Raw genomic sequence first — 72,089 nt, forward strand, 5'->3', positions numbered from 1 at the left:
TTCGTTATCTTGGTGAAATCAGGGGTGTACGGAATTTTACACCGTTGTTGAAAATTCATACACCCATTCGGCTGTGCCTCAGGGTGTATGAATTTTCAACAACGGTGTAAAATTCTGTACACTCCTGATTATACCAAGATAACTAATAATATCCAAAATTTTTAGTGTGTAACTTGGGGATATGGAATTATCCTATTACTTATTTTACAAAAGTGTATTTAGCTGGGAGAATAAGTCACCTGTGCTATATTCAAGCTCTTTAGTAAAATGATATTTTTATTTACATAAGAAAAGGGGGGTCGGACTTTGAAAAATCTACCTTTTGTCATGTTCAGTGTAAATAGTTGTAAATATCTTTAGTTATTATTGAAGTTTGTAATATATAACGTATACATAATTGCTGCTAATGGCTCTGTAGATTAGAGAAATACCTCTAAAAACAAATCAAGAGGAGCGCTCATGTTATATAAAATATATGCTATAATTTATGCCGGTCAGTGAACAGACCTATGGCTGACTACACATATGTGTACTATGATATATAGACTGTCAGAAATGATATAATACTAGTATATAGATAGTATGAAAGCCAGTTGAGCCAAGTGGAGATTTCTCCCATATTTCTCCATATGCAGTAGCCATTATAATATAAATGTTTAGTACAGAGTATAACTCAAATGGTTGCTCCCTTATCTAATTATTAACATGTACTCTTGAAGCATCAATAAAATATGAAAACTTCCTTTAGTCTTGTCCATCTTCTTTGGTTAACTAGTTTCAAATTGGTAACTTTATTTCGAAGTCAAACGAACGTAATACAGACTAAAAATGTAGTTAAAATTACCACTAAGCCATGCCGTCACAGTATTGAAGTTGATGTAGATATCACGACATCATTCAGTCTTCATTTGTATGGTTTAAATAAATAGAGTTGCCAGTAGGAGCTGTATTTGTTAGTATGAAATTAGCTGCAAATTCTATCCATTTATTGTTGGTGAGTATGTAAAAATTTAAGTTTTAAGCATGTCAGCTGATGCAAAACATTTCAGTTGCCAAGATTACAAATCTTACTACGTCTAACATATGTTGTTGCTGTAGTGCGAGGAGGTAAACCTGTAGATAACTGAGTTCCCAAGATGAGAATATGGTTCACATCTGTTCTTCTCAAAGAGGCGTGATGATCTTCTGATCCAGTCAATAGATATGATACGGCTCTGAAAAAGCAATTTCCATCTCCTCTAATATTTTCCAAGTTTGTGGTGTCCCTATATTTCTCTCAACGGATTTGTCATACAATGGCAAAGAAGCTGCCAGTACAGGAATGTTCAGTGATGAGCATGCATTCATTTGCCAAGTTATATTAACTGGTATGAAATAATAAGTTTCTATATCAACTCCAATCATTTGTACATCATCATTGTTGTTTGGTGGTGGGTTTTTTGTTTAAACCACTGATGAACAACTAATGTCTGCTTGTTTAAAACTAATGTTTTGTAATACAGGTCTCCAAGTACAAATTGGCTGATTAATTTGACTAGTTTGTTGATACTTATTGTTCTGTAGTGAAGGTTTACATTGACTGAATGCTATGACTAGATGACACAGATGAAACATGAATGTCACCTTGAGCACGTGAAGGCTTGATATTCGATTCACTTGGTCAAGTACTCATTTTTTCTGTTGACGATGTGGTAGTTTTAAATTTGTTATTACTTTTTTATATGTTTTTTTTTCAGACATGGGTTCTAAAACGTTAGAACGTAGTAAAAATGTGGGCACAGATTTGACAATATTGGTATTTGTAGAATTTAAGTCTCTGTTCGGTTTTAAAAGTCTTCTCACATTTTTTACATACTTACGCGGCGTTCAGTTAATTTAGGTAGCTGTAAGTTGTTTATCATATTTGTAACACTACTGCTGTTATTGTAGTTATAACATATATACCTAGCTGATCGTCATGTGTAACATCTTTTGTGTGAGGGCCCCATAAACTGCAGCTGTAGTCTAGTTTAGGTCTCTGACTATTGCTTGGTATGCTCTGGATTTAATCTCTGTGTTTGATATTTTTAAATTTAGTTTTAAGGAATCCTAAAGATATATTTCAGATCAATATAATGTTCTCAAAATGTAGGATTCATTTTAGATTTTATTGTTAAGTAACGCCAAAATATTTAGCAGATGTAACAGATTAAAGAATGTGGTTATATAGGATGTATTCGTGCATATAAGGTTTCTTTTATGAGATATTGTGAGTTTGGTGCACTTGTCTGGATGGAACGCCATAAGCCAATCTGCTTCCCACCTTGCTGCAGCGTCTAAATCTTGTTATAATTTATTCCAGTCTGCTTTAGATTTGATTTCTCTATATATGATGCTGTCATCAGCAAAGAGTCTTAATTTGCTATGTGTTAGATATTCTGAGAAATCATTGATATAAATGAGAAATAATATAGGGTCCAGTACAGTACCCATGTTTTGCAGGATGGGATTTGGAAACTGTTCGAATTTGAATGTCTTAATTGCGGAAATAATTTGTTGTTTTTAGATATTGCAACTTGTTTGTGTTCTTTTCTTCTGTCAGAGAGGCTGTGCCATTCAAGGTGTTGCAGCATGTTACCAACGCTTGAGGTGTTTCTTTATTTGTTGATCACAAAACGGGAAGCCCATCTTTGAACTTTTTCAATGCTATCTATGTCTTGTGCAAGCATACTCTAGTGATATTATTGGAAAGGAGGCGTTATGAATATACATAATGAAACATGCATACATACAATTATGAAACCTGGTGAATATAGGCATGTGGATAACAAACATTCGGTTGGAAATATATAGAGGTTCTTTAAAAAGGTCTCAGATGACAACCAACATAACAACTTAATCACGTATAAAGACCCTGCAATACACAATCATAAAATACTTTAAATATTAGTGCAAAGAAAGATAACTTTAAGATGTCTATGAACAAAAACATTTGCACTGTATACCATTCTAAGTAAAATGATATTGTCATTCTCATTTACATCTATATTTTCTGTCCCAAAGACTCAACTGAAACGTTTGTCTTGCATGTATAATGTTTATGCATCACATAAACTTAATTGTGATAAATATTCTGTTCCCATGTAAAAATATACTTCTACTTAAAATTCATAAATATTAGTAAATGAAGCAAATCAGTAAATCATTAAAAAAAAACTACATGCAGCAGCTAAGCAAAGTGTAGAAGCAAAATAAGCTCAGGTTCAAGTGTATCTGCTTGAACAATCTCATCGTGCAAAGCGCTTCCTTCGTCTTCAAAATTCGGGTCTTCATCAACACTGGTAGTGTCTGCTGAAGATTGGGCGTCTTTTCCTGTCTCTGTATTCTGTGGCTCATCAGTCTGCTGAACGTTGGGTAAATCCTCAGTGATGGTTGAATCGTTGTCTCCTTGTTCATCTCTGGTGACATATCCCCAGTTTGATTCCTCATCAGATGTTGTATCTTCAGAGTAGTCGGTCTTGGGTATCGGTTCCTTCTGTTTATATCTCCTTTTGGCATTTGTTGGTCTATTACTGGTTATCCTAGGTTCAAGTGTTGGCGTGTCACTTATAAATTTTATAGGTAGGAGCAGGTTCCTGTGAAGGATCCTAGTTTTACTTTTTCCATTCTCCTTCTGACCTGTTAATACTGGTATGTCACTGTTATGTTGACTAATAACATGGTAAGGGTCATGCTCCCATCTGTTGGCCAACATGTGTTTCCCTTCTTTGTAAGCGACAATCTTCACCAGCACTCTGTCTCCTGGTTTAATGGTACCCACCTCTGACTTTCATATTGTAAGCTTCCTTCTGTGTGGCTTTTGTGGTATCTGCTGCTATAGTGGCTAATTCGTGAGCTTGGGCTATCCTGTGTCGCAACTCTTTGGTGTACTTTGAGCTTGGTTCCTTCTCGTTCTCTCTTAAGTCAAATACTACGTCGATAGGCAGTCTGGGATTTCTACCAAACATAAGCGATAAGGTGTCTGTCCAGTGCTGTAATGACGTATACAGTTAAAGGCGTGAATAAGTGGGGCGATGTAATCCTTCCAATAAGTTTTCTTGCCTGGCTCCAACGATTCTAACAACTCCAACAGTGTCCTGATGAAGCGTTCACACATCCCATTGCCCATAGCATGGTAACTAGTAGTTCTAGATTTTGCAATGAAAGGGATGTTGCACAATTTTTTAATCACTTTACTCTCAAAGTTGGATCCCTGATCTGAGTGGATTCTGTCTGGTATCCCGTAGTGGACGATAAAGTTATTAAAAAATGCTTCCGCTGTAGTTTTTGGCTAACTGGTTTCTTGTTGGAATTGCAAAGGCAAATCTGGTAAAGTGGTCTGTGATAACCGACATATGATGCTGGTCTCCCTTTGGTGGTCCCAGTGTCAAGAAGTCCATGAAGACTAATTCCAACGGATAACTAGCTGTTATGTTCACTAAAAGAGCTCGTTGGTTAGTAGGAGTCGTCCTTCTGATACATCTACCACACTCTGCAATCCAAGTTTCATTGCAATATCACTATGCATTATTGGCCAGTAGAACCGGTCTCTTATCAGTGATAATGTACGATCTTTACCAGGATGACCCATGTCGTTGTAGATAGCTTTAACTACAGTTTGTACATGTGCTATAGGCAATTCTTATTGGTGTCTTTCTTCTTCATCTATAAAAGTTACTCGATGAAGTACTCCATCTATCTGCTTCGTGTGGTTTTGTCCAACCTCTTTACTTGATGGTTTCTTGTTGTCTCTGATCTACACGATAATACGGTGTATTTCAGGATCTAAATGCTGAGCCTTTTCCCAGTCAAAAAGATTTCCGGTATCTGTTCCTCTTAGGTCATAATCATCTAGTACAATCTCTAGCGTGAGAGTCAGGTTTTCAATGTGGGACTTTGAGACTGTGGAATTACAGATGGCTTGAACGGTTTCAATGCCAATAGGAAAACGGCTTAGTTCATCTGCATCTGCATTACTCTTTCCTGGTCTATACTATTATAATAATATAACAAAGTTAAATGCTGCAAGTGCTGCCAACCAGCGATGTCCTGTTGCATCCAACTTGGCGGTGGTCAAAACATAGGTTGCTGGATTGTTGTCAGTGAGAACTGTAAACTGTTGGCCGTAAAGGTAGTCCTTGAACTTTAGTGCAAGGAATTCCCTCGTATGTGGCGGGTATAGTTTTTTTCTGTCTTGTTCAAACCACAACTGGCATATAGCTGATGACACGCATCAGGTCTCCCTGTTTCAGTTATAGGACTGCTCCAAGTGCTTCCCCAGACGCATCAGTGTGTAACTCGTAAGGAACCGAACTGTCTGCAAATCCAAGTACAGGTGCAGAATCAAGATTGTTTACTGTTTTATAGTAGTTCACCCCATTATAATCTATTGCTTAAGATTTATTTAATATTTTAATTATTTATCAATTCAAGCTATAATGACTTTAAAGTATTTTATTGTTAATTAATTGTATTTATCATTCATATTGATATGTTTCACACTACAGATTCATGTCTACTTTCAATCAACCAATCTTACCAAATCTTGCAATGTTTCAATATGTGTCCAAGGATTTGTATTAGGGAGCTACCATTTGATTTTTATGGGGGGAGGGGGGGTGCTAGGACGAAATATGAAAACAAGGCAGGACAGGAGTTTTGAGTAAAAAAAAAAGGCAGGATGAGCAACTTGGCAAAAAAAATAGGCAGGATGTTAAAAATACCAGGATAAACCAATATATAAAATGAAAAGGCAGGACAGAGATTACAACTAAAAAAAATGCAGGACAAAATGTTTCATTCATACCCCCCCCCCCCCCCCCCCCCCCCCCCCAATAAAAATCAAATGGTAGCTCCCTTACTGATGTGTCACTGTGTTTAAGGTTTATGACCCCTTCTCAGTTCTGTAGGCCTGTGTATTACGAAATTTTCAAGTTGCAATAATATCAAAACAACAAAAATATTAGATACAAGAGACGTGAAATTTTGTTCTCATTTTGACGGTGCTCCTAATTAAAGAAGCTTAAGCTAATATTAAAATATTCAATCTTACTAAAGTGTCAATAGATTCTGTTCCCTACCTGAAATGTCCCCAGAAAGAAAATGTAGTTTAAACTAAAATTCAAGTTAGTCATGTTGTCGCAGCTGTCAAAGTATGTAAAAGCACGATCCATACTTCAGCTGAAAATTGAGAGGTTTACATGTTTTTCTATTGAATCTACGAAAAAATACAGCAAATTGCGACGTCGGACGGAAGAAGATGTTATTGTTGGAATCAGCAAATCCCTTGCCGAGTATAAAGACATTCAGTTTGAACCTTTTCGCATAAAAGCCTTTACGTTAGGTTCCAGCGTTACGAATGCTAATGTCAAAATTGAGCAAATCATTACAGATATAAATGTTGAAACGATAGAACCGGACACTGTTGATGACAGCACTGAGGCTTTCTCTAAAATTATTAATTTGAATTCGATCTACAGAAATGGGTTTAATGCTCTTGAACAGCATGTAACGGATGGGAAAATGACAGACAATGTTGATGTAAATTTTGTAATACAAGCCATGAAAGCTGGATTTCTACAAGATCTAGGTGTGAATCATATAATACACAATTGTACTTACATAGATCAATCTTAAAATGATTTAAGAAAAAAGATAAGAATTTCATGAAGTAACTCAAGTCAGGATTCTACTTCATGAAAATTATCTCCCCATTACGCCACCTAAGTTTTATAATCGTAAAAATGGAAGCCATTGTAGTGATGACGCACTGTCAATTTAGCTCTTGTATCTTACTAGACAAATGTATGATTGTATCTACATGTACTAGCTATTGAGCATCATTAAATGTACTTTTATGCATTTGATCAACTTAAAAGTATTGTCTGATAGGAAATGTCAGGGGGAATTTTCGAAAGTTCAAAAATATTTAAAAAATTATTTCGTGGAAGGGCAGACTATAAATTTTCAGAGGTTGAGGACTAGTAATTACCAGTCAAGGGTGTAACTTGAAGTTATTAGAGAAAAATAACATACATGTGTTATTACGGATACTTTCTCTTAATCTGTAGTAACATATGTTTGTTATCAGTTAAATGTACCATAATTTTTTTTATTTTCAGTGGGCAATTGGGAATTCTTGAAACTTGCGCAGTACCTTAATACATAACCTTGAAAACTAATTTTCCAATTCAATTAATACATTTTTTATCAACCATGGTAAATCAATGAGACAAGGCTTTTAAGTGATAACTTAGCTGTAATAACAAGGCTTAGTTATTACAGGCATTTAACTTATTACATGAGACACTTGGGAATGACTAGGAAGCTTGCGCAGAACCTCATTACATGCTCTTATCATTATTTATTACAATTAATTAAAATACATTGTGAGATATGTAGGAGAAAAGGCTTTGAAGAGATGTAGAGAAGCTGTAATAACACCCTTTAGTTATTACAGGCATATTTTTTCTGTGATAACATGGGTGTGTTATGCATGATTGGCAAACTATGGGCTGTTATATCTTTCTAAAGTTTAATATACATAAAGACAATTATAATATCAATAGAACTAGTACACAATTTAACAAAATTAAGGATGTATAATGCCCCTTTGAAACATGTAACATACATATGTTATTACAGATTTTTGATTTTTTAGCCCTCAATAACAAATGTATGTTATTTTTCTCTAATAACTTATTTAAGTTAGACCCTTGACTGATTACCCTAGATATCACACACAAAAATTGAAGTTTTTTTGAAGTTATGCATTTTTAAGATCCAGTTGAAAAGTCTGTTGTCAAGTACTTTAAGCATGTTAAGTAAAAATTTGTAATTCGAACACACCTACTCTGTTGTTATGACTCATTACAAAGATATTTCACTTGACCCATATATTTCATTTCTTAGTACTGTAAGTTTTTAATGTTATTATATCAACCTTGAGCCTAAATATATAAAAATAATAGAATCTGAAGCAAGATGTCATGTATCAAATATTTTTCTTTTATATGTTTTCAAGACAGAATAGTCAACTCAAACACGCCTGAACATAAAAAGGTGTACTCGACTTTCTCTTTTCAATGAAAAAATTGACCATTTTTAAGATTTTTTCTCAAAAAACTGTTGCCGGGGGCAGACATGCAAATTAATGCTTTAAAAAGATCAATCTATTATCTTTCTTTGGGGGCCTCGGTGGCCGAGTGGTCTAAGTAGTTGCACTACTGTATCACTAGCCAGTCAACACTGAGGTTGTGAGTTAGAATCCCGCACAGGCCAGGTGCAATCGACTCCAATCTTAATTGACTAGGATTGTCAGTTTTCCTACCGAAGGTTGGTGGTTCTCTCCGGGCACTCCAGCTTCCTCGACCAATAAAAAGTGACTGCCATGAAATAGCACAATAGTGTTGAAAGTGGCCTTAAACACCAATCAATCAATCAATTAATCTTTCTTTGGAATTTTTTTCAGCGGAATTTATGCTTATGCACAAAAAAGATCAACATTTATTTGCACCTACATGTACTCCATTCAACTGTTTTGTGAAAATGTGTCTGTAATTTAAAAGCTTACAAATATCTCGAAGCTCCATACCATAATTTAAGTAAAAACACATATATAAGATGCATAAAATCCTAAATTATGCACATTTATTAACCTTTTAAAGCCCATAGAAAAAGATGTAAACAATTCAAATTTACCAACTTGGCTTTTTTTACCTTCTCTTATAAAGAGTTCCATTCCTTTTGTTTAATTTCAACTGGGTTTCCGCCTGAACTGGGGTGAATCGTCAATAAAATTGATAGTAAAATTGCCAGAAAAAATGGCCCCTAATTCATGTAATTTCAAGTATCTCAAAATGACTGAAATGTTGTGAATAAATTTCCAGATCCTTGGTTCTTATTTACAAAATACTTATTTTGAAAGCAAATTTATTGCTGCAACCCATATAAAGCCTTTTTCTCAAAAGAGAAAGGTAAATATGCTAGATATGCTTACTGGAGATGTGATGAGATGATATAAGCCCTAAATTTTCTCCTTGACAACATTTATGTACATGTGCGTTTCGGCAATAAAGTTTATCAACAGGTTGTAGGTATTTCTATTGGCACCAATTGTGCCCCTTTAATAGTAGACTTGTTCCTATACTGTTATGAATCACAGTTCATTGCCAAACTCAGTAAAGAACAGTCTAAATTCCATTCAATTGATAAATTCAACAACACTTACCTTTATCTTGATGATATTTTTTCGTTAAAAAATCAAGATTTCTCTAAATATACTGCTGAAATTTACCCAAAGGAACTTACTTTAAAGAAGTCAAATATTAACAGCAATAACTGTCCTTTCCTAGATTTAGATATATCAGTGTTACACCAGAAACTCTACACAAAAATTTACGACAAAAGAGAAATTTTTTTTTCCTATTGTTAATTTTCCTTTTTTGGACGGTGATGTTCCTTTGGCACTGTGTTATGGTGTTTATATATCCCAATCAGGCCTCTACAATAACTTTTTTTTCAACTTGCCCAATAGGACAAGTACATACCAAAACTTACTTGTCTGAATGGAATGTAACTTGTCCAAAAAAAAAACCTTTATATTAACCTTTTTTTTCGCATTTTAGGTTGATCCAATGAACAAAATGAATTAAACCAATAGATTAAGAACAGAATTTGATTTATATCTCTTGATATCCTTTTCAAAAATTATGAGTCGAGAACAAATGAATCTAGTCATGTCTAGTCACAGGACTTAGGTTCTAGTTTTCATCAATGCCAAAGTCTCTTCAGACTCTGCACATCAGGCACAGTCTGGTAGGCCTGTCAGTCTTACACTCATTTGGTTTATATCCTGGTCTTTTATGTTGATAAAATATTGATTATTATGATAAATGCCTTACTACAATCAGCTTTGTTTTTAATATATTGAAATGTTTATTAAAACACAATCAAATATTGTTTTGTCCAAATATGATCAAATATGATTTTATTAATTTTATGGTCAATAATTTCTTCATTTTTCTTTTAAAAATAGTTTTCCAAAATTAAACTTTGTTTGATTCAACAAAAAATGAATTTATGGGGTTCTTTGAAATGCTGAATCTGACCATGTATTTAGAGATTTTGGACTGTGGGCTCCTTTATCAAATTGGTCCACATTGAGGTTCAAACAGTCCTAAATTAAACTTTTGTTTGATTTCACCAAAAATTAAATTCTTGGGGTTCTTTGATATGCTGATTCATACCCCCCCCCCCCCCCCCCCCCAATAAAAATCAAATGGTAGCTCCCTTACTGATGTGTCACTGTGTTTAAGGTTTATGACCCCTTCTCAGTTCTGTAGGCCTGTGTATTACGAAATTTTCAAGTTGCAATAATATCAAAACAACAAAAATATTAGATACAAGAGACGTGAAATTTTGTTCTCATTTTGACGGTGCTCCTAATTAAAGAAGCTTAAGCTAATATTAAAATATTCAATCTTACTAAAGTGTCAATAGATTCTGTTCCCTACCTGAAATGTCCCCAGAAAGAAAATGTAGTTTAAACTAAAATTCAAGTTAGTCATGTTGTCGCAGCTGTCAAAGTATGTAAAAGCACGATCCATACTTCAGCTGAAAATTGAGAGGTTTACATGTTTTTCTATTGAATCTACGAAAAAATACAGCAAATTGCGACGTCGGACGGAAGAAGATGTTATTGTTGGAATCAGCAAATCCCTTGCCGAGTATAAAGACATTCAGTTTGAACCTTTTCGCATAAAAGCCTTTACGTTAGGTTCCAGCGTTACGAATGCTAATGTCAAAATTGAGCAAATCATTACAGATATAAATGTTGAAACGATAGAACCGGACACTGTTGATGACAGCACTGAGGCTTTCTCTAAAATTATTAATTTGAATTCGATCTACAGAAATGGGTTTAATGCTCTTGAACAGCATGTAACGGATGGGAAAATGACAGACAATGTTGATGTAAATTTTGTAATACAAGCCATGAAAGCTGGATTTCTACAAGATCTAGGTGTGAATCATATAATACACAATTGTACTTACATAGATCAATCTTAAAATGATTTAAGAAAAAAGATAAGAATTTCATGAAGTAACTCAAGTCAGGATTCTACTTCATGAAAATTATCTCCCCATTACGCCACCTAAGTTTTATAATCGTAAAAATGGAAGCCATTGTAGTGATGACGCACTGTCAATTTAGCTCTTGTATCTTACTAGACAAATGTATGATTGTATCTACATGTACTAGCTATTGAGCATCATTAAATGTACTTTTATGCATTTGATCAACTTAAAAGTATTGTCTGATAGGAAATGTCAGGGGGAATTTTCGAAAGTTCAAAAATATTTAAAAAATTATTTCGTGGAAGGGCAGACTATAAATTTTCAGAGGTTGAGGACTAGTAATTACCAGTCAAGGGTGTAACTTGAAGTTATTAGAGAAAAATAACATACATGTGTTATTACGGATACTTTCTCTTAATCTGTAGTAACATATGTTTGTTATCAGTTAAATGTACCATAATTTTTTTTATTTTCAGTGGGCAATTGGGAATTCTTGAAACTTGCGCAGTACCTTAATACATAACCTTGAAAACTAATTTTCCAATTCAATTAATACATTTTTTATCAACCATGGTAAATCAATGAGACAAGGCTTTTAAGTGATAACTTAGCTGTAATAACAAGGCTTAGTTATTACAGGCATTTAACTTATTACATGAGACACTTGGGAATGACTAGGAAGCTTGCGCAGAACCTCATTACATGCTCTTATCATTATTTATTACAATTAATTAAAATACATTGTGAGATATGTAGGAGAAAAGGCTTTGAAGAGATGTAGAGAAGCTGTAATAACACCCTTTAGTTATTACAGGCATATTTTTTCTGTGATAACATGGGTGTGTTATGCATGATTGGCAAACTATGGGCTGTTATATCTTTCTAAAGTTTAATATACATAAAGACAATTATAATATCAATAGAACTAGTACACAATTTAACAAAATTAAGGATGTATAATGCCCCTTTGAAACATGTAACATACATATGTTATTACAGATTTTTGATTTTTTAGCCCTCAATAACAAATGTATGTTATTTTTCTCTAATAACTTATTTAAGTTAGACCCTTGACTGATTACCCTAGATATCACACACAAAAATTGAAGTTTTTTTGAAGTTATGCATTTTTAAGATCCAGTTGAAAAGTCTGTTGTCAAGTACTTTAAGCATGTTAAGTAAAAATTTGTAATTCGAACACACCTACTCTGTTGTTATGACTCATTACAAAGATATTTCACTTGACCCATATATTTCATTTCTTAGTACTGTAAGTTTTTAATGTTATTATATCAACCTTGAGCCTAAATATATAAAAATAATAGAATCTGAAGCAAGATGTCATGTATCAAATATTTTTCTTTTATATGTTTTCAAGACAGAATAGTCAACTCAAACACGCCTGAACATAAAAAGGTGTACTCGACTTTCTCTTTTCAATGAAAAAATTGACCATTTTTAAGATTTTTTCTCAAAAAACTGTTGCCGGGGGCAGACATGCAAATTAATGCTTTAAAAAGATCAATCTATTATCTTTCTTTGGGGGCCTCGGTGGCCGAGTGGTCTAAGTAGTTGCACTACTGTATCACTAGCCAGTCAACACTGAGGTTGTGAGTTAGAATCCCGCACAGGCCAGGTGCAATCGACTCCAATCTTAATTGACTAGGATTGTCAGTTTTCCTACCGAAGGTTGGTGGTTCTCTCCGGGCACTCCAGCTTCCTCGACCAATAAAAAGTGACTGCCATGAAATAGCACAATAGTGTTGAAAGTGGCCTTAAACACCAATCAATCAATCAATTAATCTTTCTTTGGAATTTTTTTCAGCGGAATTTATGCTTATGCACAAAAAAGATCAACATTTATTTGCACCTACATGTACTCCATTCAACTGTTTTGTGAAAATGTGTCTGTAATTTAAAAGCTTACAAATATCTCGAAGCTCCATACCATAATTTAAGTAAAAACACATATATAAGATGCATAAAATCCTAAATTATGCACATTTATTAACCTTTTAAAGCCCATAGAAAAAGATGTAAACAATTCAAATTTACCAACTTGGCTTTTTTTACCTTCTCTTATAAAGAGTTCCATTCCTTTTGTTTAATTTCAACTGGGTTTCCGCCTGAACTGGGGTGAATCGTCAATAAAATTGATAGTAAAATTGCCAGAAAAAATGGCCCCTAATTCATGTAATTTCAAGTATCTCAAAATGACTGAAATGTTGTGAATAAATTTCCAGATCCTTGGTTCTTATTTACAAAATACTTATTTTGAAAGCAAATTTATTGCTGCAACCCATATAAAGCCTTTTTCTCAAAAGAGAAAGGTAAATATGCTAGATATGCTTACTGGAGATGTGATGAGATGATATAAGCCCTAAATTTTCTCCTTGACAACATTTATGTACATGTGCGTTTCGGCAATAAAGTTTATCAACAGGTTGTAGGTATTTCTATTGGCACCAATTGTGCCCCTTTAATAGTAGACTTGTTCCTATACTGTTATGAATCACAGTTCATTGCCAAACTCAGTAAAGAACAGTCTAAATTCCATTCAATTGATAAATTCAACAACACTTACCTTTATCTTGATGATATTTTTTCGTTAAAAAATCAAGATTTCTCTAAATATACTGCTGAAATTTACCCAAAGGAACTTACTTTAAAGAAGTCAAATATTAACAGCAATAACTGTCCTTTCCTAGATTTAGATATATCAGTGTTACACCAGAAACTCTACACAAAAATTTACGACAAAAGAGAAATTTTTTTTTCCTATTGTTAATTTTCCTTTTTTGGACGGTGATGTTCCTTTGGCACTGTGTTATGGTGTTTATATATCCCAATCAGGCCTCTACAATAACTTTTTTTTCAACTTGCCCAATAGGACAAGTACATACCAAAACTTACTTGTCTGAATGGAATGTAACTTGTCCAAAAAAAAAACCTTTATATTAACCTTTTTTTTCGCATTTTAGGTTGATCCAATGAACAAAATGAATTAAACCAATAGATTAAGAACAGAATTTGATTTATATCTCTTGATATCCTTTTCAAAAATTATGAGTCGAGAACAAATGAATCTAGTCATGTCTAGTCACAGGACTTAGGTTCTAGTTTTCATCAATGCCAAAGTCTCTTCAGACTCTGCACATCAGGCACAGTCTGGTAGGCCTGTCAGTCTTACACTCATTTGGTTTATATCCTGGTCTTTTATGTTGATAAAATATTGATTATTATGATAAATGCCTTACTACAATCAGCTTTGTTTTTAATATATTGAAATGTTTATTAAAACACAATCAAATATTGTTTTGTCCAAATATGATCAAATATGATTTTATTAATTTTATGGTCAATAATTTCTTCATTTTTCTTTTAAAAATAGTTTTCCAAAATTAAACTTTGTTTGATTCAACAAAAAATGAATTTATGGGGTTCTTTGAAATGCTGAATCTGACCATGTATTTAGAGATTTTGGACTGTGGGCTCCTTTATCAAATTGGTCCACATTGAGGTTCAAACAGTCCTAAATTAAACTTTTGTTTGATTTCACCAAAAATTAAATTCTTGGGGTTCTTTGATATGCTGATTCTAACAATGTACTTAGATTTTGGATATTGGACCATAATAGGGAAATGTCCAATTTCAAATTTTTCAGTTCTTTGAGCACATTCATTTTGTGTCACAAACCTATGCTGTGTCAAATATTCAATCACAATCCAAATTCAGAGCTGTTTTAAGCTAAATGTAGTGTCCATACTTGCTCAACTGTTCAGGGTTCGACCTCTGCAGGAAATCTGGTTTGCTGTCACTCTGACAGCCTCTTGTTATAGTTTGTTCTTGTGTTGTGCTGTTGCAACACTATCCCAGGTTAGGGGAGGGTTGAGTGCTCACAAACATGTTAAACCCCGCCACATTCTTTATGTGCCTGTCCCAAGTCAGGAGCCTGTAGTTCAGTGGTTGTCGTTGGTTCATGTCTGTCATATTTGTTTTTCGTAAATTGTTTTGTTATAAATTAGGCTGTTAGTTTTTTCTATTTAATTGTTTCAAATTTTTCATATCGGGGCCTTTTACAGCTGACTATACGGTATGAGTTTAAAAAAATAATCCTATATATACCTTAATATAACACATATTAAGGTATATAGGATTTTTTTTTCAGAGACAAGTGCCGGTGCTAGCAATTCATTTATTTGTCAACATTTCAATCTGTAATAGCTTTTAAAAAATATTTAACTGACCCAAGTTTGCTACATATTTGAAATGAAAGACCTGTTTTTCATGACCAATTCACTTTGTTGATACATTATTATAATGTTTATGATACATAAAATGATGAAAAGAATTACCAAATACCTTGACAGTACAACAGACCAGACAAACCACTGTCACCAGACTGCTCTGAAAAGAATAAAGGTTCAAACAAAAATAAACAACATATATATGGTACAGACCACAGGTGAGAGTCAATATTTTTTAATATATATATGTATATACTGAATACACTTACTTTAGTGTATTCAATATATACATATACAATGTATTAAAAATATCTTGTCACACACCTGTAGTTCACATAGCCTGTCTTGATAGTATTATTCCCTTTGTACAAATCCTGATAAGATACAAATTGATTGTTATTGATGCATCTTTTTCATTACAGATTTTCATGAAAGATGCTTACAAAAGATCTTTGTAAATGAGGACGATGAAGATGATGATGTTAATGAAGAATTATATGAAATAGTTATTATGGCAAATCACCTTTTTTCAAGACTGACAATGCCAAGGATATCAAACAGTGCCAGATTTGGGTCACATTTCTCGGTTTTAAATGATGACAGATCAAGAAATATACACAGGATGTGTCCATGTGATATGTGTAAAGAAAAAATACCTTACCACAATTCTGGAATTGGTAAGTTATACCATTAAATCATATAGTTTGAAAAGAAGGAGATGTGATATGATTGCCAATGATACAACTATCCACCAAAGTTCAAATGACGAGGATATAGTAATTATATGTCACTGTATGGCCTTCAACAATGAGAAAACCCATACCGTATGTTCTGTCGTTCAGCAATGATATCTTGTCCCCTGATTTTTGAGAATTCCTTCATTGTGCAAAATTGGTTACTGACAAGATTTTCGAGAACTCCTTCATTGTGCAAAATTGGTAACTGACAAGTTCATGTTTTTATTTCCTTATTGTAAATCTAACAGAAGTCATAAGTTGGGAAAGAACTAATACTGAGTGTATGAGCATGAGACAACAAGCTTAGCCAATGAAATTATACTTCATGTACTTTGGCAAATCAGAATTAAAACAAACATAATACATTTTCCTTCATATATCATCTTAATTTATTATAGCGAAACTTCATTGAAGAAAAATTGAACACACTCAAAAATATAAATGAATAAAACAAAAATTAGGTAAGATACTAGCTTTGGCTTGATTCGAGTAAATAAAAAATCTGCCAAAAACTGATATTCTGCACATTTTGTCTGGTAATTTCTGAGAATTAATTTTTAAATGTCCAATAAAATGAACAGGCTATTCATATGTTGCTTTGTATATACCAATAACATTATAATTAAATTTGCCAAGATTTTATGAGAAACAACAGCCTCTTTTAAGCTCATCATTGAGTCACCTGGCACTTTTTTAAAATTAATATATGAAGATTGTTTACAAAAAGGCCTCATTTTCTTCTTATTGGATGAAATAAGAGCCATTTGAAGCATTCTTATTAGACAATATTAAATTCATCCTCTCTTTAAGAATATTTTAAGAAACTTTACAAGATTAAGGACTATAAAACCCTCTACAAAGATCCTCATCGAATGTTGATTTGGTGACAAGCAAGATGGCAGTGTTGGAACAGGTACAAAGTAGCAATTGAAATCCTATTGGAAATCACATTTTCATCTCCTCTCTAAAGTTCTTGCCTTATTATCAAACTTGGAAATAATAAGCAAACTCGTACCACAGCTGCTTATTTGTATATTGGAAAGAACTTTTGTGAAAAGTCTTCAGATGGATTTCTTACCAAAGGTCTGTGGTTCTCTTTGGGCACTCTGTCTTCCTCCACCAATAAAAACTGACTGTCACAAAATAGTACAATAGTGCTGAAAGTGGCGTTAAACACCAATTAATCAATCAATCAATAAATGAATGGTGGATTTTTGAAATGAAAAACATAGTGATTGAGGGACTATTTTATTATGATTGTCCCATTTTCATAAACATTTTTCTTTTAAAATTCACAACGTTTTGAAAAACTCTACTTACAACCCTATGTTAAATGTCAGTCAAGTGGCAAGCATTGTGGCAATGGTCACACTGGTCACACATAGATACCCTTCAAAACTAAAAGATAATTACATTAATTTTTTTTACTTCTTATCTGAAACTGTTAGGCTAATTTAAAACAAACTTGTTTTAGTTGATTTTAGACTCTGATGCATGATTTTTTATTATTAACTGTTTTTGGCTTTTGACTAACTGTCAGTAACTGTGAGTACTCTCAAATTGTACTTTCTTGTTTATTTGACCTGTTGATACTAATTGTAATGTTTTTTTATTATTTAATGTTATTCAGGGTTACATCTGGTCTATTATGATACCAGCTTTGATAAGTGTTTGGTATTACTATAAATTTTCACTTCTTCATACTAGGAACATCAAAATTATTAATTTTGTAAAAATATTTCCTTTCTCCATTTGAACTGTACACGTATACCTATCAACAAAATTATTTTCATTTACCTGTGTTTGAAGTAATTGCAAATGGCTGATATTTTCGTTCAAGCATATTGTTTTTCTTAAATTGTTTAACATGTCATAGCGGTATAACATGTTACTCTAATTATTCTTCCCTTAGTTTATTTATTTTGTATTTACATTGTATCATAGATCAAATTTATTTGTTCAGTGTATGTTCTCTTGTGTTAATATGTCTTTTGATTGAGTTAAGCCATTTCAATTGATAATTTATAGTGTGTCTTTATATGTTGTGATGTTACACTATTGTTTCAGATATGGGTGAAGGTTTGGTACCATTAAAACATTTAAACCCGCTGCAATTGTTTGCACCTGTTTTAAGTCAGGAATCTGATGTTCAGTAGTTGTCGTTTGTTGATGTGGTTCATAAGTGTTTCTCGTTTCTCGTTATTTTATATAGATTAGACCGTTGGTTTTCCCCTTTGAATGGTTTTACACTAGTAATTTTTGGGGCCCTTTATAATTGCTGTTCGTTGTGAGCCAAGGCTCTGTGTTGAAGACCGTACTTTGACCTATAATGGTTTACTTTTATAAATTTTGATTGGGATGGAGAGTTGTCTTATTGGCACTCATACCATCTTCTTATATCTATTGGCAGGGATGATGTATGCAAGGTTCTCAATCCTACCCAATTAAAAACAAAAGCATTCCAAAGTTAAATTTGTTAACAGATATTATCATCTGTTTAGAAAGTCAAATGAGCGATTCAGGTTTCTATAAGCTTTTAGTTAATTGTAAATTTCTTTTCAGGAAGTGAAATGTTGTTTTATGGATATCCTGATATTATAGTTTATTCCCTTGGTGGAAAATGTAATATAATTCAACCGCAACAAGAGGACAGAAATTACTGGCTGACAAGAGATGACCATGCCTTTGAAGCAGAATTTGATGAAAAGCAATTAATCGAATTAAAAAAACAGAAGGAACTATTGAGGTCTTCTCAAAACATTTCACAGTTTGTAGCTCAGTGTATTACATTTTCATTTTATCAAAAACATTATCAGTTGAAACACAGGAAGGACAGTTTGCCAGTGTCACTCATTCCAACCATTGCTTTGAGTGGAATGCATTTTGACATTTATATGTATGACATTGACAATGATATACTTTTAAGAAATAAAGGCGATCCTATTCCACTGTGGAGAAGGTATAGATATCCAGAGGCTAAATTAGATATGTCTGCTATCATACAGATTTGGATGGTACTTAATCACATAACATTAAACCCATCACTGCCTCAGGAGGACATACAGTCATTAAAAGGGTCATGTGACTTTCTTCATCAATTACAGCATGAACGTATAGACCTTATCGAAAAAACAGTAACAATGAAAAAAACATTTACGCCATGGCAATATGAGGAAATAAACACTATTCCTTTTCCTGAAGAAAAATGTATTTCCATATAAATTATGAGAAAATTACTTGATGATGATATTAATATAAATTAGTAGATAAGTTAAGGGCAGACAGAGACCCTGAGAACCTACCAGTATATGGGACATGGGTAAGATTTTTAAGCCCTATTGTTCCAAATTGCCAAAAGGAGTTTTGGACTATTGTTAGCATTATGTTTTCAAAAATCTTAAGTGAAACCACATTGGCAATTTAAACTACCCGTTGCTACAGTCATTCTAAGCTAGGATGTCTAATTTCAACAGTATTACACCCCCTTACTAAACCAGAGGTAAACAGTAATGAATGGAGTCTGTCCTTTGGTCTGTTGCACTTCCTATTTCATTTCTTTATCTGAATTATTTTTTTGGGTCTACCTAAGCAAATCATGCATGACTTTGCAAGAGGTGAAAAAAAGAGGGGGGAGGGGCAGTCTTGGGGGGGGGGGGGGGGTATTATTTTGTAGTACCACTGTTTTTATATTAAAAAGTTGGTGCTGCAATGAGTAGAATACACATACATGTAAAAAGTAATTTTACAAAAACTCTTTCCATTTACAAAATTTATCATTCCCTTTTTTTTGGCTAGCTAAGTTATATATTTTAATCTTATTACATCCCTTCAAGACCAGATTTTTAACTACAGTTTTTTAACCTGCAGTATTTTCTATATGCACTATTTTTTCATTTACATTAAATTGAAATTGAAATTATAATTTGGTCTTAAATTTTTACTGAAATTTATACTTGTTAGTATTTCATTTTATTTCTTTATTTATACTAAATATTTAAGGCATTACAATGTTAAAAAAAGTAGTTATGTTTTTTATAAAAGGGTCACCATTAATGAATTAACAAAGATTTGGTTGCTTATTTGATCATTTTTTGCTCGCCTCAAGAAAGTAGCGATGGTTAAAGGTAAGTGTGCTGTTTCCACGGCAAGAGTGTCAGCGTCAACAACCTGTTAAATTTTGTGTTTAAGGGGAACCACTAATTGTTTGTCAATGATATTTGGTATACAGATGAAGAAGCATTTGCACATCTCATTACCAGGGAGTTTATTGGGTCCTGTCCGCTCGTCTATTGACTTGTGAAACTTTTGCTTAGTTTAAATGTTAAAGTTTCTAATTAGGTCAGTTTGAGGGGAACCATTTCCATGGAGATAATTTGAGGCAGCCCCCTTCACCCATGGTCTTTTAATTTTGAAACTTATAGTTTACATGTTAAAGTTGTGATTAGGTCAGCTTGAGGGGAACCACTAATTGTATATCATTGATATATAAAAAGAAGTTGTATTAGTATTACCATTATCATATCTCATTTTCATGGATTTGATATGGCCCAGAAGCTTCAGTGATGGTTCGTTGACTTTGAAATTTTTGAATATGAAAATCAGGAGATATGGTATAAATAATACTAATGACAAAGATATAAGCAATTATAGGTCACCAGATGGCCTTCCACAATGAGAAAAACCTATATTATATAGTCCGCTATATAAAAGGCCCAGACATGACAAAATGTAAAACAATTTAGAGGAGAAATCTTGGGGCCTAATTTATAACAATAAAATTTAGGAAAAACAATATGACGGACACGAACTAAAGACAACCACTGAATTACAGGCTCCTGACTTGGCATATTAAAGAATTTGAAAGGGTTAAACATGTTTGTAAGGCTCAATCCTCACCTAACCTAGGACAGTGGTGTAAATGCACAACATAAGAACAAACTCATCAGTTTATGTTGAACAACTTGTCTTATATAAGTTAACAATATTTGGAATGCAGTTGTATAAGTATGGCATTTCTCATTTCCACCGAGATTATATGGTCCTGAACCTTTAGTCATGATTCATTGACTTTGGATGTTTCACATAGTTTACAAGTATTGCCATTTTTTTCTCGCCTTGATGGAGTCAAAAAGCGAGACATAGGTATGCTGTTTCCGGTGGCGGTGGCGGCGTCAACAATGTTAGTTTGTGATTAGGTCTAGTTTAAGGTGAACCACTAGTGGTTGGTCAATGATATTTGGTATGCAGTTGTATTAGCACTGGCACATCTCATTTCCATGGAGATTATTTGGCCCTGCCCCCTCAGTCATGGTCTATTGACTTTGAAACTTTTGTTTAGTTTACATATATTAGTTTGTGATTAGGTCAGTTTATGGGGAACCACTAGTGGTAAGTCAATGATATTTGGTATGCAGTTGTATAAGCATTGGCATATCTCATTTCCATGGAGATTATTTGGCTCCGCCCCCTCGGTGTTAGGTTATTTTCAGAGACAGCAACCTAACCAAGGTTTCCCCTGGCAGTTATCATTTTTGCATTTTGCAAAAAATTAAAATTGTGGGGATTAAAAATCATTGTTGGTGAAAGAGATATAACAGTTTTGACTTCTTCTATTTTGTTTACCCTACAGTATAAATTAGCCTTAATAGACAAGCCACACCTAGAAGTAACAAAAATGTCTTCTACAGTGAACAAGGATTCGCATCATATAAAATATTCTTGAACGTTCCTTTTTAGCAGTATATTTAATTTAGCTAAAAAACTATAATAGACATTATATATTTTTTTATTTTACTATACTTACTTACTAGAAGTCGTAGAATTAGAATGATTAAAAAAAAATACATTCCAATTGACTTTCCTTAAAAATATGAAAACATCCATATGATGTGCAAAATATTGCTAATATTAGGGTTGGCAAAGTATTTCCCAGGCTGGGAAATACTCTCAGAAACGGGTAATACTGGGCAATAATGGGTAATATGATTTTTCAAGCTTATTTTTACACAAAATAGTCAAAATCTGTTGTAGTTTAATAGTATTATAGCTAAATATATACATTTAATACAGATAACCATTGAGAGTCATTCCTGAAGATTGAAAATTCAATTTCTTCCTTTTCTCCACCAATTCTTTATATATGTAGGTTAATGTAGGTAGAATACGTCAAGTTTTGCACATTTCAGGATACCTTGTTTATTTCCAAGCTTTGTTTCAATAATCCAATTAGAAACTTTGAAAAAATGCATTTTTTTGTAGTGTTTAAGTGAATTGTAAATTTTAATAGTTATACAATCATATTGCTAAATAGACACCCTAAGGGGACAGGCTATGAACACTTATAGAAATCAAAAGGCTGATTATTGTTATATAAACAAATCTGTGTTATAATCTGACTAATTACTTATTAATCAGTGATGTACATAAACGAGGGGGGGGGCAAGGGGGGTTCCAATAACAGCAAAACAGCAAATTGATTTGGCTTATAACTGATAACAAGGAATTGAAAAGGGATAAACACAGATAACAGTAAATGAATAATTAAAATCAGTCGGGTCCAGGACAAATCCAGTATATATCTTATTATAATCCTTTGTAATGAATTCCATTTTCTATGAACATGTTTTTAGAGTTATATATCTAGAATTGGTTTACTCAATGTATGATGATATTTTTTGTTATGGAATACTTTTTTCAGCATTTATTTTTGTACTTTTAAAGAAGCTCACACATGCTTGTAATTTAAATAGTGAGTGTATTCTTAGAAAAGAATCACAGAGCTGAGTCTGTGTTCCTTATTATATAAAAGGTGTTTAGGTTAACTGGTCGTATGGAACTAGGACTTAATTGCCATCCTCATCAGGTATCCTTTTTGTCGAGTCTGCGACTTTTGTCGCAAAAGCGAGACATAGTGATCACACATTCCGTCGACGGCGTCGTCGTCAGTGGCATCCACAAATATTCACTCTGTGGTTAATGTTTTTAAAATTTGAATAACTTTCTAGGATTTCTACCAAACTTGGACAGAAGCTTGTTTATAATCATAAAATAATTTCCAGAAGAAAATTTTATAAAAAAAAATAATCCTATTTATCCGTATTTTACTGAAGTAAATTTTATAAAAAAAAAATAATCCTATTTATCCGTATTTTACTTATAAATGGACTTAGTTTTCTGCCAGTTTACATTACATTCATTCTGTGGTTAAAGTTTTAAAAATTTTAATAACTTTCTTAAACTATCCCAAAGTTGCTTTCCGTTCTCTAACTTCAGTTTTGCCTCAACCAAATGTTATGAAACTTATACACAATGCTTATTACCACAAAACACAGATCAAGTTTGAATGTTGGTGGTGTCACTGTAACCGTTCTAAAGTTATGCCCCTTTACAAACGAAAAAAATGCTGAATTTTTCGTTTCCGTTCTCTAACTTTAGTTTGCCCCAACCAAATGCTATGAAACTTATACACAATGCTTATTACCACAAAATACAGATCAAGTTTGAATTTTGGGGTTGTCACTAAATTTTCTAGAGTTATGCCCCTTTACAATTGGAAAAAATGCTGATTTTTTTCGTTCTCCGAGTAAATTAAGTTTGCATCAACCAAATTTTATGAAACTTATACACAATACGTATTACCACAAAACTCAGATCAAGTACAAATTTGGGTAGGTTCACTTTTACTGTTCTTCAGTTACGTCCCTTTATAACTGTATATGATCTGCAACCGGGGGCATCATCTGTGTCCCATGGACACATTCCCCATTTATTTGATAACTTTTTACCCATTTTGTTGAGCCTGCAACTAACATCAAAAGTAGGCGAGACACTAGTACTGGGTTCCGCGGAACCCTTACGAATTTTTGTAATATTTTAAAAGAATTGTTCGAATTTAATATACACATACAGGGAAACAAGGATCGTTATCCCTATACGTTAAAATCAAGATAATTCTAAATACATGTTCATAGCAAAAGGAATTAATTACAAAGGATAGTAATAATATATACTGTAATGGTCCTGGACCCAACTAATATTAAAATGTTTATGTGATTAAATATAAGAAGATGTGGTATGAGTGCCAATGAGACAACTCTCCACCCAAGTCACAATTTGTAAAAGTAAACCATTAATATAGGTCAAAGTACGGTCTTCAACACGGAGCCTTGGCTCACACCGAACAGCAAGCCATAAAGGGCCCCAAAAATGACTAGTGTACTGTAAACCCATTCAAATGTCTATATGTTAATTGAATCCTTCTCCGAATACGGGACCACCATGTTACTAGTGGAAAGATCCCAATTCAATTTCTACTGAAAATTGGCTGTCAAAATGCTAACATTCCAATTTTCAATAACAGTTAACAGCAAATACATTCTCACAATAACAGATAACAAAAAAACTAATAGTCCAATAACAACTAACAAGGAATAAGACAATAACAGATAACAAAGAATTAAATTGCCCCAAAACAGCATAACAGTTAAACCCCTTGCCCCCCTCATAAACATATGCCAAAACTTAGTAAACATTTTTAGTAATGAACAAAAAATGTTTAAAAGTAATTTTCCTTGCATATTATTTTTAATTCTTAATATTAGTTATATTTATGAAAAAAAAACCAGAAGGGCGATAAGTTGATTTTTAGGAGGATTATTTTGAAAAGCTTTTCACATTTGTCTTGTGTATCTTCCTGTACACTTGTCTTGAGAGTTGCTGAACCATTAATATTTTCTCAGATTTACAACTTTATATAAAGAGTCTCAAACAAGTGAACTTATAGATTAAAATACTATTATATTTTATTTTTATAAAATCTTTAATGTATTGCATTTGTGATTAATCCTCTTTAAAATTCAGGCCAGTATTTCATATTACCCAGTATTGCCCAGTATTACCCGGTAAAACCGAGTAAAACCCGGGTTTTCCCAGTATTTCCCACTGGGCTGGGCAATACTCATAAAAACCCGGGTATTTGTCAAACCTGATTGCAATTGCCTCAAACTGGTATCGTGTTATATTCTTTTGGAATTGTAGCAGTATTTTGTATAGTTTTTGTCGAGCCTGCGACTTTTGTCGCAGAAAGCTCGACATAGGGATAGTGATCCGGCGGCGGCGGCGGTGGCGGCGGCGTTAGCTAACTTCTTAAAAGCTTTATATTTTAGAAGGTGGAAGGTCTGGATGCTTCATACTTTGTTTATGGATGCCTCATGTTACGAAGTTTCCGTCAGTCACATGTCCAATGTCTTTGACCTCATTTTCATGGTTCAGTGACTACTTGAAAAAAAAGTTAAGATTTTTTGTAATGTTAAATTCTCCCTTATTATAAGTAATAGGATAACTATATTTGGTATGTGCGTACCTTGCAAGGTCCTCATGCCCGTCAGACAGTTTTCACTTGACCTCGACCTCATTTCATGGATCAGTGAACAAGGTTAAGTTTTGGTGGTCAAGTCCATATCTCAGATACTATAAGCAATAGGTCTAGTATATTCGGTGTATGGAAGGACTGTAAGGTGTACATGTCCAACTGGCAGGTGTCATCTGACCTTGACCTCATTTTCATGGTTCAGTGGTTATAGTTAAGTTTTTGTGTTTTGGTCTGTTTTTCTTATACTGTGTGCAATAGGTCTACTATATTTGGTGTATGGAATGATTGTAAGGTGTACATGTCTAGCTGGCAGGTGTCATCTGACCTTGACCTCATTTTCATGGTTCAGTGGTCAAAGTTAAGTTTTTGAGTTTTGGTCTTTTTTTCTAATAGTATATGCAATAGTTCAACTATATTTGGTGTATGGAAATATTTTATGATCTATTTGTCAGTCCCGCAGGTTGTTTTTTACCTTGACCTCATTTTCAAGGTTCATTGCTCAGTGTTAAGTTTTTGTGTTTTGGTCTGTTTTTCTTAAACTATAAGCAATAGGTCAACTATATTTGTTGTATGGAAGAATTGTTAGCTGTACATGCCTGCCTAGCATGGTTCATCTGACCTTGACCTCATTTTCATGGTTCATTGGTCAATGTTTAGTTTACTTGGTTAATGTTAAGTTTATGTGACAGTTGTAATAAAGCTTTATATTTAGGACTATCAACATAATATCAATGATTAGTAAAGAAGGCGAGACATTTCAGCGTGTGCACTCTTGTTTAAAGCAACATATTACAGTGCGTATAAGCATGGCATGTGTTGTATGAACCGCAAATCTAGAAGATCTTTTAGCTTAGAGATGTGCTTGACAAAAGTAATGCATTTAATAACATTTTTTACTAGAGGTTTTCAAAAAATGACATATAAAAGAATGCCAGGGTAATGATGCTTTTGTTTTTATAATCATTTAAATCTTGTTAAGTATAAATAACGTTTATGCTCGCCTCTGAAATGTAGCGAAGACAACACTTAGGCCGCTTTTCTGATCACTTGGCGTCTGTCGCGGTCGATATCTTTTACAAAAATCTTTTCCTCCTAAACTACTGGGTCAAATTTAACCAATTTTGGCCACAATCATCATTAGGATATCTAGTTTAACAATGTGTCTGATGACCCCTCCTGCCAACCAACATAGCAGATATGGCTAAATATAGAACATAGCGGTTAAATCCATGATTTGTCTATTATCTTGAAAACTGCTGTAGATAGAGAAAATCTGACAGGGGACTTATTTTCAAAATGATGAGATCTACCTATTGTGCATTTGCATTAAAACTGTCTGACGACTACTTATAGGTGTTACTGCCCTTGAATGGCGAATTTTACTATTTTTAGCTCACCTGGCCCAAAGCCCACTTGGTGTCCGTCGTCGCCCATTAACTTTTACAAAAATCTTCTTCTCTGAAACTACTGGGCCAATTAGAACAAACTTGGCCACAATAATGATTGGGGTAGCTAGTTTAAAAAACGTGTGGGATGACCCCACTTGCTGACCGACATGGCCAACATGGCTAAGCTAGAACATAGGGGTAAAATGGAATTTTTGGCTATTATCTTGAAAACTGTTAAAGATAGAGAAATTCAGAATGATGAGATCTATCTAATGTCTGTGATATCAAAACTGTCAGACAACCTCTTATAGGAGGTATTGCCCTTAAACGACGAATTTCACCATTTTTTTTCTTCCTTTTTTCCCATTATCTCGAAAATTTGGATACAATACTAGTAGATTGAAAGAAACTTAAAATGAAAAAATGATCAGCAAGACAAGATCTACAAATAAGTCAAACATGATCGAAGTTGTTAGTCGACACCCTCTAGAAGTTATTGCTCTTTAATGACGATGTTTTCATTTTTGCCTATTATCTTGAAGACTCTAATAGATGGATAGAAACTTTAAGAAGCAAAAATGATCAGCAAGACAAAATCTATAAATAAGACACCATGGTCGAAGTCTTCGGTCGACTCGTTATTGGAGTTATTGCCCTTTAATGATAATTATTTCCATTTTATTTTTGCGTTTTTAGACAATTATCCTGAAAATTTTAATAGATAAGTTGAAACTTCAAAAAACAAAATATCAACAGGATTAAATCTTCAAATAGGTCAACATAACTGAAATTGTCAGTTAACTCTTAATACTGTTATCCCCCTTTAATGAAGATTTTACCCCAAAAATGGCAGTTGTTGAGTATAAATATAATGACCGAAATCTTTAGTTTCCTCCTTATTCGGGTTGTTGCTCTTTAGTGTTTTACCTCTTATCATTAAAACTATAATAGATAGATTATCACTTTAATTATCAAAAATGATCAGCAAGACAGCATCTACAAAAATCGCCAGACAGCTACTCATTAGAGTTATTGCCCTTTAATGATAATTTTTATCTTTGTTTTTTTGCGTTTTTGCCTAATATATCTAATACTATATTAGACGATTTAGACACACTTTAATAGCAAAAATGACCAGCAAGACAAGATATACAAATACTAAAAAAAGTAACTAAAATTTTGCGGAAGTCGTTAGTAGACTCTTTATAGGAGTGAGTGCCCTTTTTAATACGACGATTTATTTTACAGGGCATGCTGATAGATGACACAAAACAAAAAGCTGAAATACTAAATGAACAATATCAATTTGTTTTTACACCTGAAAATGATCAAGAACAAATACCAACTCTTTCAGACAACTATGTCAGAAATACATGTAACATTAAATGGTATAGAAAAACTTTTTAAAATCTAGATCCATCTAAAGCTACAGGTCCAGATGAAAAACCAGCACGCATACAAAAACAATTTGCATCAGAATTTGCACCACACTTCACTTTCATTTTTAATACATCTTATTTGATAGGGGATGTACCATCAGACTGGTGACAGGCAAATGTAATTACTATTTTAAAAAAGGCGAAAAATAAATAGCCAGTAACTACAGGCCTGTCTCCTTAACCTGTATATGCTGCAAACTCTTAGAACACATTGTAGTATAACATCCTAAAACATATGGACACACATAACATTCTAGTGGACAATCAGCATGGTTTCAGAGCAAACACAACTTCATGCATTAAGTAATGAATTACTTAGTAACCTTCATAATGACATAAACGGTTCTTATTATATTAGACTTCATTTGGCAAGGTACCTTACAAAAAATTATCAAAGAAGATGGATTATTATGGCATAAGGGGAAATACCTGGTAATGGGTATCAGCCTTCCTTAATGATAGAACACAAAGGTTGTCCTTGATGGGGAGGTATCTAGTCACATGCCTGTGGTTAGTGGGGTGCCCCAAGGCAGTCTTTGGTCCACTTCTTTTTTTGATTTCATAAATGACCTCCCTAGCTGCAACAGTACCATCAAAAACACGCTTGTTCGCAGAAGACGGGTTTATAGCTCTTCATCTTTTTTTGTAAGCTTTGGAAATTTCCAAATATGTTGGCCTCGAGCATCACTGAAGAGACATTGATTGTTGAAATGCGCATCTGTTGCAGAAACATTGGTACCGTTTATGTTATGATTGTATTTTATACAGAACAATTAAAAATCAGCGAGACTGTACCATCCTACAAAATTACTTAAACTGCCTAGCCAAATGGGAACACACTTGGGGTATGCAATTCCACCCAGAAAAATGCAACTCCCTCACTGTAACAAGATTACAGTCACCATACAAACATGATTATGTACTAAAAGGCCGCATTTTAGAATCCGTCAGCCTAGCAAAATATCTTGGTATCACCTTATCCAACAACATTTCATGGGTTACCCATATTAACAGCATCACTGCAAAGTGAATAAGAATTTGTGCTTTTTAAAAATAAATCAGGAAGAAACAAAAAGGTTGGCTTACAAATCTTTGGTACAATCAATCCTAGAATACTGCTCTTCAGATTGGTCTCCTAACACCCCAAAGCGAAACAAAATAACATTAAAAAAATACAAAGAAGGGCAGCGCGCTACGCCACCAACATGTACCATAACATCAGTAGTGTCACTTCCATGATTGACCATTTTAATTGGAAGTCACTTGAAACTCGAAGAAACATCAATCGAGTAACACTGATGTACAAAATCACACAAACTTATGGCAGTAGATCCAAACCTTTACCTTTCACCACAGCCAGTAAAACACACCAGATTCACCAATTCACTACAATATCAAACATTCAGCACCAGAACAGATTACTTTAAATACAGCTTTTTCCCCATTCAAAGTTGTAATGTGGAATTCACTTCCACAAAACATTATCAGCGTTAACTCTTTGGATCAGTTCAAAATACTGATCCAAAGTCAGTACATTTAGGCAATTACCCTGTTTGTAAATATGTAAATGTGTTTATTTTTTAAATTCTTGCACAAAATTATTTTTGATAATTCCACTCATAATTTTTTTATCTTTTAATAAGTGTCTGTTTGCGATGCGCCGACGTATAGTCATCGATGTGCTGATGGATCGTCGTACGTTGTAGATGTACTCTTTTCTATATAGCTATGTTTCGCAAAAACTAAAGAAGGAAGAGAGAAACTGTAAACAGACAAAAAATTATCAGCAATACAAGAACAACAAGAAAAGAGATTATTGTCTTGCATTCTTTTCTAGTCCACAATGATCGAGAGTGTCCATTGTCGTAGATGCACATAGGCCTAGGTGGATACAGGCTCTTTCAAGCCTGTAGTTACTAGACACATGGTAGAAGGTGACTTTAAAAAGTCATTTATGTATCACTACAAGACTTCAAATATTGGTTAAAAATTGGCATATAGATAGGTGATACACGAAAAATTCAGATTATACATTGTTCTTATAAAGTTAAACTCTAGGAAAAATATTTAGAAAGCTACGAACATTGAAAAGTTTGGTTGAATAAACAGTGATTTTGAATTGGTGTTATGTTACTCTTTTTCTTGCTTAGCACATCATTAATTTGGGTATATCCTCCATTTGAAGTATGTCATACCAGATATTTCAAGGAGCAACAACCCTTTTTAAATAACAGTGTATATTTAAAAATCAGCATATTCACTTAATGAGGTTTAGCTAGCTATAAAACCAGGTTTAATCCACCATTTTCTACTTAAGGAAATGCCTGTACCAAAGTCAGGAATATGACAGTTGTTTTCCGTTGCCATTTGACTTTCCGTTTTGAATTTTCCTTGGAGTTCGGTATTTTTTGTTATTTTATTTTTTATTATTGGATGTTAATGATATAAAATGTCTGAAATTGCCATCACAAAAGACAGGAACAATAAATAAAAAAATGCACGAGCATTTAGGCAGCAAATAATGTACGAATGTGACAAAAAAAAATAATTCAAACGATTGTGATAATCAAATTGGCCAAAAGAGAGAAAATGAAGTAAGACACGTTAAGAACTCAAGTTATTATCAATTCAAATTTAAACCTATATTGACATATTACTATAACTGAGCATGAGACAAAACACAACCATTAAACAATGTCAATATACATTATTTTAGTAAATATTGAGAGAGTTCCTTGTCCTCAGTTCTATTGACTGTTTCAACCTTAATTGATGAGCTAAGGTGGTGTGTATATTTCATATTATCTCTATCAGATAAATCTATATAAGTATTCATTTATTAAAAAATGTAATTAAAACTTTTCTTATAATATTGTAATTACTCAATGTAAAAATAGTTGAATTTCATCTTCAATCCTGACCATCTCCTTTATTTTAAATAATGTGAGCTATTTCATCTATCTGTTATCAGTGTCAGATGCAGGTTGAACTGTACAACTGTTGAAAACGTATAAACCCGCTGCATTTTTATGCACCTGCCCTAAGTCAGGAGCCTGTTGTTCAGTGGTTGTCGTTTGTTGGTGTGGTTCATAAGTGTTTCTCGTTTTTTGTATAGATTAGACCGTTGGTTTTCCTGTTTGAATTGTTTTACACTAGTCATTTTGGGGACGTTTATAGCTTGCTGCTCGATGTGAGCCAAGGCTCCGTGTTGAAGGCCGTACTTTGACCTTTACACATTGTGACTTGGATGGATAGTTGTCTCATTGGCACTCATACCACATCTTCTTATTCATATGAACTGTACCCATTGAATTGAGAGAAAAAAATCATTTGTTAGCATAAATCTCATCAAAGATACAAGGGTTATTATTTTGTACGCCAGACACACGTCTACATAAGAATTGTGAGTTGTGCTCGAATCAAAACAGTTGGATAGCCAAACCAAATCCTGATGAAGTTGAGCATTAAAAAACCGTAATTCAAGATATTTCGAAAATTCCGAAAATTTGCTCTGAACACGTCTAAGACAATTTATGCCTTGGGGTTAAAAAAAAACCTGTGTGTTTTGAATAATTCAACAATTTAGTACAGTCAATTTTCAGAAAATGAACATTTTTTACGTCATTTGGTCTCTGGTGGGGAGTTGTCCCATTGGCAGTTATACCACTTCTAATATTTATATCAATGATATTTCACGTCAACACAAAAGTGCGGATTACTGGGCTTGTGATACCATCGGGAACAAAACGATCACCAGCAGTGGCATAGACCCAGTGGTTGTAAAAACTGTTCAAAGATAACAGGCTCATAAAATCATCATATAGATTTGCCTTACAACTATCGGCGCTGTTTTTACTATAACGTACACTTACACCACCTTATCGAAACATTGATACACCCCTGTTCATCCATTGTCCAGTTATACCCTTTAATTCGTATGGGTTACTACTATTTCTTTGCTTTCATCATAATCTTATATTCAGAAACGCTATCTTATGAAACTATCAGGTCAATTTAGATCAACTTGGTCAGAATGTTCCTTAGGGTAAATAGTTTTTTAAATTCGATCTGAATTCCCATGAACCAATAATTTGCCACTAAGGCGACAAAATAGACAGTAAATGCAAGAAATTGTCTAGATTCTTAAATATCCCTAAAGACTGTAACTTTAAGTAATTGCACTGTGTAAATCAAATATATTTTCTGTACAGAATAATTGAAAAGGTTTATCTGAAAATTACCTCATTTTGATGAATCTTTGTAAAGGGAAATGTTGTTTTGAGCCTGGACTAGAAGTTAAAGAACCTTATCATAATGTATTAAAAACAATGTCATTATCAGTTAAGCAGGCAAGACATTTCAGCACATGCCTTAAGTTACATGACTGAATAATGTGATCTTGGTTAAAAACAAACGAAAAAACTTTTCACACATAGAAAGTGTTGTTATAGAAAATTATTTAATAGAACGTTTAAATTTGTCTACATATCGTGAAATAGCGGTCCTGAGCTGCGTCGGATAGAAATCGACCGTATGCAAGTGCACGTATATATGTACGTGTATGACTTTGATTGATGTTGGAACATTCAAATACGAAATAAAAGATGAATTTTGGTCTGTTTTGTAGGGATCTTATATCAACTCAACTTGCAAACAGTTACAGACTTTACATAGAGATTTTTTTTAAACCGAAATGATTTAACAGATGTATTGATATTCATTTGCATAAGGTCGATTTCTATCCGACGCAGCTACTCCACCAGATGCACATTTCGACAATTAATATCACTGAAGGGATGGTCCAGGCAAAAATATTCGAAAACAATATTTCTACGCGTTCAACATTGAATTTTTGAATAATTAACCGTCTTGAGTGGGTAATTCGATGCAGTGTTGGAATCTATATAAATTTCTGAAAGAGAATGTACGTTGTAAATATAACGGAATTTGATGAGACTGTCGTACAAGTGAGAGGTTTAGCGCTATAAAACCAGGTTCAATCCACCATTTTCTACATTTGAAAATGCCTGTACCAAGTCAGGAATATGACTGTTGTTGTCCATTCGTTTGATGTGTTTTGTCATTTGATTTTGCCATGTGATTAGGGACTTTCCGATTGAATTTTCCTCGGAGTTCAGTATTTTTGTGATTTTACTTTTTATTAGAATGAATAGCAACATAATCAGTTCGAAAATTAATTTATGCTATTTTAAATGTTGCTTTGCAGAGCTGTCGCGACTTTTTATCCTTAGCTACAGCACTAACTTCGGTTTTACCAAACTCAAACTCTATGTCAAACCATCTTTTCTCGTCGGAAGGATCTTCAATTGCCGTTACAATTTCTCCAAGAAGGTAACATCCTTTTTCATCTACATATTTTGGATTAGTATTATTTGTTGTATAGACAGACAACTTTATTTCATTTTGCTTTTCCATTGTAGTGCTATATGATTTGGTAATTTTAGTCCCAACTGGAACGGACGAATTTTCCTTCATTATAACATCAAACAAGTTTCGAGTTTTTTCGACGCCGGCTATAACTGATTTGTGTTTCTCGTCGTGTTTTGTTGGATTAAACTTTGCAGTCATCGCCACTCCATATGTCGTCTTGATAACTCTTGATTCAATTGCTGAAGGATTTTGACCGAACAAAACTGCGCCTTTAAGAACTGCCAAATCAGCTTGTTCCGGAACGATGATTCTATGTTTAGGGAACTGTTTTCTCAGTTCAGCTTGTATAAGGCGACATTCCGAGAATCCACCCACCATTATTATAAGTGATGTCATGCGAGCTTCTCTCTTCTCCAGTACGGACTTCACAAGAGAAATGATGCCATCGATAGTTGGGGCAAATAAAGATTTCATTAAATCTACCTCAAATCTAATTTTGTCACCACGACGCATAATCTCTTTTTTATATTTAGATGATGCTAACGCTGAATCAAAACTTTCGGATAAGTGTTTTTGACAAAGAGAGTCAAACGTTGCAAAAGGGAATGTTACATTGACTTTTCCTGTTTTTGTGGTATCTATTGTTCTTTTGACATTTTCAAATGCCCTAAAAATATCTAAGAAAGCACCCGGTTCTTCCTGTTTCATAGTATTCATAAGAGGAGCCCCAACAATCTTAACAAATAATTGAAAAAATGCATTGTCAACTGATGTGCCACCACAGTCATTGCCATCTGCTCTGCAAATTTCTTTCAGTTGACCATCTGGTAGTTTTTCATGCAACGTTATGTCTGCTGTTCCACCTGTAAATTAGAAAAAAATGTACGGAATCATAAGGATGAAGAAACCCGACAATTTTCTAGTAATCATTTCGGAATAATGACAACTGGAATATCAAACGATAACTCTTAATTCGTCTGAACAACAGTTTGGTTTGTCTTATTTTACACTAGGACTACAACATAGGTATTTCGCTGTGAGTATGATTCAGTTCATGTTATGGCGGAAATTATGGTAACGAGTAGGAAAAAAAGCAAACTGATTGTGATAGTTCACAACGCCTGTTGAAAACATATGTTTCTAATTAATATCTAGTATATTATTCATATCAAGAAACATAGCACTGTCTGTTTTAATTATGTAAATTAAGTAACCTTATTGAAAAAGATATTGCAACATTTGTTTTGTGATCAAATTAAAGATCCAATTGCTTTCACAAGTATTAATTCATTTGTGATAGATTTTGTTGTCGGTACGATAGTTTTCAAATATTTACTTTTAAAAGGCATGGACATCTACTTCAAAGCCACGATTTCCCTTTCAAATTATTCAATTTCGCACAATCCGTATTTTGAATTAGGATGGATCAAGTTTGATGACAAATTAGAAGTAGGTTTAAATAAAAAATTTTGAACAAATAAAAAAAGTTCATTGTAATACAAAAAGTCGGAATTTATTGCGGAAAGAAGTACAAATAAAATTGTTTGTCCATATTCACGGTGGGTAAGGTTGTCCTGCAAAAGAATGTGATTTGGTCCTGACCGGTGCTGGTGATTGATGTCGGAATGAAACGAAATAATTGAAATGTTTTTATTTTGTTCCTTATGGTTTCGAAAGCGATCGATTAAAATATTGACCAATAGAAAATAGAAAAAAGTAGTATATTACACTAATTTAAAAATGATCTATAAGATTTCAATAAACTATTGATTATATCTAAAAATTCACACTTTTTTTACCTCCAAGGTCAACAATCATATATCTGGTACCAGCCCGTGACATGTGAAAACCTGCCTCTGCTCCATGTAGTTTTTCCGTTGGGAGATGCTGGCAGTAGATAGACGCAGCCTCAGGCTCTAACGCAATGAAAAGGTTTTGATCAGGAATTCCAGCCTTCAATTTAAATTTTTTTTTATTATATTTTTATATACTAGACTGAACGGTTGATGGCAGGTAAAACTTGTACAAATTATAATACATAACAACTTAAATTAAATGAAATATGCAATATTTAGTAAAAATATGATATTTAGATAGATGTGCTGTGACCTAAATGTAGTTAAAGAGTCCACCTTCCACAGTATTACATATGGACTTTATATTTTATGTAGTAACGTACTGCATAAGTACAAGCACAGATACAATTTTTGTCCGTTAATGATTTTGTCTAGATTATATACTTCTTGGGAAATGAGTAGAAATATCATTTTCAATTTCTAGCTTAAAAGTTCAATATTTAATAAAAAGGTGAAAAGGAGAGATTCCCCTTTTTCATTTAAACCACAATACTAGCAAATCCTTTTTTTTTTTTTTTTTTTTTGATTTTTTTATATCTGCATAAAAGTAAAAATAAACAAATATTCCCTGATAACCAACAGGAAATGAAAAGTACCATCAACTTATGAAGAAGAAAAAACGTATAATGACGGCCCCTTATCTAAAAGGTAATTCAGCCCTATATAGGTTTTAGTTTATTTGGTGTTTCACGAGTTTATTGTCTCATGTTCATCAAACTCGTATCTTTTTTTTCTAAATTTTTGTATTTGAAATATTGTTCTTTCAGCCTTAATTTCCATATGAATTGATGTGTCTGTTTTTCCTTTTTTTTTTTTTTTTAATCTTTGGTTGTCAAACATTTGATCTCACATTTTAAGTGCAATATATCCATGTTGGCGAGTACTAGTACCTTAGTAGCGGCCGTTCTCATAAACTGTTTGGCTGAGTCTGTCCATATTGCTGGTAGTGTCAAAACCCATCTTACATCATCCCTAGACATTCCTGTTCCCCGTTTATCTAGTAATTCCAATAAATGGTCAACTAAAGCTTTGATTGACAAAGCAAACACATTTATTGCTGACACGGATTTTCCTGTTACGTCCTCAAGGATCATTTTGGTAGACAAATGCTACAAAACATGTTCTATCATTACTTACATCATTAAAACATCGATTACAGGATCAAGAATTATTTCAAGTCCCGAAGAATCTTCAAACTTACAATCATCATTTAGAAACCATAACATTACCAATATATTTCAGGAACGGACGCACCGTTTGCACTGAGCTCTCATTTTGTATTTAAATTAACATATTATACATTAAAAATTTCATTTTTGCGATTTGTTTGCCAACATTTTGACCCATATAATGTAATTTTGTTATTGCATATTTTCCACACAAGACCAAACGTCTTTTTAAATGTAAAACATACATTTGTTTTTTATTGTTGATACATGAAAACCTTAATTATTTGAACACAAACTGTAAACAATTATAAATTATATGATATTATGATATGTATTAGGCGTAGCTTTAAAAATGTTCGTTTTTATGAATGCAAAATAAAAATACATGCTTTGTTCTTGTGCAGCTTCATTTTAAATCTGTTAAAAAAGTAGTAATCGCTTTGTTCCTCATCTAAAACGAGATCTGTGTATGTATTTTCAGCATCATAACCAAAAGACTTAAACTCCTTATTTTTGTCAAGAAGTAGACACGTTGGTGTCTTCAGAGACCAGTGCTGAGAGGAACCAGAATTCCATGCTTGGTTGGCTTGAATTTTTAATGGCTCTGTTTTAAAATCTCCTCGCAGGGCATATGCATATCCCGAATACGTTGTCCCAAAATCTAATGCTGCAACTAATAGGTATCTGTCACTTCTGGTACTCATATTCGAATTTCTGTAATAACAAATTTGTAAAGATCAGAACTAGTACGTCATTTATGACATAATATCCCTACCTGCTCTTGTCAAAAAAGGACAAAGGACGTATTACTGTTGAACACTTTAAGTTGTCAAGTTGTTTAACAAAAATGTGATGTGCCATGTGGTTGAATTGACAAGTGTTTAGATTGTGCATTCTACAAATGTTAACAGACTGCGTCAGAATATTTCACTGCTCGCTATAGTCTTTTTAGTGTGATGAACATGTAACATTTACTTCTTTTCAAACCTTTGCTAGGTGCCATCTATAACTTGAAGTGAGGTGTGAGCTTTTGTTAAGTGGTGATGGTCTCATTTGGACATTAGTCAAAAAAGACAAAGAATGTATTACTGTTGAACACTTTAATGTCCAAATGCTCGTCACATGGCTACAACACATTTTTGTTAGACAAGTTAACAGGAAAAAGTGTATCAATAGAGCAATTATTTGAATGGACTACATGACAATTTTAATAAACAAACAGACCGAAAGAGAAAAAGAGAAGGCTGGGGTGGTTTGATTTTATTCAAGTTTTAGAAAATCTGTTATATGTATTAATTTAGTTAGTTTTGAAGGTCTTTCAATTATTCCGAGTTCTCTGAGATCGCCGGTAATTAATTTGTGTTTTTGAAATTGTGTTGTTTGTTTTTGTATTAAGTACTAATGTGATTAGAAAATTCATTTTCAACTAATTTTGTTACTTTTTTATTATATAGTGATGTTAACTATTGTCAAGTTCGGGAAGTGTTGCGCGCTCACAAGCATTGTGTATGTGCCTACCCCAAAGCATGAACCTTGAATTAAGTTGTAGTTGTTAGATGCTATCTGCCATAATTACTGAATAGTTTTGATAAGGCCAGGTCGTTGGCTTTCTCTTTTGATTTGGTTGACTTTGTTGAAGGCCATATGTGCGAGAACAAGTAGTTGTTTGCATCCTTGTCCTTTCACTCCGGAGAAAAATCCAATAGGAAATCCTACAAAATTAAATTTCCTGAAACAAAATGTTTTAGAAAGGAAGTGAAAACATTAGAAAAAAAATTATTCACAACAATGAGTTTTTAACTTCTTGTTCCGGTATGTTATTGAATAATATAGTTTGTTTTTGATAAAAGCTGTTTTCCCCAAAGATGATTGTGCTCGATTGGCTAGAAAAGAACAGGTCCCATTTGCTCCTATTTCAGATATCAATCGAAGGCAACGGAACCGGATGCGTGAGACATTTGGCTTTGATGTAGCTACTTTTGCCGCATTGCCAGTTATTGGTGATTTGTTTCACTTTTTTTGTTTGTTTTATTTTGAGGCTGTTCTATATAGAGTGAATTGTATCTATCATCAATCACTCCAACACCCTTAACAAAAAACATCTAAACATAATTGTCATTTTCAATAGACCTGTGTCTATACAGTATGTGAAACCGCTCTAATTCTAGAAAAATTGTGAATAAAAAAAAAACAAAAAACATTAGAATATGACATATGACAACTACTGACGTTGTTAGAAATGAGTTTGCAGCCATCTGACCTGGACATCATTTTAAGACGTTTAGAAATAGAATAGGATATAATACCATACTTGAAACTAAAGCAAAAGCAACACAAATTAATCGACTCCTTACGGGAATTATGATGCCAAATTTTAGCATTTTCTGCATACCATTTTCTGCTTAACATTTTCACACCATTACAGATAGACATAAACTTGAAACAGAAAAGTGTCATGAGTACAAGATCTTCAAACCTGCAAATAAGCTGTTAATATCAATAATCTCCTCGTAGGAGTTATTGCCTTTGAATAAAGTTTTTTTTAACCATTTAACTATTTCCCCCTGCTGTCTTGAAAACTATAATGATAGGCATCAGTTGTATAAAAAAGGATCCGCAATACAAGATCAATTAAACTATGAATAAACATAATATCATAAAATAGGCATTGACAAGCAACATATACATAAGAATGTTTATAACTTATTAGGAACCCCTAAAAAAACTGGAAAAAAAACATAAAACAAACAAACAAACTAAAACAAAAATAAACAAACAAACAAAAAACACAGAAGAAAACAGGTGATCATTCATTTATGATCTGAAAAAATGACTGAGTAGTAGATAATTCATAACAATGGTACATTCAATTACACCATATCAAGACAAATTTTACTTTATTCTGACATCTTCTAATATGGCTTGAATGTCCTGACTTTTTGTCGAAATAACCTTCTTTATTTTCATTTTATACATTATGCAATTTGACTAACGCTAAGGTTGAAACTCAATCTTAATTAAATACATAGCATGTGTCAAAGCTTTCCATAAAAAGAAGAAAAGCATTGGCATAGGGTTTGTATTTTAATCAGATTGGTTGAAACTTACTCTGGAAAAATTGATCGTAGAATGTTTTGTTTAAACCCTCTTAGTTTAATGATATAAAACATAATTATTGTGCCTTCCCAAACTTTTGATCAGGTCTTCCCACAATTTTAGTCACAAAGGGAACCGAGGAAAGCCTTGCCCTGAGCAGTGAAATTGGCATTCCTATGCAATTATATATAATAAAAGTTAGATAATAAAAAAATAATATTTTACCTTCTCCTTCTTCAGTTTAAAATGTAGGAATGCGGTTATATGTTATTTACTGATTGTTTAACATTCATGCAATTTGAAGATCTTTGTTATCATACTTATAGAGGCAGGTACATACGAGATTTATCCTTCAAGATTAAAATACCACAAATAATATCATGTGTACTGGCCTATTTTTTGACACATACTACAGATAAAATTATATGTCTGATTGTCTTTATATAACAGCACTGCTTTACTCTAAAATGTGTAGAATAAAATGCTTCACTGACAAGAGTGGTGAAAGATAAAGTAAGTAAACCATGCAGTCGAACACATCTGCAACCGTATGTTTTGAATGATTGTAGCATAATAACGATACTACAATCTGTCGATACCTTTATTTTGGCATTGCACAAAGGTCATGTTTTTCTCTGACTGTTAATGACGTTTTTATACTAAATCCATTGGATGTTGGATGTGTACTGATTGATATTTTAGTCTTAGATACATGATTTTTTATTAGTTGTTATTGGCTTTGAACTAGCTGTCAGTAACTGCGAGTACTCTCAGATCTGTACTTAGTGTCTTTTTCGTTGTTAGGGATGGGGGATGGATAAATACCCTGCCACTTCCGTTCTGTGTTTTCGTTTGATGTTATTCTGCTTTGAATAGATTTGATCAGTTAAGTCTTTTTCAACTGAATGTTATAGTTTGTTCTTATGTTGTACTGTTACACCACTGTCCCAGGCTAGGGGAGGGTTGGGGGCTCACAAACATGTTTAACCCCGCCACATTCTTTATGTGCCTGTCCCAAGTCAGGAGCCTGTAGTTTGTTTTTCGTATACGAAATATGATAATTTCTCCGACTCGACAGTAAAACCACTGCTATATTTTATGAGAGATATCGCATTAGCTCTATGTGATGTACGCAGATACGCAGCCACGTCCGGTCGAAATTGGGTAGTTTTATCCTATGCCTCGTGTAAGAAAGTGCCACGCTAATTGCACGTTCAAAACCCCTTGCATCAACTATGTGAAGGTTCCGTAGGTGACCTGTTGCAGGGCAAAATGTCTGTCCTATACAAACAACCCACTTTACAGAACGAACCTAGTTGAATTATCATAAAAGATAAAATTGTGTATGTGCCAGTTAGATAACTATTCACTGGAGTACAAACGACATGAATTAAAAAAATTTACAGGCCACATTACGGCCTTCAATATGATAAGGGGGAAAACAAAATCGTATAGCTAGCCAGGTCTCTATGAGAAAATCAAAGGTCTGATTTTATGACTTAACGAAAAACAAATACAACAGACACCAACCAACGAGAACCACATGACTTAGGAAAAGTAAATAAAGAATGTGTCGAGGTTAAACATGTTTGTGAGCGCTCAAACCTCCCCTAACATGGGACAGTGGTATAACAGCACACAATAAGAACAAATTGTAGAAATCAGTTGGAAATGACTTGATTCATCAGATTGGTACGAAACACAAACAACAACTAACATTAAGGCATAAAAGACTCAAAAGGTACCGATCTATAAGCGTAAGCGCATTCACTGACAGCTAGTTCAAAGCATGCTACAAACAATAAATTATTCATGTTCTCCCAGACTTTTGGAGGAGTAAAGTGAATTTGACGAGAATAGCACACATGGTATATGATTAATTGCTTATTGCCTACATTAGTAAAGCATACAGCAAAAAATCGTATAATTATGATTTGTTATATAAAAAAAAAAGACCAGTGTGTACCGGCATATATCATATTATACATGTGTACGTTAGTATGTGTGTAAATATCAATTACATTCATGATTGAATTATCTATTTGTAATATATCATGTTTAAACCAGTTGTGTGAAATCACTAAAATTAAATCAAGTCCAGTCGCCTCAACAATAGAGCTTTTGAAAAAATAACGGTAATTTGATAAGACCGTTTACTATTAACGTAATAAGTACATGTAAAACAGTTTGAATGTATTTGTGTTTAGAGTTTCAATTTCAAGACGTGTCTGTAGCACTTGTTTCATAATTCAAAGTATTTCAAAACTTTGATTTCCCTGGAATAACTGGTTGTCGTTTGTTGCTTTATATCATAAAAATAATAAGATGTAGTATGATTGCCATTGAGACAACTCTTCACCAGAGACCAATCAACGTAGAAATTAACAACTATAGATCACCGTAGAGACTGTTTATGACATCTTTACACGAATTCCGTTGGATGTGTACTGATTGATATTTTAATCTGGGAGAACAATATTTATCTATAATAAGTTGTCTCATTGGAAAATCTTGTTTTATAATTCAATGACTTCACAAATACTGCATGACAAAACATATTTCGATACCTTTCACTTGCCGTGTTTTAACTATGACATTAACTTGCAGGTGCTTTAAATCGAGTATATGACCGTGAATGATTGTTCGAAATAACTATTTTCAGATTGTAGATTAGTTTAACTGTCGCATAGTAATTAAATTCAATGATGAATTTGAATTATATATTTTCCCATTATGTTAGTTTGAAAGTTTGGTGTTACTAGTAATAAGCAGTGGTAAGATGACGCGAGAACAATAGAAAAGAAACTCTTCTTATGAAATAGTTGGTAATATCTACACTAAAACAAAGCCGGTGACCGGATACTGATTACAAGTTATTTCTAAACAACTGTCGTACATTTTAAAGAAAGTATTTTTTAAACTGTGTTATTAGAAATATACATGCAAATACACGATGTTTTATTTTTATTGTTTATCGAGATATTTGCGTTAGATACTTGTGAAATTGAAATGTAAAAATAGGTAAATCTTTGCTCAATGTTGATAAAAAAAATTGGAAAAAATCATAAACCTACAAAATCTAAAGCCCCATAAAGTCACACATTAGTCCTTAACATGTTACAATTCACAAAATTTACCTATTTTCCAAATCTAGGTTTCTGAGTATAGGACAAACATTAAAAAGGTCAAGTTTAGTGTTTAAAGGGGAGGTAATATATATTTTGACACTAGATTTCCCACTGATAACATGGTTCATTTCAGTTGTTTCACAATACTCTAATTAAAGGACCATTACGGAAAGTCTCGTGTATTGGTTCTTTAGTTTGAATTTTATAACATAATTCAAATGTTAAATTTAAAGCTATATTTTTTTCAAAATATGCTGTTACATTCATTTTCAAAACTTAAATATAACAAAGTGATATGAAAAATCCCTTATTATAGCCGTATGCTAACCGCTAGATATCATTGCTATACTTTGTGTTACTGACATATTGTATAACTGACAAATGCATATGTACCATATATCCTTTTTTATTTATGAGCTCTTGATACCTCACATCAACTGATTTCCTGTCACCAAATATTTTTGTTTTTTTTTATAATTTATTTCCTTCTCATGCAACTATTCTTTAGAAATTCCTCTACTGCAGCATTATTTAGTTTTGGTTAGTTTATCTTGCCTGAAGAAATTCATTACGTTTCATAGTAATAGTTTTAAATAGTTTGGGGGCAGAAGTAAGGGTAATAAAACAAGAATTTTCAATTTGGTATTTAGAAATTATGGGTATACTAGTATTGACACGAAAAAATATCAACCTCCTATAATAGAATGTAAACCTGCAGATCTAGTTCGCTACGCTCAATCACCAGCGACTTACAGATGTCAATATGCAGAACAACATCATAATTGATAATGTCGTTATATCAATATACTTCATAATTATAAACAAAAGATACAAACGTATAGTATAAATTGAATGAATACTTGCTTTGCGTCATAAGTTATTGTATCAAATGAATGCGGAAGGTAAATTGTTTTCTACAGGTAAAATAATTGAATGTCAAAGGATAATCAATAATCATTCATAAATTAAAAACAAAGTCTTTCCTGTTTGATCTGTGCTCATTCTAACATGGTAAGGCATTGTTAAAAGCACGAGTAAGTATGGCAAGCCGTTTTACTATTTATTTTAACTTCAAGATGTCTCATATACTATATAAGATATCTCATATGATATATAAGATATCTCATATAATATATAAGATAGCTCATATAAAATATAAGATATCTTATATAATCTAGTTTTTATAAGATATCTTATATAATCTAGTTTTTATAAGATATCTTATATATTATATGAGATATCTTATATATTATATGAGATGTCTTATATATTATATAAGATATCTGATATATTATATAAGATATCTCATATAGTTTATAAGATATCTTATATATTATATGAGATATCTTATATATTATATGAGATGTCTTATATATTATATAAGATATCTGATATATTATATAAGATATCTCATATAGTTTATAAGATATCTTCTAAAGTTTATAAGATATCTCATATAGTTAATAAGATATCTTATATGATGTATAAGATATCTTATAAAGAAAATTATATGAGATATCTTATAAATTATATGAGATATCTTATAAACTATATAAGATATCTTGTAAACTATATGATAAATCTTATAAAGTTTATTAGATATCTTGAAGCTAGGATAAATAGTAAAACGGCTTGTCATAAGTAAGCGATATTTATAAAAATAATATCACACGAAATGCCTAAAATGTTAAAATGAGCATACTAGGACGTAACAGGTGAGAATAATTATTATAATTTTCCATTACGATTTTTCACATTTTTTTTTCAAAACTCGTACTTAAAAAAACTTGGAACAACCTTAATGTAGTATTCAATATATAAACAAAACAGGACGTGAATTTTAACAGGAACATCTCTACCGCTACCGCAGACGAAAGAAATTCAAAGGTGTGACTAACCAGCATTCAAGCAAACATTTACACCACATATATGTTATAAAAATCCAACCACTCGAAACTATTCCGAAACAACAAGAATAATCACATTAACAAGTTGATTTTTTTAAACGACTACAGACAGCATTATTATCATGTCATCCTAAATTAGAATAATATGGAACAGGGAAACATATCGTAAACTTCATCCATTGATATCATGAATAATGTCCATAACTAGAGGCTCTAAATATCCTGTGTCGCTCACCTGTATCTTCAAGAATATCTATTTTGGGTAAAAAAAATTTACTAAAGGTCATTAACGCCTTACATCTAGCTAACTGACAACAATTTTGAGTCACGTTGAGATATTTGTTGATCTTGTCTTGCTAATCTTTTCGCTTTTAAAGTTTCTATCTATCTAAGATAGTTTTCAATATAATTGACAAAAACATGGTAAAAATCACCATTTAAGGGCAATAACTCTTATAAGGAGTTGGCTGATGATTTTGACCATGCAAACTTATTATGAGATCCTGTCTGGCTGATCATTTTTGCTTTTTTAAGGGTCTATCGTTTATAGTTTCTTAGACAATAGGCAAGAACGCGAAGAAATGGTTGAACATTGTCATTAAAGAGCAAGAACTCTAATATGGAGTCGTCGGACGATTTTAGCAGCGTAGATTTATTTTTAGATCTTGTCTTGCTGATCAGTTTTGCTTATTTAAGTTTCTATCTTTCTATTGTAGTTTTTAAGATTTTATGGGAAAACACTAAGAACAGGTAAAAATCATCATTTAAGAACAATAACTCCAATAAGGAGTCATCGGACGATTTTGGCCTTGTTAATTGGGTATTATCTTGAGTGTCAGTTTTGTTTATTTAAGTTTATATCTATCTTTTCTTATTTTTAAGATATTAGGCAAAAACCTAAAAAAATGGCAATAAATGCAATAAGGGCTCGTCAAACGATTTTAGCTAATTGAGTTATTTGTAGATCTTGTCTTACACATCATTTTTGCTTTTCAAGTTTCTGTCTATCTTTTTTAGTTTTCAAGATAATAGGCAAAAAGGGGGAAAATGGTAAAATTCGTCATTTAAGGGCAATGCTTCTTATAAGAAGTCGTCTGACAGTTTTCATGTAAATAAACAATATGTAGAATTCAATATTCTCAACATTTCTGTGTGCGTCAGATTTTTTAAGATAATAGACAAAACTTATGTCGGCCATGTTGGTTGGTAGGCGGGTCATTGGACACATTTTTAAACAAGATACCCCAATGATGATTGTGGCTAAGTTTGGATAAATGTGGCTCAGTAGTTTCAGAGGAGAATATTTTTTGTAAAAGTTAACGGACGCCGACGGACGACGGACGCCAAGTTATGAGAAAAACTCACTTGGCCCTTTGGGCCAGGTGAGCTAAAACTTGAAAATACTAAGAAGTCTCAAGGTAAAGGTATCAATCATAATTGTCAAATTCAACATGGAACTAATTTCAAACTTTTAGATGTAAGCATCAATTAGTTTGCATGGAAAACTGGTTGAAAAGTGATATCAATATATTTCAAGATATTTTCGAAGAATCTTAAACAATACCGTTTAAGTCCACTACATGAGTATACGCGCATTTTTGTAAACACAGGCTGTTCTCCCGTATTGATAAATATGAAGATAATAAAAGGCATTTGCCCATTTCCAAATCTCTAGGATAAAAAACTGCAAATACTGGAAAAGCGTTTTTATTCGTACCTGCCGAGAAAAGCAGCCAACAATTTGGTAGTGGTATGCCGTAAATACTACAGGAAGTTTTTGGAAATGAAATTATAAATTCTTCTACATTTAACGGAGTACGCTCAATAGAGATTCAAACAGTAGACAATCATACCACTAGGTACCACATCTCAGCTGAAGCCCCCCCCCCCCCCCCCCCCCCACTATGGACATTTGAAACTCCCTACTATATATTGGGTACACAAACTATACAAAATCCGGTCAAATAACCATTCAATTCGGCTTTTGATAATTGTTCTAATAACATTTCATCTTTGCTTTTAGTATGCGTTCTAATAGTTTCATGTCCGCTTCTCGTAATTGTTCTAGAACTAATCGTTCTGTCTTTTTAACTAAATCCCTGACCACTTTTTAAGTTCAAGACATTATTATTACATTTTGTAATAAAGATTATGAAAATAATGAAGTTCACTATCTTCAAATTGTAAGCAATCTTTTGAAGTTTAAGTTAAATTACGTGTTTTTTTTATATCATTGAGGGAGCTAAAATAAAAAGCAAAATCCACCTAAGGTCAACTTTGCCTGAAGGAGTTGGAACCTTAAGTTAGTTCATTTATTTCGAAATTAGCAAAAGCAAATTAAGCAAAGATATATTATAAATCATGGCTTTATCGCAGCACTGAATACTGAGAGCTAGTGATACCCCAGAGAAAAACAGTTCATCAGCAGCGGCTTCCGAAGCGCTTTTCTTGATTTAACTTTATCACTGGAAAGTTCAAAGATGTTAAAGGTAGGTTGTGTTTTCATTCTGATAGCAAAGTGATATTTCGACAAAAAAGCATCAAAAGGATTTCACGCAAGGTATACATCCGTCAACACGCGTAAAACATTTCAATGTATACTTTTACGCATTTTAGAGCTTGACAATTTGTGTCTCTAAAGGAAGTATAAATTATGTTGTTATCAACCAAAACGAAAGTAACACGTAAATTTTGACAAAATATATGTGACTTGTTTTTTTCAAGCATTACTCAACCATTGGATTGTTTTAAAACTGATTTTTATACTTCACAAAATATAGTGAGAGACTTTAATAGTGAAAGCTAGAAATATTCAGAATAAATTGTCTTACATTTTATAGTCTTTTAAATGCAGCTTATTTTCCTAACTGATGTCTAATAATTAACCTCATTTTGAAGTTCTGAAATTCCTGTCGTGTATTTGTGTTTTGAATTCATATATTTTTTTTAAGTTAATACAATTAGTCTTTGTGTAATAGGGGTTCATGTGGCAAATTAAACCAATCAAATAAAGTTGAAAAATATAGAGGTGTAATACCACCAAATCATAGTACGTCACATCCGGTTGCATACGAAAATAGGTCGAAAAAAAAATATTCCCTTGAATTTGACAGTTGTAGATAATTGATCCTACATTTCATTGCAGTAAAACATTTCTGGGTCATAAACATATATCTTGGGTATTTCAAAGCACCATTTTTTTTTTATTTGGGGTTTCTATAGAATATTTTGGAAACTTGAGGTTACATGGTTACTAAAGCTTGTACACAGGTTAAAAAAGGGGGAAAATTTGATTGGTTAACTTCCAGTGATGGTTATTTTCTTATATGCAATGAAATGTTATGTGAAATTTTTTCTATAGTACTGGACAGGATCAAACTTTACTTATGCCAAGTATTTCTTTATTTGAAACAAAGATAAATTCTGCACAATTTTTTGAAAAGTGCAAATTTAACAAAGACTAATAGGGGAAAATCAATGGTGGTATTACACCTAGACGCACATATTTCAGCGATATAGATCAAAACCTTACGAAACATAATGAATACAATAATACATGTAATCATTATCATTTGCCAATATTTGTATACATAATTCGACAAGCATTTAGTTAAACGTATTTAATATAATACCTTACACATTAAAACATAATATTGTTATTGTAATCTTTGTGCTTATGTTTCTTGATCTGTTTGAATTGTCTAAAGAAAATAAATTTAACAATGCGAAAATATCCGTGAAAATTAAGCAAAAGAATATATACATGTATATAGTCGATTTTTACATGGATATGGTTAACAAATACATAAAATCTCTCGAATCGTTACCGCGTTATAGATTTGAAACTTTTATCTATGTAACTCTTTAAAATTATAATTTTGTATTAATGCTTGAAGTCTTGTAACAAATTAGTTTAATTGAGTTATTGTTATATGGTATGCTGAACAGTCGATTGCGAGAGGTCAACAGAAACTGCTTAAACTGAGTCAACTTATGTTCATTGTACCTGCACAGAGATCTGTAAGGATCCTAATAGTGAGAAATAATGCTCTATAATACTACTAGTAAATGTACATGGGTACAAGGACAACCTGTGCAAAGTAATCCGAATGTACGCCACCTTGGTTGATCAGAGCAACCATGTCTCGTACCTCGCATGAATTCATCAGCCTCTTTAACGTACAAGAAAAAGCAGAACGATTAACTCTATTATTATGCTTCGGTAGAGCCGTTACTCGCGAAAACAATTAAAGAGGTCTCGTCATATAAGTAATATATGGCGTAAGATTCGATTTGCCTTTAAAAAATACATTCTCCTGAATCAAATTGAGTTATCCTCATATAAAAGATCCCAGATAATTGAATAACACCGATTTTATACGAACATTGACCCATTTTAGTCTAAATTAGAAATGAGTCGTCGAAATGTTCATGAAACACATAGACAACGAATCAATAAGACTCACTATAAGTGGGTAGCACCATAACCGTGTGCAAAAATAACCGGTGCCAAACATCAGAAAGCAAGCTTTCCATCGTGCAAAGCTGTTAGACGCCATCTTAGTAAGAACACGGTACAACAGGAGAACTTTCTTACATTTATGAGTATATTTTTTGACATTTACAAAAATGTATCATGCAAAACATGCTCCACTATCGGATATTTATATACCACTGTTTAGTGGCCGTCTTAATTATAGATAAAACCCGACTTAATCGAATAGTATGCGTTCATTTCCTCTGAACAATGAAATTTGGAATCTACAAAACAGTGTCCTGTTTATGGTCAATTCTTGTGAAATATTTAGAAATTGTCGCTGCTACTGCTGACGTCCATCACATGTTCCGGTGTAAGAGAAGACCTCCTGATTTTTTTTTTTCATTCTATCGGCATAGAGACAACGAATATACATGCATTCGGGAATAGTCCATCTGCAGCAATACGCCGCTTATACACAGGGAAACTGATCAGGCACCAGAACAAGAACTTGATTGTTGCGTGACACATTTTGTGACAAGGAACGTCGAAGTCGTAGGTCTTACTGTTACATATTACTCTTTAAAGGAAGAAGCAGTCAAACTCATGAACGAGACACAGCAAGGAATAGCCATTTAAAAACCTAAGGATGACATAGTCGCCTCTAATTATGTCGAAAAAAAAATATTCCCTTGAATTTGACAGTTGTAGATAATTGATCCTACATTTCATTGCAGTAAAACATTTCTGGGTCATAAACATATATCTTGGGTATTTCAAAGCACCATTTTTTTTTTATTTGGGGTTTCTATAGAATATTTTGGAAACTTGAGGTTACATGGTTACTAAAGCTTGTACACAGGTTAAAAAAGGGGGAAAATTTGATTGGTTAACTTCCAGTGATGGTTATTTTCTTATATGCAATGAAATGTTATGTGAAATTTTTTCTATAGTACTGGACAGGATCAAACTTTACTTATGCCAAGTATTTCTTTATTTGAAACAAAGATAAATTCTGCACAATTTTTTGAAAAGTGCAAATTTAACAAAGACTAATAGGGGAAAATCAATGGTGGTATTACACCTAGACGCACATATTTCAGCGATATAGATCAAAACCTTACGAAACATAATGAATACAATAATACATGTAATCATTATCATTTGCCAATATTTGTATACATAATTCGACAAGCATTTAGTTAAACGTATTTAATATAATACCTTACACATTAAAACATAATATTGTTATTGTAATCTTTGTGCTTATGTTTCTTGATCTGTTTGAATTGTCTAAAGAAAATAAATTTAACAATGCGAAAATATCCGTGAAAATTAAGCAAAAGAATATATACATGTATATAGTCGATTTTTACATGGATATGGTTAACAAATACATAAAATCTCTCGAATCGTTACCGCGTTATAGATTTGAAACTTTTATCTATGTAACTCTTTAAAATTATAATTTTGTATTAATGCTTGAAGTCTTGTAACAAATTAGTTTAATTGAGTTATTGTTATATGGTATGCTGAACAGTCGATTGCGAGAGGTCAACAGAAACTGCTTAAACTGAGTCAACTTATGTTCATTGTACCTGCACAGAGATCTGTAAGGATCCTAATAGTGAGAAATAATGCTCTATAATACTACTAGTAAATGTACATGGGTACAAGGACAACCTGTGCAAAGTAATCCGAATGTACGCCACCTTGGTTGATCAGAGCAACCATGTCTCGTACCTCGCATGAATTCATCAGCCTCTTTAACGTACAAGAAAAAGCAGAACGATTAACTCTATTATTATGCTTCGGTAGAGCCGTTACTCGCGAAAACAATTAAAGAGGTCTCGTCATATAAGTAATATATGGCGTAAGATTCGATTTGCCTTTAAAAAATACATTCTCCTGAATCAAATTGAGTTATCCTCATATAAAAGATCCCAGATAATTGAATAACACCGATTTTATACGAACATTGACCCATTTTAGTCTAAATTAGAAATGAGTCGTCGAAATGTTCATGAAACACATAGACAACGAATCAATAAGACTCACTATAAGTGGGTAGCACCATAACCGTGTGCAAAAATAACCGGTGCCAAACATCAGAAAGCAAGCTTTCCATCGTGCAAAGCTGTTAGACGCCATCTTAGTAAGAACACGGTACAACAGGAGAACTTTCTTACATTTATGAGTATATTTTTTGACATTTACAAAAATGTATCATGCAAAACATGCTCCACTATCGGATATTTATATACCACTGTTTAGTGGCCGTCTTAATTATAGATAAAACCCGACTTAATCGAATAGTATGCGTTCATTTCCTCTGAACAATGAAATTTGGAATCTACAAAACAGTGTCCTGTTTATGGTCAATTCTTGTGAAATATTTAGAAATTGTCGCTGCTACTGCTGACGTCCATCACATGTTCCGGTGTAAGAGAAGACCTCCTGATTTTTTTTTTTCATTCTATCGGCATAGAGACAACGAATATACATGCATTCGGGAATAGTCCATCTGCAGCAATACGCCGCTTATACACAGGGAAACTGATCAGGCACCAGAACAAGAACTTGATTGTTGCGTGACACATTTTGTGACAAGGAACGTCGAAGTCGTAGGTCTTACTGTTACATATTACTCTTTAAAGGAAGAAGCAGTCAAACTCATGAACGAGACACAGCAAGGAATAGCCATTTAAAAACCTAAGGATGACATAGTCGCCTCTAATTATGTCGAAAAAAAAATATTCCCTTGAATTTGACAGTTGTAGATAATTGATCCTACATTTCATTGCAGTAAAACATTTCTGGGTCATAAACATATATCTTGGGTATTTCAAAGCACCATTTTTTTTTTATTTGGGGTTTCTATAGAATATTTTGGAAACTTGAGGTTACATGGTTACTAAAGCTTGTACACAGGTTAAAAAAGGGGGAAAATTTGATTGGTTAACTTCCAGTGATGGTTATTTTCTTATATGCAATGAAATGTTATGTGAAATTTTTTCTATAGTACTGGACAGGATCAAACTTTACTTATGCCAAGTATTTCTTTATTTGAAACAAAGATAAATTCTGCACAATTTTTTGAAAAGTGCAAATTTAACAAAGACTAATAGGGGAAAATCAATGGTGGTATTACACCTAGACGCACATATTTCAGCGATATAGATCAAAACCTTACGAAACATAATGAATACAATAATACATGTAATCATTATCATTTGCCAATATTTGTATACATAATTCGACAAGCATTTAGTTAAACGTATTTAATATAATACCTTACACATTAAAACATAATATTGTTATTGTAATCTTTGTGCTTATGTTTCTTGATCTGTTTGAATTGTCTAAAGAAAATAAATTTAACAATGCGAAAATATCCGTGAAAATTAAGCAAAAGAATATATACATGTATATAGTCGATTTTTACATGGATATGGTTAACAAATACATAAAATCTCTCGAATCGTTACCGCGTTATAGATTTGAAACTTTTATCTATGTAACTCTTTAAAATTATAATTTTGTATTAATGCTTGAAGTCTTGTAACAAATTAGTTTAATTGAGTTATTGTTATATGGTATGCTGAACAGTCGATTGCGAGAGGTCAACAGAAACTGCTTAAACTGAGTCAACTTATGTTCATTGTACCTGCACAGAGATCTGTAAGGATCCTAATAGTGAGAAATAATGCTCTATAATACTACTAGTAAATGTACATGGGTACAAGGACAACCTGTGCAAAGTAATCCGAATGTACGCCACCTTGGTTGATCAGAGCAACCATGTCTCGTACCTCGCATGAATTCATCAGCCTCTTTAACGTACAAGAAAAAGCAGAACGATTAACTCTATTATTATGCTTCGGTAGAGCCGTTACTCGCGAAAACAATTAAAGAGGTCTCGTCATATAAGTAATATATGGCGTAAGATTCGATTTGCCTTTAAAAAATACATTCTCCTGAATCAAATTGAGTTATCCTCATATAAAAGATCCCAGATAATTGAATAACACCGATTTTATACGAACATTGACCCATTTTAGTCTAAATTAGAAATGAGTCGTCGAAATGTTCATGAAACACATAGACAACGAATCAATAAGACTCACTATAAGTGGGTAGCACCATAACCGTGTGCAAAAATAACCGGTGCCAAACATCAGAAAGCAAGCTTTCCATCGTGCAAAGCTGTTAGACGCCATCTTAGTAAGAACACGGTACAACAGGAGAACTTTCTTACATTTATGAGTATATTTTTTGACATTTACAAAAATGTATCATGCAAAACATGCTCCACTATCGGATATTTATATACCACTGTTTAGTGGCCGTCTTAATTATAGATAAAACCCGACTTAATCGAATAGTATGCGTTCATTTCCTCTGAACAATGAAATTTGGAATCTACAAAACAGTGTCCTGTTTATGGTCAATTCTTGTGAAATATTTAGAAATTGTCGCTGCTACTGCTGACGTCCATCACATGTTCCGGTGTAAGAGAAGACCTCCTGATTTTTTTTTTTTCATTCTATCGGCATAGAGACAACGAATATACATGCATTCGGGAATAGTCCATCTGCAGCAATACGCCGCTTATACACAGGGAAACTGATCAGGCACCAGAACAAGAACTTGATTGTTGCGTGACACATTTTGTGACAAGGAACGTCGAAGTCGTAGGTCTTACTGTTACATATTACTCTTTAAAGGAAGAAGCAGTCAAACTCATGAACGAGACACAGCAAGGAATAGCCATTTAAAAACCTAAGGATGACATAGTCGCCTCTAATTATGTCGAAAAAAAAATATTCCCTTGAATTTGACAGTTGTAGATAATTGATCCTACATTTCATTGCAGTAAAACATTTCTGGGTCATAAACATATATCTTGGGTATTTCAAAGCACCATTTTTTTTTTATTTGGGGTTTCTATAGAATATTTTGGAAACTTGAGGTTACATGGTTACTAAAGCTTGTACACAGGTTAAAAAAGGGGGAAAATTTGATTGGTTAACTTCCAGTGATGGTTATTTTCTTATATGCAATGAAATGTTATGTGAAATTTTTTCTATAGTACTGGACAGGATCAAACTTTACTTATGCCAAGTATTTCTTTATTTGAAACAAAGATAAATTCTGCACAATTTTTTGAAAAGTGCAAATTTAACAAAGACTAATAGGGGAAAATCAATGGTGGTATTACACCTAGACGCACATATTTCAGCGATATAGATCAAAACCTTACGAAACATAATGAATACAATAATACATGTAATCATTATCATTTGCCAATATTTGTATACATAATTCGACAAGCATTTAGTTAAACGTATTTAATATAATACCTTACACATTAAAACATAATATTGTTATTGTAATCTTTGTGCTTATGTTTCTTGATCTGTTTGAATTGTCTAAAGAAAATAAATTTAACAATGCGAAAATATCCGTGAAAATTAAGCAAAAGAATATATACATGTATATAGTCGATTTTTACATGGATATGGTTAACAAATACATAAAATCTCTCGAATCGTTACCGCGTTATAGATTTGAAACTTTTATCTATGTAACTCTTTAAAATTATAATTTTGTATTAATGCTTGAAGTCTTGTAACAAATTAGTTTAATTGAGTTATTGTTATATGGTATGCTGAACAGTCGATTGCGAGAGGTCAACAGAAACTGCTTAAACTGAGTCAACTTATGTTCATTGTACCTGCACAGAGATCTGTAAGGATCCTAATAGTGAGAAATAATGCTCTATAATACTACTAGTAAATGTACATGGGTACAAGGACAACCTGTGCAAAGTAATCCGAATGTACGCCACCTTGGTTGATCAGAGCAACCATGTCTCGTACCTCGCATGAATTCATCAGCCTCTTTAACGTACAAGAAAAAGCAGAACGATTAACTCTATTATTATGCTTCGGTAGAGCCGTTACTCGCGAAAACAATTAAAGAGGTCTCGTCATATAAGTAATATATGGCGTAAGATTCGATTTGCCTTTAAAAAATACATTCTCCTGAATCAAATTGAGTTATCCTCATATAAAAGATCCCAGATAATTGAATAACACCGATTTTATACGAACATTGACCCATTTTAGTCTAAATTAGAAATGAGTCGTCGAAATGTTCATGAAACACATAGACAACGAATCAATAAGACTCACTATAAGTGGGTAGCACCATAACCGTGTGCAAAAATAACCGGTGCCAAACATCAGAAAGCAAGCTTTCCATCGTGCAAAGCTGTTAGACGCCATCTTAGTAAGAACACGGTACAACAGGAGAACTTTCTTACATTTATGAGTATATTTTTTGACATTTACAAAAATGTATCATGCAAAACATGCTCCACTATCGGATATTTATATACCACTGTTTAGTGGCCGTCTTAATTATAGATAAAACCCGACTTAATCGAATAGTATGCGTTCATTTCCTCTGAACAATGAAATTTGGAATCTACAAAACAGTGTCCTGTTTATGGTCAATTCTTGTGAAATATTTAGAAATTGTCGCTGCTACTGCTGACGTCCATCACATGTTCCGGTGTAAGAGAAGACCTCCTGATTTTTTTTTTTCATTCTATCGGCATAGAGACAACGAATATACATGCATTCGGGAATAGTCCATCTGCAGCAATACGCCGCTTATACACAGGGAAACTGATCAGGCACCAGAACAAGAACTTGATTGTTGCGTGACACATTTTGTGACAAGGAACGTCGAAGTCGTAGGTCTTACTGTTACATATTACTCTTTAAAGGAAGAAGCAGTCAAACTCATGAACGAGACACAGCAAGGAATAGCCATTTAAAAACCTAAGGATGACATAGTCGCCTCTAATTATGTCGAAAAAAAAATATTCCCTTGAATTTGACAGTTGTAGATAATTGATCCTACATTTCATTGCAGTAAAACATTTCTGGGTCATAAACATATATCTTGGGTATTTCAAAGCACCATTTTTTTTTTATTTGGGGTTTCTATAGAATATTTTGGAAACTTGAGGTTACATGGTTACTAAAGCTTGTACACAGGTTAAAAAAGGGGGAAAATTTGATTGGTTAACTTCCAGTGATGGTTATTTTCTTATATGCAATGAAATGTTATGTGAAATTTTTTCTATAGTACTGGACAGGATCAAACTTTACTTATGCCAAGTATTTCTTTATTTGAAACAAAGATAAATTCTGCACAATTTTTTGAAAAGTGCAAATTTAACAAAGACTAATAGGGGAAAATCAATGGTGGTATTACACCTAGACGCACATATTTCAGCGATATAGATCAAAACCTTACGAAACATAATGAATACAATAATACATGTAATCATTATCATTTGCCAATATTTGTATACATAATTCGACAAGCATTTAGTTAAACGTATTTAATATAATACCTTACACATTAAAACATAATATTGTTATTGTAATCTTTGTGCTTATGTTTCTTGATCTGTTTGAATTGTCTAAAGAAAATAAATTTAACAATGCGAAAATATCCGTGAAAATTAAGCAAAAGAATATATACATGTATATAGTCGATTTTTACATGGATATGGTTAACAAATACATAAAATCTCTCGAATCGTTACCGCGTTATAGATTTGAAACTTTTATCTATGTAACTCTTTAAAATTATAATTTTGTATTAATGCTTGAAGTCTTGTAACAAATTAGTTTAATTGAGTTATTGTTATATGGTATGCTGAACAGTCGATTGCGAGAGGTCAACAGAAACTGCTTAAACTGAGTCAACTTATGTTCATTGTACCTGCACAGAGATCTGTAAGGATCCTAATAGTGAGAAATAATGCTCTATAATACTACTAGTAAATGTACATGGGTACAAGGACAACCTGTGCAAAGTAATCCGAATGTACGCCACCTTGGTTGATCAGAGCAACCATGTCTCGTACCTCGCATGAATTCATCAGCCTCTTTAACGTACAAGAAAAAGCAGAACGATTAACTCTATTATTATGCTTCGGTAGAGCCGTTACTCGCGAAAACAATTAAAGAGGTCTCGTCATATAAGTAATATATGGCGTAAGATTCGATTTGCCTTTAAAAAATACATTCTCCTGAATCAAATTGAGTTATCCTCATATAAAAGATCCCAGATAATTGAATAACACCGATTTTATACGAACATTGACCCATTTTAGTCTAAATTAGAAATGAGTCGTCGAAATGTTCATGAAACACATAGACAACGAATCAATAAGACTCACTATAAGTGGGTAGCACCATAACCGTGTGCAAAAATAACCGGTGCCAAACATCAGAAAGCAAGCTTTCCATCGTGCAAAGCTGTTAGACGCCATCTTAGTAAGAACACGGTACAACAGGAGAACTTTCTTACATTTATGAGTATATTTTTTGACATTTACAAAAATGTATCATGCAAAACATGCTCCACTATCGGATATTTATATACCACTGTTTAGTGGCCGTCTTAATTATAGATAAAACCCGACTTAATCGAATAGTATGCGTTCATTTCCTCTGAACAATGAAATTTGGAATCTACAAAACAGTGTCCTGTTTATGGTCAATTCTTGTGAAATATTTAGAAATTGTCGCTGCTACTGCTGACGTCCATCACATGTTCCGGTGTAAGAGAAGACCTCCTGATTTTTTTTTTTTCATTCTATCGGCATAGAGACAACGAATATACATGCATTCGGGAATAGTCCATCTGCAGCAATACGCCGCTTATACACAGGGAAACTGATCAGGCACCAGAACAAGAACTTGATTGTTGCGTGACACATTTTGTGACAAGGAACGTCGAAGTCGTAGGTCTTACTGTTACATATTACTCTTTAAAGGAAGAAGCAGTCAAACTCATGAACGAGACACAGCAAGGAATAGCCATTTAAAAACCTAAGGATGACATAGTCGCCTCTAATTATGTCGAAAAAAAAATATTCCCTTGAATTTGACAGTTGTAGATAATTGATCCTACATTTCATTGCAGTAAAACATTTCTGGGTCATAAACATATATCTTGGGTATTTCAAAGCACCATTTTTTTTTTATTTGGGGTTTCTATAGAATATTTTGGAAACTTGAGGTTACATGGTTACTAAAGCTTGTACACAGGTTAAAAAAGGGGGAAAATTTGATTGGTTAACTTCCAGTGATGGTTATTTTCTTATATGCAATGAAATGTTATGTGAAATTTTTTCTATAGTACTGGACAGGATCAAACTTTACTTATGCCAAGTATTTCTTTATTTGAAACAAAGATAAATTCTGCACAATTTTTTGAAAAGTGCAAATTTAACAAAGACTAATAGGGGAAAATCAATGGTGGTATTACACCTAGACGCACATATTTCAGCGATATAGATCAAAACCTTACGAAACATAATGAATACAATAATACATGTAATCATTATCATTTGCCAATATTTGTATACATAATTCGACAAGCATTTAGTTAAACGTATTTAATATAATACCTTACATATTAAAACATAATATTGTTATTGTAATCTTTGTGCTTATGTTTCTTGATCTGTTTGAATTGTCTAAAGAAAATAAATTTAACAATGCGAAAATATCCGTGAAAATTAAGCAAAAGAATATATACATGTATATAGTCGATTTTTACATGGATATGGTTAACAAATACATAAAATCTCTCGAATCGTTACCGCGTTATAGATTTGAAACTTTTATCTATGTAACTCTTTAAAATTATAATTTTGTATTAATGCTTGAAGTCTTGTAACAAATTAGTTTAATTGAGTTATTGTTATATGGTATGCTGAACAGTCGATTGCGAGAGGTCAACAGAAACTGCTTAAACTGAGTCAACTTATGTTCATTGTACCTGCACAGAGATCTGTAAGGATCCTAATAGTGAGAAATAATGCTCTATAATACTACTAGTAAATGTACATGGGTACAAGGACAACCTGTGCAAAGTAATCCGAATGTACGCCACCTTGGTTGATCAGAGCAACCATGTCTCGTACCTCGCATGAATTCATCAGCCTCTTTAACGTACAAGAAAAAGCAGAACGATTAACTCTATTATTATGCTTCGGTAGAGCCGTTACTCGCGAAAACAATTAAAGAGGTCTCGTCATATAAGTAATATATGGCGTAAGATTCGATTTGCCTTTAAAAAATACATTCTCCTGAATCAAATTGAGTTATCCTCATATAAAAGATCCCAGATAATTGAATAACACCGATTTTATACGAACATTGACCCATTTTAGTCTAAATTAGAAATGAGTCGTCGAAATGTTCATGAAACACATAGACAACGAATCAATAAGACTCACTATAAGTGGGTAGCACCATAACCGTGTGCAAAAATAACCGGTGCCAAACATCAGAAAGCAAGCTTTCCATCGTGCAAAGCTGTTAGACGCCATCTTAGTAAGAACACGGTACAACAGGAGAACTTTCTTACATTTATGAGTATATTTTTTGACATTTACAAAAATGTATCATGCAAAACATGCTCCACTATCGGATATTTATATACCACTGTTTAGTGGCCGTCTTAATTATAGATAAAACCCGACTTAATCGAATAGTATGCGTTCATTTCCTCTGAACAATGAAATTTGGAATCTACAAAACAGTGTCCTGTTTATGGTCAATTCTTGTGAAATATTTAGAAATTGTCGCTGCTACTGCTGACGTCCATCACATGTTCCGGTGTAAGAGAAGACCTCCTGATTTTTTTTTTTTCATTCTATCGGCATAGAGACAACGAATATACATGCATTCGGGAATAGTCCATCTGCAGCAATACGCCGCTTATACACAGGGAAACTGATCAGGCACCAGAACAAGAACTTGATTGTTGCGTGACACATTTTGTGACAAGGAACGTCGAAGTCGTAGGTCTTACTGTTACATATTACTCTTTAAAGGAAGAAGCAGTCAAACTCATGAACGAGACACAGCAAGGAATAGCCATTTAAAAACCTAAGGATGACATAGTCGCCTCTAATTATGTCGAAAAAAAAATATTCCCTTGAATTTGACAGTTGTAGATAATTGATCCTACATTTCATTGCAGTAAAACATTTCTGGGTCATAAACATATATCTTGGGTATTTCAAAGCACCATTTTTTTTTTTATTTGGGGTTTCTATAGAATATTTTGGAAACTTGAGGTTACATGGTTACTAAAGCTTGTACACAGGTTAAAAAAGGGGGAAAATTTGATTGGTTAACTTCCAGTGATGGTTATTTTCTTATATGCAATGAAATGTTATGTGAAATTTTTTCTATAGTACTGGACAGGATCAAACTTTACTTATGCCAAGTATTTCTTTATTTGAAACAAAGATAAATTCTGCACAATTTTTTGAAAAGTGCAAATTTAACAAAGACTAATAGGGGAAAATCAATGGTGGTATTACACCTAGACGCACATATTTCAGCGATATAGATCAAAACCTTACGAAACATAATGAATACAATAATACATGTAATCATTATCATTTGCCAATATTTGTATACATAATTCGACAAGCATTTAGTTAAACGTATTTAATATAATACCTTACACATTAAAACATAATATTGTTATTGTAATCTTTGTGCTTATGTTTCTTGATCTGTTTGAATTGTCTAAAGAAAATAAATTTAACAATGCGAAAATATCCGTGAAAATTAAGCAAAAGAATATATACATGTATATAGTCGATTTTTACATGGATATGGTTAACAAATACATAAAATCTCTCGAATCGTTACCGCGTTATAGATTTGAAACTTTTATCTATGTAACTCTTTAAAATTATAATTTTGTATTAATGCTTGAAGTCTTGTAACAAATTAGTTTAATTGAGTTATTGTTATATGGTATGCTGAACAGTCGATTGCGAGAGGTCAACAGAAACTGCTTAAACTGAGTCAACTTATGTTCATTGTACCTGCACAGAGATCTGTAAGGATCCTAATAGTGAGAAATAATGCTCTATAATACTACTAGTAAATGTACATGGGTACAAGGACAACCTGTGCAAAGTAATCCGAATGTACGCCACCTTGGTTGATCAGAGCAACCATGTCTCGTACCTCGCATGAATTCATCAGCCTCTTTAACGTACAAGAAAAAGCAGAACGATTAACTCTATTATTATGCTTCGGTAGAGCCGTTACTCGCGAAAACAATTAAAGAGGTCTCGTCATATAAGTAATATATGGCGTAAGATTCGATTTGCCTTTAAAAAATACATTCTCCTGAATCAAATTGAGTTATCCTCATATAAAAGATCCCAGATAATTGAATAACACCGATTTTATACGAACATTGACCCATTTTAGTCTAAATTAGAAATGAGTCGTCGAAATGTTCATGAAACACATAGACAACGAATCAATAAGACTCACTATAAGTGGGTAGCACCATAACCGTGTGCAAAAATAACCGGTGCCAAACATCAGAAAGCAAGCTTTCCATCGTGCAAAGCTGTTAGACGCCATCTTAGTAAGAACACGGTACAACAGGAGAACTTTCTTACATTTATGAGTATATTTTTTGACATTTACAAAAATGTATCATGCAAAACATGCTCCACTATCGGATATTTATATACCACTGTTTAGTGGCCGTCTTAATTATAGATAAAACCCGACTTAATCGAATAGTATGCGTTCATTTCCTCTGAACAATGAAATTTGGAATCTACAAAACAGTGTCCTGTTTATGGTCAATTCTTGTGAAATATTTAGAAATTGTCGCTGCTACTGCTGACGTCCATCACATGTTCCGGTGTAAGAGAAGACCTCCTGATTTTTTTTTTTTCATTCTATCGGCATAGAGACAACGAATATACATGCATTCGGGAATAGTCCATCTGCAGCAATACGCCGCTTATACACAGGGAAACTGATCAGGCACCAGAACAAGAACTTGATTGTTGCGTGACACATTTTGTGACAAGGAACGTCGAAGTCGTAGGTCTTACTGTTACATATTACTCTTTAAAGGAAGAAGCAGTCAAACTCATGAACGAGACACAGCAAGGAATAGCCATTTAAAAACCTAAGGATGACATAGTCGCCTCTAATTATGTCGAAAAAAAAATATTCCCTTGAATTTGACAGTTGTAGATAATTGATCCTACATTTCATTGCAGTAAAACATTTCTGGGTCATAAACATATATCTTGGGTATTTCAAAGCACCATTTTTTTTTTTATTTGGGGTTTCTATAGAATATTTTGGAAACTTGAGGTTACATGGTTACTAAAGCTTGTACACAGGTTAAAAAAGGGGGAAAATTTGATTGGTTAACTTCCAGTGATGGTTATTTTCTTATATGCAATGAAATGTTATGTGAAATTTTTTCTATAGTACTGGACAGGATCAAACTTTACTTATGCCAAGTATTTCTTTATTTGAAACAAAGATAAATTCTGCACAATTTTTTGAAAAGTGCAAATTTAACAAAGACTAATAGGGGAAAATCAATGGTGGTATTACACCTAGACGCACATATTTCAGCGATATAGATCAAAACCTTACGAAACATAATGAATACAATAATACATGTAATCATTATCATTTGCCAATATTTGTATACATAATTCGACAAGCATTTAGTTAAACGTATTTAATATAATACCTTACACATTAAAACATAATATTGTTATTGTAATCTTTGTGCTTATGTTTCTTGATCTGTTTGAATTGTCTAAAGAAAATAAATTTAACAATGCGAAAATATCCGTGAAAATTAAGCAAAAGAATATATACATGTATATAGTCGATTTTTACATGGATATGGTTAACAAATACATAAAATCTCTCGAATCGTTACCGCGTTATAGATTTGAAACTTTTATCTATGTAACTCTTTAAAATTATAATTTTGTATTAATGCTTGAAGTCTTGTAACAAATTAGTTTAATTGAGTTATTGTTATATGGTATGCTGAACAGTCGATTGCGAGAGGTCAACAGAAACTGCTTAAACTGAGTCAACTTATGTTCATTGTACCTGCACAGAGATCTGTAAGGATCCTAATAGTGAGAAATAATGCTCTATAATACTACTAGTAAATGTACATGGGTACAAGGACAACCTGTGCAAAGTAATCCGAATGTACGCCACCTTGGTTGATCAGAGCAACCATGTCTCGTACCTCGCATGAATTCATCAGCCTCTTTAACGTACAAGAAAAAGCAGAACGATTAACTCTATTATTATGCTTCGGTAGAGCCGTTACTCGCGAAAACAATTAAAGAGGTCTCGTCATATAAGTAATATATGGCGTAAGATTCGATTTGCCTTTAAAAAATACATTCTCCTGAATCAAATTGAGTTATCCTCATATAAAAGATCCCAGATAATTGAATAACACCGATTTTATACGAACATTGACCCATTTTAGTCTAAATTAGAAATGAGTCGTCGAAATGTTCATGAAACACATAGACAACGAATCAATAAGACTCACTATAAGTGGGTAGCACCATAACCGTGTGCAAAAATAACCGGTGCCAAACATCAGAAAGCAAGCTTTCCATCGTGCAAAGCTGTTAGACGCCATCTTAGTAAGAACACGGTACAACAGGAGAACTTTCTTACATTTATGAGTATATTTTTTGACATTTACAAAAATGTATCATGCAAAACATGCTCCACTATCGGATATTTATATACCACTGTTTAGTGGCCGTCTTAATTATAGATAAAACCCGACTTAATCGAATAGTATGCGTTCATTTCCTCTGAACAATGAAATTTGGAATCTACAAAACAGTGTCCTGTTTATGGTCAATTCTTGTGAAATATTTAGAAATTGTCGCTGCTACTGCTGACGTCCATCACATGTTCCGGTGTAAGAGAAGACCTCCTGATTTTTTTTTTTTCATTCTATCGGCATAGAGACAACGAATATACATGCATTCGGGAATAGTCCATCTGCAGCAATACGCCGCTTATACACAGGGAAACTGATCAGGCACCAGAACAAGAACTTGATTGTTGCGTGACACATTTTGTGACAAGGAACGTCGAAGTCGTAGGTCTTACTGTTACATATTACTCTTTAAAGGAAGAAGCAGTCAAACTCATGAACGAGACACAGCAAGGAATAGCCATTTAAAAACCTAAGGATGACATAGTCGCCTCTAATTATGTCGAAAAAAAAATATTCCCTTGAATTTGACAGTTGTAGATAATTGATCCTACATTTCATTGCAGTAAAACATTTCTGGGTCATAAACATATATCTTGGGTATTTCAAAGCACCATTTTTTTTTTTTATTTGGGGTTTCTATAGAATATTTTGGAAACTTGAGGTTACATGGTTACTAAAGCTTGTACACAGGTTAAAAAAGGGGGAAAATTTGATTGGTTAACTTCCAGTGATGGTTATTTTCTTATATGCAATGAAATGTTATGTGAAATTTTTTCTATAGTACTGGACAGGATCAAACTTTACTTATGCCAAGTATTTCTTTATTTGAAACAAAGATAAATTCTGCACAATTTTTTGAAAAGTGCAAATTTAACAAAGACTAATAGGGGAAAATCAATGGTGGTATTACACCTAGACGCACATATTTCAGCGATATAGATCAAAACCTTACGAAACATAATGAATACAATAATACATGTAATCATTATCATTTGCCAATATTTGTATACATAATTCGACAAGCATTTAGTTAAACGTATTTAATATAATACCTTACACATTAAAACATAATATTGTTATTGTAATCTTTGTGCTTATGTTTCTTGATCTGTTTGAATTGTCTAAAGAAAATAAATTTAACAATGCGAAAATATCCGTGAAAATTAAGCAAAAGAATATATACATGTATATAGTCGATTTTTACATGGATATGGTTAACAAATACATAAAATCTCTCGAATCGTTACCGCGTTATAGATTTGAAACTTTTATCTATGTAACTCTTTAAAATTATAATTTTGTATTAATGCTTGAAGTCTTGTAACAAATTAGTTTAATTGAGTTATTGTTATATGGTATGCTGAACAGTCGATTGCGAGAGGTCAACAGAAACTGCTTAAACTGAGTCAACTTATGTTCATTGTACCTGCACAGAGATCTGTAAGGATCCTAATAGTGAGAAATAATGCTCTATAATACTACTAGTAAATGTACATGGGTACAAGGACAACCTGTGCAAAGTAATCCGAATGTACGCCACCTTGGTTGATCAGAGCAACCATGTCTCGTACCTCGCATGAATTCATCAGCCTCTTTAACGTACAAGAAAAAGCAGAACGATTAACTCTATTATTATGCTTCGGTAGAGCCGTTACTCGCGAAAACAATTAAAGAGGTCTCGTCATATAAGTAATATATGGCGTAAGATTCGATTTGCCTTTAAAAAATACATTCTCCTGAATCAAATTGAGTTATCCTCATATAAAAGATCCCAGATAATTGAATAACACCGATTTTATACGAACATTGACCCATTTTAGTCTAAATTAGAAATGAGTCGTCGAAATGTTCATGAAACACATAGACAACGAATCAATAAGACTCACTATAAGTGGGTAGCACCATAACCGTGTGCAAAAATAACCGGTGCCAAACATCAGAAAGCAAGCTTTCCATCGTGCAAAGCTGTTAGACGCCATCTTAGTAAGAACACGGTACAACAGGAGAACTTTCTTACATTTATGAGTATATTTTTTGACATTTACAAAAATGTATCATGCAAAACATGCTCCACTATCGGATATTTATATACCACTGTTTAGTGGCCGTCTTAATTATAGATAAAACCCGACTTAATCGAATAGTATGCGTTCATTTCCTCTGAACAATGAAATTTGGAATCTACAAAACAGTGTCCTGTTTATGGTCAATTCTTGTGAAATATTTAGAAATTGTCGCTGCTACTGCTGACGTCCATCACATGTTCCGGTGTAAGAGAAGACCTCCTGATTTTTTTTTTTTCATTCTATCGGCATAGAGACAACGAATATACATGCATTCGGGAATAGTCCATCTGCAGCAATACGCCGCTTATACACAGGGAAACTGATCAGGCACCAGAACAAGAACTTGATTGTTGCGTGACACATTTTGTGACAAGGAACGTCGAAGTCGTAGGTCTTACTGTTACATATTACTCTTTAAAGGAAGAAGCAGTCAAACTCATGAACGAGACACAGCAAGGAATAGCCATTTAAAAACCTAAGGATGACATAGTCGCCTCTAATTATGTCGAAAAAAAAATATTCCCTTGAATTTGACAGTTGTAGATAATTGATCCTACATTTCATTGCAGTAAAACATTTCTGGGTCATAAACATATATCTTGGGTATTTCAAAGCACCATTTTTTTTTTTATTTGGGGTTTCTATAGAATATTTTGGAAACTTGAGGTTACATGGTTACTAAAGCTTGTACACAGGTTAAAAAAGGGGGAAAATTTGATTGGTTAACTTCCAGTGATGGTTATTTTCTTATATGCAATGAAATGTTATGTGAAATTTTTTCTATAGTACTGGACAGGATGAAACTTTACTTATGCCAAGTATTTCTTTATTTGAAACAAAGATAAATTCTGCACAATTTTTTGAAAAGTGCAAATTTAACAAAGACTAATAGGGGAAAATCAATGGTGGTATTACACCTAGACGCACATATTTCAGCGATATAGATCAAAACCTTACGAAACATAATGAATACAATAATACATGTAATCATTATCATTTGCCAATATTTGTATACATAATTCGACAAGCATTTAGTTAAACGTATTTAATATAATACCTTACACATTAAAACATAATATTGTTATTGTAATCTTTGTGCTTATGTTTCTTGATCTGTTTGAATTGTCTAAACAAAATAAATTTAACAATGCGAAAATATCCGTGAAAATTAAGCAAAAGAATATATACATGTATATAGTCGATTTTTACATGGATATGGTTAACAAATACATAAAATCTCTCGAATCGTTACCGCGTTATAGATTTGAAACTTTTATCTATGTAACTCTTTAAAATTATAATTTTGTATTAATGCTTGAAGTCTTGTAACAAATTAGTTTAATTGAGTTATTGTTATATGGTATGCTGAACAGTCGATTGCGAGAGGTCAACAGAAACTGCTTAAACTGAGTCAACTTATGTTCATTGTACCTGCACAGAGATCTGTAAGGATCCTAATAGTGAGAAATAATGCTCTATAATACTACTAGTAAATGTACATGGGTACAAGGACAACCTGTGCAAAGTAATCCGAATGTACGCCACCTTGGTTGATCAGAGCAACCATGTCTCGTACCTCGCATGAATTCATCAGCCTCTTTAACGTACAAGAAAAAGCAGAACGATTAACTCTATTATTATGCTTCGGTAGAGCCGTTACTCGCGAAAACAATTAAAGAGGTCTCGTCATATAAGTAATATATGGCGTAAGATTCGATTTGCCTTTAAAAAATACATTCTCCTGAATCAAATTGAGTTATCCTCATATAAAAGATCCCAGATAATTGAATAACACCGATTTTATACGAACATTGACCCATTTTAGTCTAAATTAGAAATGAGTCGTCGAAATGTTCATGAAACACATAGACAACGAATCAATAAGACTCACTATAAGTGGGTAGCACCATAACCGTGTGCAAAAATAACCGGTGCCAAACATCAGAAAGCAAGCTTTCCATCGTGCAAAGCTGTTAGACGCCATCTTAGTAAGAACACGGTACAACAGGAGAACTTTCTTACATTTATGAGTATATTTTTTGACATTTACAAAAATGTATCATGCAAAACATGCTCCACTATCGGATATTTATATACCACTGTTTAGTGGCCGTCTTAATTATAGATAAAACCCGACTTAATCGAATAGTATGCGTTCATTTCCTCTGAACAATGAAATTTGGAATCTACAAAACAGTGTCCTGTTTATGGTCAATTCTTGTGAAATATTTAGAAATTGTCGCTGCTACTGCTGACGTCCATCACATGTTCCGGTGTAAGAGAAGACCTCCTGATTTTTTTTTTCTTTCTATCGGCATAGAGACAACGAATATACATGCATTCGGGAATAGTCCATCTGCAGCAATACGCCGCTTATACACAGGGAAACTGATCAGGCACCAGAACAAGAACTTGATTGTTGCGTGACACATTTTGTGACAAGGAACGTCGAAGTCGTAGGTCTTACTGTTACATATTACTCTTTAAAGGAAGAAGCAGTCAAACTCATGAACGAGACACAGCAAGGAATAGCCATTTAAAAACCTAAGGATGACATAGTCGCCTCTAATTATGTCGAAAAAAAAATATTCCCTTGAATTTGACAGTTGTAGATAATTGATCCTACATTTCATTGCAGTAAAACATTTCTGGGTCATAAACATATATCTTGGGTATTTCAAAGCACCATTTTTTTTTTATTTGGGGTTTCTATAGAATATTTTGGAAACTTGAGGTTACATGGTTACTAAAGCTTGTACACAGGTTAAAAAAGGGGGAAAATTTGATTGGTTAACTTCCAGTGATGGTTATTTTCTTATATGCAATGAAATGTTATGTGAAATTTTTTCTATAGTACTGGACAGGATCAAACTTTACTTATGCCAAGTATTTCTTTATTTGAAACAAAGATAAATTCTGCACAATTTTTTGAAAAGTGCAAATTTAACAAAGACTAATAGGGGAAAATCAATGGTGGTATTACACCTAGACGCACATATTACAGCGATATAGATCAAAACCTTACGAAACATAATGAATACAATAATACATGTAATCATTATCATTTGCCAATATTTGTATACATAATTCGACAAGCATTTAGTTAAACGTATTTAATATAATACCTTACACATTAAAACATAATATTGTTATTGTAATCTTTGTGCTTATGTTTCTTGATCTGTTTGAATTGTCTAAAGAAAATAAATTTAACAATGCGAAAATATCCGTGAAAATTAAGCAAAAGAATATATACATGTATATAGTCGATTTTTACATGGATATGGTTAACAAATACATAAAATCTCTCGAATCGTTACCGCGTTATAGATTTGAAACTTTTATCTATGTAACTCTTTAAAATTATAATTTTGTATTAATGCTTGAAGTCTTGTAACAAATTAGTTTAATTGAGTTATTGTTATATGGTATGCTGAACAGTCGATTGCGAGAGGTCAACAGAAACTGCTTAAACTGAGTCAACTTATGTTCATTGTACCTGCACAGAGATCTGTAAGGATCCTAATAGTGAGAAATAATGCTCTATAATACTACAAGTAAATGTACATGGGTACAAGGACAACCTGTGCAAAGTAATCCGAATGTACGCCACCTTGGTTGATCAGAGCAACCATGTCTCGTACCTCGCATGAATTCATCAGCCTCTTTAACGTACAAGAAAAAGCAGAACGATTAACTCTATTATTATGCTTCGGTAGAGCCGTTACTCGCGAAAACAATTAAAGAGGTCTCGTCATATAAGTAATATATGGCGTAAGATTCGATTTGCCTTTAAAAAATACATTCTCCTGAATCAAATTGAGTTATCCTCATATAAAAGATCCCAGATAATTGAATAACACCGATTTTATACGAACATTGACCCATTTTAGTCTAAATTAGAAATGAGTCGTCGAAATGTTCATGAAACACATAGACAACGAATCAATAAGACTCACTATAAGTGGGTAGCACCATAACCGTGTGCAAAAATAACCGGTGCCAAACATCAGAAAGCAAGCTTTCCATCGTGCAAAGCTGTTAGACGCCATCTTAGTAAGAACACGGTACAACAGGAGAACTTTCTTACATTTATGAGTATATTTTTTGACATTTACAAAAATGTATCATGCAAAACATGCTCCACTATCGGATATTTATATACCACTGTTTAGTGGCCGTCTTAATTATAGATAAAACCCGACTTAATCGAATAGTATGCGTTCATTTCCTCTGAACAATGAAATTTGGAATCTACAAAACAGTGTCCTGTTTATGGTCAATTCTTGTGAAATATTTAGAAATTGTCGCTGCTACTGCTGACGTCCATCACATGTTCCGGTGTAAGAGAAGACCTCCTGATTTTTTTTTTTTCATTCTATCGGCATAGAGACAACGAATATACATGCATTCGGGAATAGTCCATCTGCAGCAATACGCCGCTTATACACAGGGAAACTGATCAGGCACCAGAACAAGAACTTGATTGTTGCGTGACACATTTTGTGACAAGGAACGTCGAAGTCGTAGGTCTTACTGTTACATATTACTCTTTAAAGGAAGAAGCAGTCAAACTCATGAACGAGACACAGCAAGGAATAGCCATTTAAAAACCTAAGGATGACATAGTCGCCTCTAATTATGTCGAAAAAAAAATATTCCCTTGAATTTGACAGTTGTAGATAATTGATCCTACATTTCATTGCAGTAAAACATTTCTGGGTCATAAACATATATCTTGGGTATTTCAAAGCACCATTTTTTTTTTTATTTGGGGTTTCTATAGAATATTTTGGAAACTTGAGGTTACATGGTTACTAAAGCTTGTACACAGGTTAAAAAAGGGGGAAAATTTGATTGGTTAACTTCCAGTGATGGTTATTTTCTTATATGCAATGAAATGTTATGTGAAATTTTTTCTATAGTACTGGACAGGATCAAACTTTACTTATGCCAAGTATTTCTTTATTTGAAACAAAGATAAATTCTGCACAATTTTTTGAAAAGTGCAAATTTAACAAAGACTAATAGGGGAAAATCAATGGTGGTATTACACCTAGACGCACATATTTCAGCGATATAGATCAAAACCTTACGAAACATAATGAATACAATAATACATGTAATCATTATCATTTGCCAATATTTGTATACATAATTCGACAAGCATTTAGTTAAACGTATTTAATATAATACCTTACACATTAAAACATAATATTGTTATTGTAATCTTTGTGCTTATGTTTCTTGATCTGTTTGAATTGTCTAAAGAAAATAAATTTAACAATGCGAAAATATCCGTGAAAATTAAGCAAAAGAATATATACATGTATATAGTCGATTTTTACATGGATATGGTTAACAAATACATAAAATCTCTCGAATCGTTACCGCGTTATAGATTTGAAACTTTTATCTATGTAACTCTTTAAAATTATAATTTTGTATTAATGCTTGAAGTCTTGTAACAAATTAGTTTAATTGAGTTATTGTTATATGGTATGCTGAACAGTCGATTGCGAGAGGTCAACAGAAACTGCTTAAACTGAGTCAACTTATGTTCATTGTACCTGCACAGAGATCTGTAAGGATCCTAATAGTGAGAAATAATGCTCTATAATACTACTAGTAAATGTACATGGGTACAAGGACAACCTGTGCAAAGTAATCCGAATGTACGCCACCTTGGTTGATCAGAGCAACCATGTCTCGTACCTCGCATGAATTCATCAGCCTCTTTAACGTACAAGAAAAAGCAGAACGATTAACTCTATTATTATGCTTCGGTAGAGCCGTTACTCGCGAAAACAATTAAAGAGGTCTCGTCATATAAGTAATATATGGCGTAAGATTCGATTTGCCTTTAAAAAATACATTCTCCTGAATCAAATTGAGTTATCCTCATATAAAAGATCCCAGATAATTGAATAACACCGATTTTATACGAACATTGACCCATTTTAGTCTAAATTAGAAATGAGTCGTCGAAATGTTCATGAAACACATAGACAACGAATCAATAAGACTCACTATAAGTGGGTAGCACCATAACCGTGT

The 72,089-nt window shown here is 33.0% G+C and overlaps 2 protein-coding genes across 5 annotated transcripts; one reads left to right on the forward strand and one right to left on the reverse strand.

Moving 5' to 3' along the window:
- The first annotated feature begins 6,104 nt into the window (after window positions 1-6,104).
- On the forward strand, window positions 6,105-20,098 carry LOC127735501 (uncharacterized). 2 transcript variants are annotated; one of them, XM_052245682.1, is made up of 3 exons: window positions 6,105-6,607; window positions 15,767-16,021; window positions 18,644-20,098. In XM_052245682.1, exons 1-3 carry the CDS (start codon window positions 6,151-6,153, stop codon window positions 19,300-19,302), a joined length of 1,371 nt encoding a protein of 456 aa, XP_052101642.1. In that variant the 5' UTR covers window positions 6,105-6,150; the 3' UTR covers window positions 19,303-20,098. The 2 variants fall into 2 exon arrangements, with proteins under 2 accessions (XP_052101642.1, XP_052101641.1); XM_052245681.1 differs by lacking the exon at window positions 6,105-6,607 and adding an exon at window positions 10,541-11,041.
- Window positions 20,099-33,460: 13,362 nt separating this feature from the next.
- LOC127735502 (heat shock 70 kDa protein 12A-like) lies at window positions 33,461-47,750 on the reverse strand. Of its 3 annotated transcripts, none has more exons than XM_052245683.1 (5): window positions 47,657-47,750; window positions 37,084-37,408; window positions 36,416-36,634; window positions 35,469-35,622; window positions 33,461-34,532 (listed from the first exon to the last, which is right to left on the reverse strand). In XM_052245683.1, exons 2-5 carry the CDS (start codon window positions 37,396-37,398, stop codon window positions 33,478-33,480), a joined length of 1,743 nt encoding a protein of 580 aa, XP_052101643.1. In that variant the 5' UTR covers window positions 37,399-37,408; window positions 47,657-47,750; the 3' UTR covers window positions 33,461-33,477. The 3 variants fall into 3 exon arrangements, with proteins under 3 accessions (XP_052101643.1, XP_052101644.1, XP_052101645.1); XM_052245684.1 differs by lacking the exon at window positions 47,657-47,750 and adding an exon at window positions 43,783-43,820; XM_052245685.1 differs by lacking the exon at window positions 47,657-47,750 and adding an exon at window positions 42,928-42,953.
- Between the last annotated feature and the right edge of the window lie 24,339 nt (window positions 47,751-72,089).

Source organism: Mytilus californianus, unplaced genomic scaffold (assembly GCF_021869535.1).
Source record: "Mytilus californianus isolate M0D057914Y unplaced genomic scaffold, xbMytCali1.0.p SCAF_3, whole genome shotgun sequence".
NCBI lineage: Eukaryota > Metazoa > Mollusca > Bivalvia > Mytilida > Mytilidae > Mytilus > Mytilus californianus.

Bases quoted from the DNA above. Each gene is read 5' to 3' on its own strand.
- LOC127735501 (XM_052245682.1), top strand. From the start codon at position 6,151: ATGTTGTCGCAGCTGTCAAAGTATGTAAAAGCACGATCCATACTTCAG. The intron at 6,608-15,766 runs GTGTGAATCATA...TTTTCATTACAG, and splicing joins TGGATTTCTACAAGATCTAG to ATTTTCATGAAAGATGCTTA. The intron at 16,022-18,643 runs GTAAGTTATACC...ATTTCTTTTCAG, and splicing joins TTACCACAATTCTGGAATTG to GAAGTGAAATGTTGTTTTAT.
- LOC127735502 (XM_052245683.1), bottom strand. From the start codon at position 37,398: ATGAGTACCAGAAGTGACAGATACCTATTAGTTGCAGCATTAGATTTT. The intron at 36,635-37,083 runs GCATGTATTTTT...CATGTTTTGTAG, and splicing joins TGAAGCTGCACAAGAACAAA to CATTTGTCTACCAAAATGAT. The intron at 34,533-35,468 runs GTAAAAAAAGTG...TCTAATTTACAG, and splicing joins TATGATTGTTGACCTTGGAG to GTGGAACAGCAGACATAACG.